Below are 61,711 nucleotides of genomic sequence, written 5' to 3'. Positions count from 1 at the left end.
CCTCATCCTCCTCCTCCTCCTGCTCCATCGCCTCCTCCCCTTCCCCGCCCCCTCCTCAATCTCCTCCTCCTCCTCCTCCTCCTCCTCCTCCTCCTCCCCTCCCCGCCCCCTCCTCAATCTCCTCCTCCTCCTCCTCCTCCTCCTCCTCCTCCTCCTCCTCCCCTTCCCCTCCCCCTCCTCAATCTCCTCCTCCTCCTCCTCCTCCTCCTTCTCCTCATCCTCCTCATCCTCCTCCTCCATCTCCTCCTCCTCCTTCTCCTCCATCTTCTCCTCCTCCTTCTCCTCCTCCTCCTCCTCCTCCTTCTCCTCCTCCTCCTCCTCCTCCTCCTCCTCCTCCTCCTCCTCCTCCTTCTCCTCCTCCTTCTCCTCCTCCTTCTCCTCCTCCTCCTCCTCCTCCTTCTCCATCTCCTCCTCCTCCTCCTCCATCTCCTCCTCCTCCTCCTCCATCTCCTCCTCCATCTCCTCCTCCTCCTCCTCCATCTCCTCCTCCTCCTCCTCCATCTCCTCCTCCTCCTCCTCCATCTCCTCCTCCATCTCCTCCTCCTCCATCTCCTCCTCCTCCTCCTCCTCCTCCTCCTCCTCCTCCATCTCCCCCTCCCCCTCCCCTCCTCCATCTCCTCCCCCTCCCCCTCCCCTCCCCCTCCCCCCTACCTGCCCCGCAGCTGGTTCGCATTAGCAGGCCCCTGGCTCAGGGATTCCCGTCTTGGGGAGCTTCCTGGGAGACCGAGTCGCAGGAGAAAAGGGAACCGCTCCTCCTCGGAGCCTGTGACTCGGCAAACACGACCCCAGAGCCGAGGCCCGGGGAGGCCCAGCCTGCGGGGCCGCACACCAGACAGAGGGGCGCTGGGGGTCACCAAGGGGCAGCTTCTGTCCTGGGCGGGGTCAGGTCCCTCCCCCGGAGCCAGAGGACTCAGCCCAGAGGCGGCTGCTTTCCTGCGGGACCGGCCCGGGGAGTCCCTGGTCCCTGGGTGACCGCCGCCCTCCCGCTGGGGGCCAGCCACCGAGGGGCCTCTAGCTGCGGTCTCCCTGGAGGCTGCCTCCCGGGGTCCAGGCCCCACCCCGCCCACACCCACCCCCAATCCTGCTCCCCAATCCCCGGGGACACAGATGCACCCCAGAGGCTCAGCTGGGGGCGGGGCTGTGGCTTGATTGACACTTGCCCCCCTCCCCCCGCCGCCGCCCAGGGCGGGTGACAAAGGCACACTGCCCCTCCCCCACAGCAAGACTCGCCGCGGAGAGAAAAGGGGACAAACTGACCCGAGAAAAACAGCCGCTTTCATGTAAAAGGACTTTCACTTAAACCTGCAGAAACGGAGGCCCCAGGAGCAGGCCCTGGGGTGTCCGGCTCAGGGGGGGACCTGGGCGGCCAGCAGAGGAGTGGACAGAGGGGTCGGCTCTCACAGGGGCTCAGCCAGGCGGTGTTCAGGGTCCTCTGTGTCCTCGGGGACCGGGAGGCTCCTGCCCTCCACCTGCAGAGAGGCACCTGGCCCAGAAGGGTCCCGTGGCCTGCTCCAGGGGAGGTCACCGGGTCCTGCCCAGGGGTGACCTGCTCCAGGGGAGGTCACGGGTCCTGCCCAGGGGTGACCTGCTCCAGGGGAGGTCACGGCGTCCTACTGACCCACACCCCAGACCTTTTCATATTTTATTTGCCAACAGGGTCTCACTGAGTGGCTGAGGGTTTTGCTCAGTTGCTGAGACCGGCCTCTGATTTGCGATCCTCCTGCCTCAGCCTCCCGAGCCGCTGGGATGACGGACAGGCCTGCGCCACGGTGCCCGACTCTCACAGATTTAATGTCTTCACTCATTCATTTTGTGGTGCTGGGGAGGAAACCCAGGCCTGGGAGGCGAGCCACCTCCCCAGCCCCACATATCACCTTTTTTTTTTTTTTTTTTCATTCTTCGTTTGAATTTGGAACTTTTAAAATAAAATCAATATTATTTTTTTTTTTTCCTCCTGTTCCCCAGGCTTTTAGGTTCCGGGGCAAGACCATCATCGGGTGTAGGATGGAAATTTTACATAAACTCTTCCCTGGGCTGAGTGCTCAGACCTCTCTTCTTCAGTTGGCAACCTTGACAACTGTCCCAAACACCCGCTCCCTTCCCTGCAGAACCTGTCACCCTGGAAATCAGACACAGGGACTTCAACCGGCCTGCAAAGACCCTTCAAGCCCCGGGGCGGGGCGGGGGTGGGGGTGGGGGGGGGGACAATCTATACCCCAAATGCAGCGAGGCTTTGGATTAAGACTTGGATTCTTTCCGTTTCAATCCATTTCTTCCTGCATCCACTTAGAATATTTTTTTTCTCTCCTTTTGTTAATAGAGCAGAAATTTGCACCATATCCTATGTTTTTCAAAGGGGAAAAAAAAAAGGCCAAGAATGTCAACCTTATTCCTTTCAAAACCTTTTTTTTTTCTTCTGATGGGAAAATAGAATAAAGAATGCAAGAAAAATAAACCAAAGCAAGAAAAAAATCCCCAGAACAACAAATATCCAGTGTGTGCCTGGTGTGTGTGTGTGTGTGTGTGTGTGTGTGTGTAGGGCAGCTCCAGAGACATCCCAGATCGCTCTGGGACCCCTTCCTGACCGTCCCGTCCCTGGTCTCGTGGGGGAAATTCCTCCTGCACCGCAGCACCTTGAGCAGGTTGGTCCTGAAGGCAGCTCTATACACACCTGCACCCTCCCGTTCACTGCAGCAGGACTCACGGCCAACAGGAAACGGAATCAAGCCAGGTGTCCCTCGGCTCAGGAACGGACCTCGGGGTGCATAGCCACAATGGAATACTATTCAGCCCGTAAAAAGGAATGAAGTTCTTGCTGTTTCCTCTACGGGTGGAACAAGAGGACCCAGGCACACACCGCACTGATGGACAGTCCAGGGGCTGAGGCTGTGGCCCAGTGGTAGAGAGCTTGCCTATCACGTGTCAGGCACTGGGTTCGATTCTCAGCACCACATATCAATCAATAAAAAGCACAGTCCATCAACAACTGAAAATGAAGAAATGATTGACAGCTGGGCTGCCTTGATATTGACCAAATTGTCAAATAACGGCCGTCAAGTATCTGGGTTCTCCACATCACCGTCCATGACATGGATTCAATCCGTGAAAATAATTCTCTCTTTTTTTTTCCAACTGACGGCGTGATCCAAACTGAGAACAATTTTTTTTTTTCTTCAAAAAACGATTCTGGTGAATCACCCCGCGAAGCACTGAATCCTGGTGCCCAAGATATTCAAAAGCAGAAAGCGTGGCCCTCGAATAATGGGCTTTGATGCTCCGTAGAGAGACACCAAGCCTCTCCAGAGGAAGCCGATCTGATAAAGTTCGGAGTGTGGTGTTTGTCACGTTGGTGTGAATCTCGATGCGATTAAGTGACCACATCTGCATTATTAGCTAATAAAATGGATTGATCGCGGTTTTTATCAACACGTTTAACTCATTTATACATAATATGGGGCTGGGTTTTTTCTCTTTCCTGTCTTTATAGCCGTTGGATGCAGACGTGCTCAAAGAATGTCGTGGAAGCAGATTTCTGCAAGTGGATTTTAAGACATAGAAATAAACTCCACGTTGACTCCATTAAAAGGGGTGGAGCCTCCAATCCAAACGGGATAATTAATCTGTTATTGATGAGTAAGGAAAATATACCCTAATAATATATATTTTTGGTCCCAGGGATTCACCTCAGGGACACTCGACCCCTGAGCCCCGTCCCCAGCCCAATTTTGCATTTTATTTAGAGACAGGGTCTCCCTGAGTTGCTTAGGGCCTCACTTTGGCGGAGGCTGGCCTCCAACGAGCGATCCTCCTGCCTCAGCCTCCCGAGCTGCTGGGATGACAGGCGTGCACCACGGCGCCTGGTTCACCTACATAGTTCTGCACCACGGTCTGCGGCCCTTGCCCTGAGCCAAGCGTGGGCGTCACCTTCGTGAACATGCCACCGATCTGTCCTCTTCCTCCTCCCACCCGGCCTCTATCGGAGGCTGACTGTGCAAACAGCTGTCGCCCAAGGTCTTGGAAAGCCTTTGGGGTCAGAATTGGATGAAGGAGAATCAGGCGATGCGGCTGGTCTCTGCTGACCTGTGTCCCCTCCCATTGCCCCACCTGGTCACCTCCTTGATGGTGGGTGTAAGGGTGACCACCGGCAAGATGGTGTATTCTCTGCTGTATGCCATTTTTTCTTCCTAAATTGAGGCTCCTTCTTGCTTCTGTGTAGAACTCTCTGCCATCCGCCTATAATCCCTGGACCCTTTTCCTTCCTGGAGACCCACTCCTATCTCGAGGTGTGTGTCCTTCCTGGGTCAATGGCCTCTGGCCCTCTTGTTTCTCTTCATTCCAAAAATGCGTTAGACAGGAGCTGACCCCAGCCTGCCATGCCCGACCCCCATCTACGCGCTTCTGCATCCAGAAGGACACTGCGTCTCCCTGCAGTCCATCTGCACACAAGGTGGACACGTGGTCACGTGGACCCATAAGTTCAACTTCGGACAAGGAAGCAGGTTATAGTTCTGAACAGCAGAAGTTCATTCCTTTTTACTGGCTGAATAATAATCCATTGTGGCTATGCACCCCGAGGTCCTTTCCTGAGCCGAGGGACACCTGGCTTGATTCCGTTTCCTGTCTGCCATGAGTCCTGCCATAGTGGACGTGAGGGTGCAGGTGTGTGAGAGACCTGAAGGGCGTCTGTGGGTGCTCTTGGTGTGGGATTCCCAAGTGGATTCATGCACCCAGGACGAACAACGAACGGAGAGCCTCAGGGAGCCCTCCAGAGCCCCTCAGGGAGCCCTCCAGAGCCCCTCAGGGGTGTCCCAATGTCTCTGGTGCATGTCAGACAGGACCTAAGAAGACCCATGTGCCTGGGTGTCTAGTGTCCAAAAACCTTGAAATTCACAAAACATCTTTGCCATTATTCAACCAAATGTGCATTCAGAGCTTCTCCCAATGTCCACAGAACCAGGTACAGATTTGGATGATTGGGTGTCCAGCCACAGACGAATGCATGAAGAAGATATGGTACATACACACAAGGGAGTATTACAGAGCCATCAAAAGGGCAAATCTGTTCTTTTGTGACAGCATTGATGGAACCAGGGGTCATTGCTTCACGTAAGATAATCCAAGAATGAGAAGACCTGTGGGGCAGCCCAGATGTTCCTCTGTCAGGGCTGCGTCCTGTCCCACAGGGGCCCTTGTGTGACAGCTGATGTTCTTTGGAATGAAGAGAAACAAGAAGGCCAGAGACCATTGACTGGGAATGTTTCACCGACCCACCCACCCACTCGCCCATCCATCCATTCATCCATCCACCCATCCATCCACCCATCCACCCATCCACCCATCCATGCATCCATCCATCCACCCATCCATCCATCCACCCATCCACCCACCCATCCACCCATCCACTCGTCCACCCACCCATCCACCCATCCACCCATCCATCCATCCACCCACCCATCCACCCATCCACCCATCCATCCATCCACCCATCCATCCATCCACCCACCCATCCACCCACCACCCATCCACCCATCCACCCACCCTCCATCCACCCACCCACCTCCATCCATCCATCCACCCACCCATCCACCCACCCACCCACCACCCACCCACCTCCATCCACCCACCCACCCACCACCCATCCACCCATCCATCCACCCACCCACCCACCACCCATCCACCCATCCACCCATCCACCCATCCATCCATCCCTCCATCCATCCATCCATCCATCCACCCATCCATCCATCCATCCATCCACCCATCCATCCATCCACCCACCCATCCACCCACCACCCATCCACCCATCCACCCACCCTCCATCCATCCATCCACCCACCCATCCACCCACCCACCCACCACCCACCCACCTCCATCCACCCACCCACCCACCCATCCATCCACCCATCCATCCATCCACCCACCCATCCATCCACCCATCCATCCACCCATCCACCCATCCACCCATCCACCCACCCTCCATCCATCCATCCACCCACCCATCCACCCACCCACCCACCACCCACCCACCTCCATCCACCCACCCACCCATCCACCCACCCATCCACCCACCCATCCACCCACCCATCCACCCATCCACCCATCCATCCACCCATCCATCCACCCATCCATCCACCCATCCATCCATCCACCCACCCACCCACCCACCACCCATCCACCCATCCATCCATCCCTCCATCCATCCATCCATCCACCCATCCATCCACCCACCCACCACCCATCCACCCATCCACCCACCCACCACCCATCCACCCATTCACCTATCCATCCACCCACTCACCCGTACATCCATGTATCCACCCATCTATCCATCAACCCATCCACCCACTCTCCATCCTCCCACCCACTGTTCCATGTGCTCTAACTTTTCTGTCATCTATTAGTGTCCACCCGTCTGCCAATCCATACACCACCTGTCTACCTGTCCACCCTTATTAATCTGTCTGTCCATCCATCATCTTTCTTCCTCCATATACATCACCAGTCATCTCTATGTCTGCCCACTTATCTCTCGGTTCCATGTATTTTCTTTATCTGCATCTAATGGATCAATTTCTCTTATTTCTCCCTCTGTATCTATCTACCAGTTCCACTAGTTATGTGTATACCTGTCTGTCCATGGGCCGATCTATCACCGATTCTGTTTTTCTCTCTTTCTTTCCTCCAATGCATGCATCGATCAGTGTTTTTATCCATTATTTCCATCTCATCTAATACCCTGTTCTATAATTGGTCTGTAGATCTATATCATCTTTCTTGTTCTATAATCTGTCCATCCAGTGCATCCCACCTAATGGATCAATCTTATCTAGATGCGTCTATGTCCACCTACCCATTGTCTGCAGGCATAAGTCATCTCTCTCTTCCGTATATACCTTCCCTTGAGTTTTGCAAATTCACGAATGGACATCATCATGTGAAACCCAGTACCCATTACCTTTCCAACGGAAAGTGCTGTGCAGGGTATATTGGCCAAGCGTTCTCCTCCGTCTCGCTGCAGGAAGGGCCCTGACCTCTCAAGCCTGCGAACCCGCTCAGCCGCGATCCCGTTTGGACTCTCCATTTCCATGCAACTCGGCCAAATCAAGTGTCTGTAGGTGGCGTGTGCAATGCCACAAGACCCCGAACGTGCCTGAGCTACAGGGATTAGCTTAACCTTTACCTGGTACAAACAAAGCTTGCAGTAGGTGTGTGTGTGTGTGTGTGTGTGTGTGTGCATCAGTGAACGTGTTCCGACTATAGCACCCCCCCTGCACTGGTGTCCAATGGTCAGGGACGGTTCAGGCCAGAAATTGGGCCAGCAGAATGCACCAGATTCTCTTTTATCAGAAATCCGAAGACCACAAGAGAGTGAAGGACAATGGGTGACTTGGACAACGACGGCGGTCATTTCCAAAGCAGAGTCTGTCCACGCCAACCAAGGAAGGAGCTCTTATTGGAGAGGCTCAGACCACAGTCCCCTAAGACGCCCCATCGTATGCTCGGAACCTTCTGGAGAATGCTGACCAGGACGTCATGAAGTCAGCCATCTTCCAATATGGCGGCAGGGATGCGTCTGGCCGGGGAATTCAGAGCTACAATGAGCATAGTTTATATCAGGTCCCTGAAAAGTGGTGAGTCAGAAGGACTCAGCAATTTTGGCTACTTTTTGAAAGTCCACCTGGAGGGATTTGTCCGAAAGGAAGAATGTTGGTCATCATTTAAGTGGGCACCATGTTTTTTTCCCATGAGCAAAAGGCACCTGAACGGTGCCTAGATTTGCCTGCTTGGCCGCTAACAGTAGGGCATCCAGCATCGAGGTATTCCACTGGGAAAAGAATCCTTCAGTGACTGCCACCATGTTCCCCTGGATATCGCCACCACCACTAGGTGAAAAGCAGCTACCATGTCTTCGCCACCCTCGGTAACACAGAATGGGAACATGTCCCTCTCTGTTTGGTTTACCCTGTGACAAGACCAATCCACGTGAAGGTTGTACACAAACAGCCCACGCTTCGCCACTGATCTGGGTCAACATTCCCCCCAAAAGACCATAGATACATACTTAGTGCTGGGGTGATCCCATTCATGGAATATTTTGGAATAGGAGAGAAAAGAGGGAAAACTAGTAAGGAAAGAACAAGGAAGGGCAGAAGAAGATACAGATGGATGTGTCAGTAAGCTTTTCGTTACTATGACATGTAGTTGACTTAAATGAAAGAGAGGAGAAAAAAACTTATTTTGGCTCTTGGTTTCAGAGGTCTCAGTCCACAGTCAGCTGTGTCCATGACTTTGAGCCTGAGGTGAAGGAGAGCATCATGGCGGAATGGAGTGGTACAGGAAAGCCATAGGAAACTGGGCTCTTTTTTTCTGAATTCATAGGTATTTCGGGTTGCCCAAGGTCAGATGGATAAGTGCTCTTCAACTGAAACTCTTTTCCTGAGGACCTGAAGTGACAGATCGACTGGTGCGATCTTTGCGCCATGTTCTAGCTCTGTCCTTATTTTACTTACTTAATTCTAATTTTGTACATTTTACACAGGTGCACGTTTTCCTATCCGTAAGCCTTTACGAGATATCTTTGACATGTTGGAATTATCCATCCCGTAAACTATAGTGCTTTGGATATGAGGTGCCCCTCGAAAAGTCCCTGCGTGAATGCGGGAAGGTTCAGCAGTTAAATGATTAGATTATGAGAGACGCAAGCTGATCCGTGGATTAATCCATTTGCTGGATGGATATTTGAATGGACTCACTGGGTGGTGACTGCAGCAGGTGGGGTGTGGCTGGAGGAGGGGGTCCCCGGGCTGTGCCTTTGGGGTCTCTGTCCTGTCCCTGGTGAGCAGAGCTCTGTCTGCTTCCTGGTGTAACCTACTTAGTGGATTAATCCACTTGGATGGACTCACGGGGGTGGTGACTGCAGCAGGTGGGTGTGGCTGGAGGAGGGGGTCCCTGGGCTGTGCGAGAGTCCTTAGAAGGGGGCACTGAGACCTCTCTTCTCCACCTGCACCAGGGTTCAAGGGTAAAGTCACCAGAAGTCTCCCCGGATGGACCAGGCACGTGGGCAACGCTTTGCATCAAAAGCGACGACCGGTTGGCTCCCCGGAGACCTGCAGGAGCCTGTCACCCTTCATTCCCACAAAATCACCCCCAGGCCCGTGAAGTCAGCTACAGGGTCACGGCCAGGACTTGGAACACTCGGGGATAATTCGCTGTGGAGGCCCGGCTCCAGATGGGGAAGGCATTAACGGGGTGACCACAGGCTGCATTTCACTGCATCTCCCTGCAGCCGTCTCAGAAAGTTCTCCAGGGTGTCAGCAACCAGCGCACGCGGCCTACCGCAGCCCCGAAAGAAAGGGGGTCCCCCGCTGCCTATAAAACTCGGTGGTCGGCCACCCAGTCCCTGTGCCAACCCCCAGGTCCCCAAGAGCATCTGAATGAATCATTCTGGGTACCCACCTGCAACCTGAGGGGAGAAGGAAAAAAATCAGATCGACTGGACATCAGTTGTCATTAAAAATATCACGGTTTAGCCCGGGCGCAGCGGTGCACGCCTGTCATCCCAGCAGCTCGGGAGGCTGAGGCAGGAGGATGGCGAGTTCCAAGCCAGCCTCCGCCAAAGGGAGGCCCTGAGCCGCTCAGGGAGACCCTGTCTCTGAATAAAATGCAAAACAGGGCTGGGGACGGGGCTCTGGGGTCCAGAGTGGACTTCTGTATCCCATCAACCTTGATGGGTGGAAAAGGATTTTCTTGCACAAAATTAAGGCACAGACGGATGATTCGTGGGCACCGCCTGCTCTTACTGGGGCTGCATCCTCCTCGACAAACACAGTGGAAGCTCCAGGAAACGTTCCTACAGCAAATTCCTCTTGAAAGACTGCAGTCTGGCCTGATGCTTTGTGGTAAAAGGGACAGGAACGCGTAAAATTTCAAAGTCGCTTTGTTTTACAGATTTTTGAGTCGCCCCCGCCCCCTAGTGGTCAATTGAGCTGAGTGGTGGAAGTGACCTCGCCCAGCATCGCCCCCTGAGGCTGACCAAGCATCCCATGCAACACCCTCCTGAGCAGAAGCGTCCTAATGCAAAGTTACTACCTGGGAAATTTCCAGAAGTCAGTGCCTCATAAACTAAAAATCACACTTCCAACAGGGAATCGTTGCAATTGCCGTATTTTATGCAGAAATCCTTGCAACGCTGACAGCCTCCCTCCCGCTGGATTCTGAAGACAGGGGTCTGGTTTGCAACCTGGGCAGCTGTACATGTCCTCGTCCGCCAGGCTTCCGAGAGTGACGGTGGCCAGTCCACGTGCAGCTGACCTTGTCTTCCCTGGGCTGCTGCAAGCAAGCGGTCATGCAGACAGCTCAGTAGAGAGCCACAGGTTGCCCCGAGGCCAGGAAAATGCTTCCCCCAGCTAAGAGGATGCTTCAGCTTGGCGCTGAGCGACTCTCGATGGTGAGAGAAATGATCCACAAGTTTTCTCTTTAAAAAGCAAAAAAAAAAAAAAAAAAAAAAAAAAAAAAAAAAATTAAAAAGCAGTCCTTGAAACTGCTGCAGGAGATGGGAAGCTTCTCTTGCTCTCCTCCAGCTGCTGCTTGACCAATGTTCCACCAGATGCCCACTGGATTTCCACTTCAGACCCAGGATTCCTGGGCTTGGAATTTTTGCATATGGTGAGTCCTGGATGATGTGCTTTCCGTGAAAAAAGAAAAAGAAATCGGTCAGCGCCCTCTACTTCTGTAAGCACAGAGGGCTGAGTCTCCCTCTGTGTGCAATGTTCTTTCAAGGATTGGAAGAAATAGCATACAGCCCTGAAGAGGTAAAGGTGCTCCATAGAAACTCACTTTGCTTTTTCTTTCTGCTCTGAGCCACCATCATTTGCTGATTTTTTTTTAAAATAAGGCGTCTTTGACCCGCCTCACGAAATGTATCCAAACGAGTGTCTCTAAGACAAAGGAACATTCTAGCAAATCTGCCCACAAGGCAAGAGGAAGCCCAGCCCCGGGGTCTTGGACAGGGGGCGATATTGGACCACTCCCAAGCTGGGCTGCTGTGTCCTGCAGCTCCCCAGCAGCCTGTCCAGTCCCCTGAGTGTCCCCTTCCCCCTGGCCACTCTGCCAGCCCCATGTCACCAACCTCAGTGTGTCTGTCCCTTGGAATCAATGGCTCCTCCTGGACTCCCATCCACCAGAAATTGTATTTGCTTTTTTATCAGGGTTTGTGGGTACCAGGGATCGACCTCAGGGGCACCCGACCCCTGAGCCCCGTCCCCAGCCCTATTTTGTATTTTATAGAGAGACAGGGTCTCCCTGAGTTGCTTAGGGCCTTGCTAAATTGCTGAGGCTGGCCTCCAATTGACGATCCTCCTGCCTCAGCCTCCCCAGCTGCTGGGATGACAGGCGTGCGCCCTCGCACCCGGCTCACTTGGACCGCGTCTAAACATACAGTCCCGGCGTCTTCCGAACACCCACCTTGATGGACAGCCATTAGCACCACCTGTTTCTAGAACTTTCTCATCTTTCCAAATTGAAACTGGGTCCCCATGAAACACCCGTTCCTGGTCCCCGTCCTCAGCACCCCCCCCCCCCCCCCCCGCCTCCTTTCTCAACGAATCTGACGACTCCCGGGATCTCGTGCTGGTTAATTTCCACTGTGTTCCTCTAACGTGTCCCCAAATTGGGCATTTTTGATTAAAAAAAAAAAAAAAAGTCATGCTAACCTCAGACGCTGGGAGTCTGAGATCCATATGGCGACCTGCACACTTGGAAGAGATCATTGGACCATCTTGAAACACCCACTGTGGCTAGTATTGCTCTTTTAATATGTATTACTTCATATTTTAATAGTAATTCAAGTTTTAATTTAATAGTCATTCTTTAGTAATTCATGTTGATTATTATTAATAATTGTCACAAGTATTATATTAATGAATATTAATGTAACAAAAATTATACATTAATAATTTATATATGCATAAATTATTTATATGTGCTAATTTATAATTACTATATATAAATAATTTATATGATTCATATAATATCATTTATATATAATAATTTAATATAATATATTACATTAATATATTATCATATATTATTATATGATTATATATCATATTATTATATATTATTGTATTATTATATATAATATTATAAATTATTGTAATATTATATATCATATTATTATATAGTATTGTATTATTATATATCATATTATTCCATATTATTGTATTATTATATATTATATTATAAATTATTGTAATATTATAGATCATATTATTATTGTATCATTATATATTATATTATATATTATTGTAATATTATATATCATATTATTATATATTATTGTATTATTATATATCATATTATTCCATATTATTGTATTATTATATATTATATTATAAATTATTGTAATATTATAGATCATATTATTATTGTATCATTATATATTATATTATATATTATTGTAATATTATATATCATATTATTATATATTATTGTATTATTATATATCATATTATTCCATATTATTGTATTATTATATATTATATTATAAATTATTGTAATATTATAGATCATATTATTATTGTATCATTATATATTATATTATATATTATTGTAATATTATATATCATATTATTATATATTATTGTATTATTATATATCATATTGTTCCATATTATTGTATTATTATACATTATATTATTATATATCATTGTATCATTATATATCATATTATTATATATTATATTATATATTATCATATTATTATATGTTATATTATATATCATCATATTATTATACGTCATCTTATTATTTATCAATATGAATTTTCTATCAATAATATTGATATTTAACATTAATATCATTACATTAATAGCATTGATATCATAGATTAATGATAATGTCAATATTCAACATTGATGTTAATTTAATCGATTCTCGGCATTAGCCTTGATGATGATTTAATGTCATTTTTTCCTATGACTTGAAGGTACCTGCCTTTTGTGGTCTGTGGTCTATTTGGCTTTATCTGTTTGGAATGACCCCCGGGGCGTGCACCTGCCTTCCCTTAAATCGAGCTGTAGCCATTTCCCTGTTTTCCTTTGAGGATGGTCTCTCCTCTTCTGTCCCCCAGGAACCCCCGGGGACAGCCCTGGATGCCACTTAACGCCAACGACATCAGTCATGGTATTTATTGGTGATAATGACCTTCGTCGAGGGCTTCTTTTGCAGCAGGTGACTCCCACAAAGTCACCTGTACAAGGCTCTCAGCTGTTGGTGAGGGTAGGACAGAGTCCTCCCCGTTACACACGCGTGTGAGCGCACACACACGCAATGAAGAAGGCAGAGAAAGTCCTGCCCCGTCGCAGGGTTGGCAGGGGACGGGCATCTTGTCTCAGAACCAGGTCCTTGTCCAGCAGGAAGACAAAGAAAGAAGAAGAAAGGAAAGAACAACCAGGTTTGCAAACTGACTTCAGCAGGACACCCAGGCTCCATGGAGACCCCCCTGGGGACATGAAATGACTCTGATTTATTAGGTGCAGGGGCCGGGCGTCTGCAAGGAGGGGCTACTAACTGGACCCCCTCCCAATAGTGGCACGAATCCACCTTCCTGTCTGTGGGCTCCCAGTGCAACTTGAAGAGGAGCTAAAGGCTGGGGATTGGAACCAGGTGGTGGCCGCCATTTTGATCCAAAATGGTAGACCCACTCAGGCATGTGGTGTGGCTTGGATCTGGAATGTTCCCCTAAGAGTCCTGAGCTCCTCAGTGGGTGAATCCATTGGTGGGTTCACAGTTGAATGGACCATTGAAAAATGGTGGAAACTGAAGGAGGTAGGACCTATTGGGACAAAATAAGACAATGGAGGAGTGACCATGGGGACTATATCCTGTCCCTGGCTCCTCTCTCTCTGGTACCAGACTGCCCTGTCCTGAGCTGCTCTCCTCCTCCAGGCCCTGCCGCCATTTTGTTCTGCCTCCCATTGGGCCAGAGCCATGGAGTTGGCCAACAATGGACTGAACCTTCAAAACTATGAGTCCCCAGTGAAGCTTTCCCAGTTAAATTGACTTTTCTCAGGTGTTTTGTCACAGTAATGAAAATCTGACTGACACAGCGTGTCTGCGGCGGGTAACTAGTGACCCCACCGCTCATGGAGCCGTGGGCAGGACGTCACTTTCTTTGTCGCAGCCACAGAAGGGGAAGGTCCCGCAGCATGGCTGCAGCCACGGTTTCCAAATGGTGTGGAACACAGATAACTGTCGAGGGACAGGCGTCAGGGACCCGCGGTGCTCCTTTATGGCGGCCTCGATCTTCTTGATGACGGAGTCGAACAAGGCTTCATTGTCAGAAGTAAGTGGTTGGGATTCGGAAGGGTCTCTGGAGATGTCGAAGAGGAGCGGGGGGTCATGGTGGGTCACGTCCCCAGAACAGGAACACAGGGCGCTTCCGTAGCAGGCGCCGGATTCCTCGGGGTGGAAGTTGGGCGTCACGTAATGGGCCTTCCACACAGTACCGCCTGAAAAAGACATCTCCAGTGTGACATTACGATTGTGATGGGTTACAGATTTGTACATGAACCCAACAAAATTTGGTGATTTTCATTGCCCAATACCTCCCCTCTTTCCTCTCCCTGTGCCATTTCCTGAACTCTTCTGGTGTTTCTTCCATTTTTATGAGATTCCCTCTTTTTTCCTCTCTATCTTCCACATACACAAGAAAACATAAGGTTCAAATCACTGAGTCCGGCTTATTTCACTCAGCAGGATGGTCTCCAGTTCCATCCATTTTCTTGCAAATTCCATAATGTCATTTTTTATGGCTGCATAATACTCCATTGTCCACATTCTCTTTATCCATCCATCTGCTGATGGACACCTTGGGGGGGCGGGGCCTGTGCTTTGGCTACTATGAACCACGCTGCTCTAAACACGGGTTTGCACGTGTCCAGGATCAACTAAAACGCATGATTTTGGTTCGGTTTGGATAAATCCCAAGGAGTGGAACAGCCCAGTCGTCTGGCTGCTCCAAGCCGGGGCCTTTGAGCAACCTCCACTCCCAGTGGCCACCATGATCATGGAGATGCCAACCCCAAATGGCACCTGGATCTGATGGGGCGTGAGCCCCATGGAGAATTATCTAAAGCCAACGCCGCTGTCAGAACTGAGATGGTCAGAAGTCCAGGGGCGGGATCCACCCTTCTTCCCTCCCTCCATCTCCCCCTCCTCCTTCCTTCCCAGGTTAGAAAGGCAGAGGCCACCCCTTCCCCTCCTCCTTCCTTCCCAGGTTAGAAAGTCAGAGACCACCCCTTCTCCCGCTTCCCCACGTCCGCGGTCTCCATACTCACAGTCCTTCTGGTGCCAGCGGACAGTGTGCAGGTAGGTGCCGCAGTAGTGGAAGAGGAACTCGTGGTCTGAGTGGGCCACCCTGCCCTCCAGGAGGGGCATGAGGTTACGGCCGTCAATCACCCTTAGGAGAGAAGGGCACAGGGGGGGGAGGTGGGTGAGCTGGGCGCTGGGTACCAGCAGGAGCCGAGGAGGAGACCCTCGGGACTCAGGTCCCGGGTTGGAAGAGATGCATCACGGAAATGTCCTGCAGCCCAGGAAAAGCTCCGAGCTGACCCCAGCCCGATTTCCACCATCTACTACGCGTATAATTCAATATACGCACCTTTTATTCATCCAGAGATACTGAGCAAGCGGAAGCTGCCTTTTAAATGTGGTGGATGCTAAATATGATGCCCAAGTCCCTTTCGTGACATGGGGTACTCGCTCCCTGTGACCCTACACATCTTAAATCCTCACGAGATGACCGATCACACCTAACGCAATGGCTTATCTGTACGTTTATTCATTTATAGTTATCAGCGTTTTCATAAATGATAGAAAACAGTTGAGAAATTCTATTCTACAGGGAATAATGTCAAGAAAAAAAAAATTCTGTACACGTTCAGTGCAGACGTAAATGATTCCCCAACGGATTGACCGTTGGTGGAGTCTGCAGACGGGGCACCCACTGATATTAAGGGACCTTGGTGGCCTGGGAGCTGTGAAGGTTGTCAAGATGCATCAGGGTTGGATCCTAGCCCTGAGGGCGACCCAGCTCATGCACATAAGGCTATAAGTCAGATGAAAGGATCAAGACAATGTGGTATCTGTAGAGTGAAATACTACACAGCCATAAACAAGGATGGAAATATGGTGTTTGCCCATCAACAGGGGAACGGGAGAACATCACGCTGAGTGAAATAAGCCACACTCGGCAAGTCAAGTGCTGAATGTTTTCTTGCATATGCAGAAGCTAGAGCAGCCTAAGGGGAAACTGTATAAGTGGAGGGGGATTCTATAAAAATGGAAAGGGGTAATACCGTCATTTTTAGGGAAGCGGATGCTAAGACATGTTCCAACATACTGCACCACGTGCCCAGCAGGGAGGGAGCTGGGTCCCCACAGGAAGCAGTACCCCCCTCATGCAGGGTACTGCATACACACCCCTCCCGGTAAGCAGGGTCTGTTTTCCTACCTGTCGTGGGGCAAGATCCCTCCCCCGACGTAAGACAGGGTTGGGAAGAGGTCCATCAGACTCGTGGGCTCGTCAATCACCTTCCCAGCCTGCAGCACGGTCGGCCAGCGGAAGATCCCAGGCACGCGGATGCCCCCTTCCCACCCGGCCATGCCTCTGCCACCTGCGAGCAAAGATGGTTGAGGAAGATGGTTCTCTGTTGAACAGAAAGTAGCTGGGGAGGCTGAGGCTGGAGGGTTGCCAGTTGGAGGCCAGCCTCAGCAATTTAGCAAGGCCGAAAGCAAGACATGCACAGGTTCAAGAACCACAGCACTAATCAGAATAGGTGCAGATAGTTTTCCTGACTGTATACACACACACATGTAGAGCCACATAATGACATTTTGGTATTAAGTCATTGTATACAGTTGGTGCATGTGTGTGTTTGTGCATTGCTTAAAAAATGGGGGTGCATTCCTCCTGAGAAATGCATCGTAAGGCAATTTCGTCTTTGTGTGAACACAGAGGGCTGTGCTCACACACACGGAGATGACTCCGTGGATTAAATTAGATACACACCTATGTTTGGGGACCAGGGATTGATCCCAGGGGTGCTTAACCGCTGAGCCACGTCCCCAGCCCTTTTTATTTTTTTTTATTTTGAGACAGAGTCTCATGGAGTTGCTGAGGCTGGCCTCTAACCTGTGATCCTCCTGCCTCAGCCTCCCGAGCCACTGGGATGTCAGGGGTGTGTCACGGCGCCCAGCTCGATGATGTAACCTATGGAAACCCTGATACTGATACCCTGTAGTTTTTCCGACTTGGTGTTTTCCAAGGTAAGAAGAAAAGAGCCAACGTCGAATTCCTTTTTCAAATTGTCTTTGTGTTGGTGTGGTTTAGCGATGCCCCAGGAGCAGCTGAGTTGTTGAATAAACTACCTCAGAGGGAGTTGGAAGGGTCTGCTTCCCATAAAGGGCACTGGGCTATGTCTGGGGACATTTCCAGTTGTCATAGCTTGGAGTTATGCCAGAGCCCAGAGAGGCTGCTCCACCTCCTGCAGTGCACAGCACAACCCACCCCAGAGAACCACCAGCCCCAGAGGCCCACAGTGCAGAGGAGACCTGCAGGACAGAGCCTCTGTCTATCATCTATCATCTGACATCTACCAATTCTGTCTTATCTATCTATCTGTCATCTACCTATTCTGTCTATCATCTATCTATCATCTATCATCTATCCATCCTGTCTATCTGTCATTCATCTATCATCTACCTATCCTGTCTATCTATCTATCTGTCATCTACCTATTCTTCTGTCTATCTATCTATCTATCTCTCTGTCATCTACCCATTCTGTCTGTCCAGGGGGCTCTCACACCCTGGGTGGGGCTGCTCCTGGCTCCTGGTGTGTGGGGCCCAGAGAGGCTGCTCCACCTCCTGCAGCGCACAGCACAGCCCACCCCAGAGCACCCCCAGCCCCAGAGGCCCCCAGTGCCAAGGGTGGGAAGCCCTGCCATTGGTGGCCTGTGAGGCCCCGTGAATTTGCTGTCCCAAGTTGTCACCACCCCTAACATTTTCCCCTCCACCCCCTGGAAGCCCCCCAGAGCTGCAGCCTCCTTTCATGGGTCAGCTTGATTGTGCCTCCGAGCAGCAGAGCCTGGGCGGTGTCCAGGGCAGAGCCGGTGTCCCCCGGGGCTGTCACCTTTGTAGACGCCGTTCCAGCCGCCCAGCCGAGCCGACCCGTCGAGCGCCTCCAGGCGGCCGCCGTTGTCGGAGGTGAAGTGCACCAGGGTGCGGTTGCTCAGCCGCTCCTGCTCCAGGGCCTCCAGGATCTTACCTGGGAGGGGTCACAAAGAGGGCCGTCACTGCAGGCCACGTGGCTGTCCCCGCCCTGTGCACCCCCTTCAGACAGCAGGGACCGGCCAGGGCTGCACCGAGCGTCCTGCAGAATCCCAGTCACTGTCCTGGGACGTCCCGACACGTGTCACACAGCAGGACATAGGCCAGCAGGTGGGAAGACATCTCCTGGACACAGTCCCCTAAACACTCAGGGCATGTGCAGGACGTGTGCAAAATGTGTAGACATGACACAGGGACAGGACGGGCACCTCGATATATACGGTCATTCAGGCCTACTAGAAATCCCTTTAGCTGGGCACAGCGGTGACACACGCCTGTCATCCCAGTGGCTCGGGAGGCTGAGGCAGGAGGATTGTGAGGTCCAAGCCAGCCTCCGCCAAAGCGAGGCCCTGAGCAGCTCAGGGAGACCCTGTCTCTAAATAAAATGCAAAATGGGCTGGGGACAGGGCTCAGGGGTCCAGTGTCCCCGGGATTAAAGTGGATTAAACCAAAAAGGCTCCTATACGGAGGCACAAGGGGCCCTACGATGAGTGACTGACATGTGTCTCCTGACCCTTCCAAACCCTCCTCTCAGAGGAGGAAGGAAAATTAAACTACGAAGTCAAACATCCGCGTGAGAGGCGGAACACCCATCCCGTGTAGATAGCGGGGGTCAGCAGCGACCAGCACGTCACCACCCTCGCCTGACGGGATGCACCCCTTTCCTCCCCTGCCCCAGCCTCCAATTCATCACCTCCGCCATCGACACTGTCCTCCTCGCCATGACGTGGAGACACGTGGTTTTGCTTTGGGCAAATGCCCACCCTGTCCCCCACCAACGTCGGAGCCTGCCCTGTGACACTAATAGCCAAGAATTGGCTTTCCCTCCACGTCCAATAGCTCGGAAGGGTGGTTTTATCCACGATGCATTTCACTGATCTTGCAACAAATGGCTGACGGATGAGTCTTTCGTTTTGAAAATGGAAACGTCTCTACGGCTGGCCTCCGATGACCTGCGATGACCTGCGACTGTGATCTTGGAATATACCTCACGGGCATCGCTGCACCTAGACCCAGGTTATAGTTGAATGCACTGGACCAACGCACATGGCTGTCCATGAATGTCCAAGAAGCCGGACGTCACTGAAGACCACCCGTCCCTAGTGGCTTTGCTGCAGCCCGGGGATCTGAGACTCAACGCGGCGGGACGCGCTACTCACCCACCATCCAGTCCATCTCTTCCACGTTATCCCCGTAGAGCCCGAATTTACTGTGCCCCACAAACTTCTCCTTGGTCACGAGGGGAGTGTGCACATGGAGAAAGGAGACGAAGAGGAGGAAAGGTTCTCGCTTGTACCTGGGGGGCGGAAAGTCGGGGTGATCAGCTGCAGGAGCGAGAGCCAGTCCCAACCCGGACGCGGGACCGTGGGTGGGGAGAGCTCGTGTTGGGGGTTGGAGAAGAGGTGGCTTCGAAAAGCTTATGTGTGAGGAAGCACAGGAAGGTTCCGAGGTGGAATGGTTGGGTTATGAGGGGTGTAGCCTAATCAGTGGATTAATCCACTTGAGTCAATTCACTGCGGGCAGGTACGGTGTGGCTGGAGGAGGTATGTCACTAGGGGTATCCTTTGGGGACTATATCTTGTCCCTGGATTCTCCCTATCTCTGCTCCCTGGTGCCCTGTCCTGAGCTGCTCTCCTCCTCCAGGCCCTGCCGCCATTTTGTTCTGCCTCCCCTTGGGCCAGAACCATGGAATTGACCAGCCACAGACTGAACTTTGGAAACCATAAGCCCCAGATAAACTTCTCCTCCTCTAATTATTATGGTTTAGCTATGAGGAGTCCCCAAAAGCTCATGTGTGAGACCACAAAAGAAAGTTTAGAAGTGAAATGATTGGGTTATGAAAGGTGTAACCTAGTAAATGGATTAATCCACTTGGATGGACTCCCTGGGTAATGACTGCAGCAGGTGGGGTGTGGCTGGAGGAGGGGGTCCCTGGGCTGTGCCTTTGGGGTCTCTGTCCTGTCCCTGGTGAGCAGAGCTCTCTCTGCTCCCTGGTGCCCTGTCCTGAGCTGCTCTCCTCCTCCAGGCCCTGCCGCCATCTTGTTCTGCCTCCCCAGAACCATGGAGTCAGCCAACTATGGACTGAACCTCGGAAACCATGAGACCCACATCAACTTTTCCTCCTCTACATTGTGTTTGTCAGGTCTTTGGGTCTGTGTGACCAAAAAGGTGACTTTTTCTTTTATTCCCTGGTAACACAGGTCTTGATATTGAACGGGTTGTTGAATACCTGAACTCTTCTGGCATCTCTGGACAGAATATGGTTTTTAGCTACCAATACATCTAGAGCATCTGGGTGAGTAAGTACCAACCAAGGGCGAACAGAGGCCCATAAACAAATACAGGAAATGACATTTATAGAAACGACTCTTTTTTCGTTTCTTCCTCTTCCTGCTTCATGATGCCTGGAACATACACTTAGCTCGTAAGGAACCTAAACATCTTAAAACTAGGTCTCCATCAGCTCAGGGTCCCTCCCCAGCAGCTGACGGACAGAGATGTATTCCTCCATCTGTCAAAACCAAGACCCACGGCGAATTTCAATCTATCTGCACACCCGTCTCCACGGAGGGGATCTGCATTAAAATACTTGAACTCCACTTTTATGGACAGGAGCAGGGGAGGAAATCGCATGCAAAAATGGTAGGAAACTTAACTCTGTTTTTTTTTTTTTCCTATCCAAGGAGAAATTTAAGAATATCTAAAATGTCACCCTGAAAAGATTTGTCCCATCGAGACACACACAGATGCAAAGGCAGTGACGTTTTTAGAGCCCCCAGGACTGGACGGCAGACCTGTCAATAAAGGCCAGAGCTTCCTTCAGCATGAGCATGGAGACCCGCTCCGCCCTCATGGGCTGCTGGACGATCTCGTGGTTCCTCATCAGGATGCAGTTCCAGCGCCGGACGAACCCGTAACTGGAGTACCAGGAAACGAAAAAGAGGACAGCCACGAGGGCAGACAGGACAATGACACTCCACGGGACCGAGAACCAGCCAGCCAGGTTGGGCAGCAGGAGCAGGACGGGCACCAGGCTGAGGACCAAGGTGGAGATCCACAGCCGGATGCGCAGCCAGCGGTGCAGCTCCGGGGTCTTGGACGCCTGGCAATCACTCAGGAGCCCGAAGGGCATCCCGTAGAAGTAGTCGAACCCGTGGTTGACGGGGTGGTGACAGTGGTCATCCCGAGAGGCGCAGCTCAGACCCTGATGCCACTTCCCTGGAAGGAGAAGAAAAGTCCACCCATCACAGTGTCCACCGTGACCACCCTGGGGGATGGTAATCGTCGCTTTTGGACTCTAATCAAGGTGGACTCCTCTTGGTCTCCCTGGTGACCTTCTGAGGATGCCATCACCCCTTCGTCTGTCTCATTGGAAAGTGGACAAAGTGCTCCAGGTGGAACTTCTCCCCAAGAGCCACTTCTCAGGGAACCCATCATGAGTGCAGGATTCCCGTGATGCAATCCTTCAATTATGTCACTTGCACCGCTTTACGGGTCACATCCGTCTTTTATCTTTTATTATTCATTCATTTTATGGGGACCTACCTATGAGTCCCGTGCGGTATCCCCGATGCTGCAGCAACTTGGCCAAGGTCGTCTCGTTGGTGGGCAGCCCACCAGACCCACCAAGCCAGGTGAGGCCCCGGTTCAGACTATTGGACGAAACCATTCCTAAGTTCATAAAAATTAACAGATGAGCATCACAGTCGATCTTTCAAAAATCATCTTTGCTAAATACCAGGGTTCACCCTGACACGTTCCAAATTCTCCCATCCTGCACCCCGACAATCTCCTTTGATCCTATATAATCGTCAACCTTTTGTAACTGCAAAAGCAATCCTATGTGTCTCCGTGTGACTGAGTCCAGGGAGCACCCCATGGGTGCCAAAACCCACCAATGCTGTTGCTTGTAAAAGAAGGCTCAGCTTTTGCATAGCAATGCACATCCTTACATTCCTCTAAAACCACGCTCAGTTATTTATAATACCTAATGCAGATGGTGTGGAAAGAGTTATTACACGTTATTTTTTTCAAGAATAACAAGGAAAAGTCCATGAATTTATAGCACACAAACAATATTTTTAAAAAATAAATCATCCATCCATGGTTGATTCAAGCTATAGATATGGGTCCTCCTCCTACTTGATTGGCGTTCCTTTGAAACCCTAGTTCTCAGATTACATCAATAGAGGACATCCGTTATGTCTGAATTTCACATTATCAATGCATGACTATTTTTAGCAACGACATGTACCAAACACTTAGGGTTCCTCCTAAGATGACTGTTTCACTGTGACCACAGGACGTGACAAGAAAAAAAATAAGAGGAAGAAAAGTTTATTTTTGGCTCATGAGTCAGTCCATGGTGGCTGACTCCATGGCTCTGGCCCAAGGGGAGGCAGGACAAAATGGCGGAAGGGCCTGGAGGAGGAGAGCAGCTCAGGACAGGGCTGACCTTGAACTTGATTTCTGCACTTCAACTTGCCCAGAGAGGGAAACCGCTCATCTACATCTCTTCTCCTGAAGTAAATTTGTGCCTTCAACTTCAGAACTAGGGAGCAACAGACCTGGGGACCTCAATCATTTCAGCATGTGGAAAGGACACTCCAACGTCAAACTGCTTCAACCCATGTCAACCAAGCCCAGCATAATCCAGCACCATGTTCTGATAACTACCTGCATGAAATATTCTGACTCTCATCTCTGAAGCCACAACCTTGGGACACAACTTCAAGCAAACAATGTCCCAATTTATCATAGGATGTCCCTCCTACCAGGCTCTGAGTTATGGCTTGGATATGAGGTGTCCCTCAAAAGCTTTTGTGGGAAGCGGTGCAAGAAACTTCAGAGGTGAAGTCATTTGATTATGAAGGCCTTAACCTATTCAATGGATTAATCCACTTGAATGGACTCACTGGGTGGTGACTGCATCAGGTGGGGTGTGGCTGGAGGAGGGGGTCCCTGGGCTGTGCCTTTGGGGTCTCTGTCCTGTCCCTGGTGAGCAGAGCTCTCTCTGCTCCCTGGTGCCCTGTCCTGAGCTGCTTTCCTCCTCCAGGCCCTGCCGCCATTTTGTTTTGCCTCCCCTTGGGCCAGGGCCATGGAATCGGCCAACCATGGACTGACTCATGAGCCAAAAATAAACTTTAATTCCTCTATTTTATTTTCTTGTCACGTCCTTTGGTCACAGTGAAACACTCAGTCATCTTAGTAGGAGCCCTTCTCATTTCTGTCCCTGCCCCACTCAACCCTCCTTAGAGTCTCATTAGATTCCTCTCTAGAAACCATCAGGTTCCCATCCCTCAAAGCTCAAATCCAACCTTGTGATATGATTGATGGTCTACCTGGCTCTCCACATGGCTGCCTTGTCACAAGGACTGAAGAGGAAGGGAAAGAGAATGCAGAGACACTTCAGGGATAATTCTGGGACAGCATCTCTCCAGAGGTACTTAAAGGTAGAACTATTGGGCAAGTGTGGTGGTGTGCACCTGTAATTCCAGTAACCCTGGAGGCTGAGGCAGGAGGATTGCAAATTGGAGGCCAGACTCAGCAATTTACCATGGCCCAAATCATCTTAGTGAGACCCTGTCTTTAAATAAAAATTAAAAAGGGCTGGGGATGTGGCTCAGTGGTAGAGTCCTTGCCTAGCATGTGGGAGGTTCTGGGTGTAATCTCCAACCCTACAAAAGAAAATTTAAATAATAATTAGAAGAAAGGAAGGAAGAAAAAGAGAAGGAGGAGGAGGGAGGGAAGAAATAAGGAAGGATGGAAGGAAAGAAGAAAAGAAATTTCCATGAGTTAAAATTCTCTTGCATTTTTCCTCTCCTACCTGATCGGATGGGGTACCGGCCAGTGAGGAAAGCCGCCCGACTTGGGGTACAGACGGAGGCTGCTGCCAGGTGTTGGGTGAGCCTCACACCCTCGTTTGCCAGACGGTCAATGTGAGGGGTGCTGCAGGAAAAATACAGAGAATTTAGCAGGTGGGTTTCCAATCCCTCCCAAAAAAAGGATTGAGATTCAAAGTTGTTCTCTTTTGGGTTGAGATGACTATTTCTGGTCAATTTAAAATACACCCTTCTATCTATTTGATACCTTGATCTATCTTCTTCGTTAGATGCTTTGGTAGTTACGAGCAGACAGAGAACAGAGTAGAGTTCACTCTTTATCTGCAGTTTGGGGTTGTGACGTTTCTCTTACCCATGTTCCACCCTGGTCCAAAAATATGAGGTGGACAATTCTAGAAATAAACAGTTACTTTTAAATTGCACACTGTTCTGAAAACCACGATGTATTCTTGAGCCATCCTTCCAGGGACATGTATTATCCCTTTGTTCAGTGTATCCACCCTGTATATGCTACCCTCCTGCTACTGTAGGGGAAAAATTAGCATATATAGGGCTCAGTACTCTCCAAAGTTTGAGAAATTCACTTGCGATCTTGGAATAGATCCTTGAAAATAAGGGGGGGGGTCTACCAACTCTGTGGGCAAAACTATTAGTGGATGACAATACCGTTCCCTGGGTATAACTTATTTTGAGTCTGAGTTTAGGTGCATTTCAATAGAAAAGTGAGTTCATTTGTTGGTATTACTATCCTAAAATTAACGAGGGACTTAGAAGAAGCAAAATTTTAGTGGGTTTCTTGTAGAAAAACCAGCCTCTTATAATAACTAAATTGTGACAGTATGGAATTTATCTCCCATTCTGTTGAATCTTTTAAAGTCTCCAAAGTCAATACAAAATTTTGTGTAAATCTGTAATGATTACAGATTTTTAAAAAAAAAGGAGAGAGAAAAAATTTAAGTTTTAAAAAGCAGCTAGAAGCCTATCCAATCACGATTCATATGAACTTGAGCATGTTACTTTCACAGTCCCACCGAACATCTGAGGTTTTTCTGGGCATTTCCTGTGAGTAGAGACGAAATGTAGGAAGCTCCGAAATCTTCGCTGACGTGGACAAAGCTTGAGGATTTGAGGCTCAGTTAAACTAGCCAAATGCAAAAGGACACATCGTGCATGTTGTAGTCTCCACTGTATGCTGCATGAATATCCATTTTGCATCCAGCGTCCTGGGCCACCTCTGCTATCCCCCACCCAATATACTGACGTTGGACTCTGGTGTCCCCATGACGGTAGAGACGTGGGTTGGGTCACGGGCTCCGACACAGCAGGCGGACATCCCACAAGGCATCTTTACCTCACGGTGTTATTACCGTAGCAGCCCAGGTCACCCAAACCAAGGTCATCCGCCATCAGCAGGACGATATTGGGCCTAGAGTTCCATGTCACAAATGTCCCATTCAGGCTACCAAGCAGACAGTATAGGGGCATCCACAGCCAGCGCTTCCTGAAAATATATATATATTTTTTTTGGGTGGGGGGGAGAGAAAATAAAAAGGAAGAAAAATTAATGTGTGCATTTGGCGCAATTTATTGATTCTCATTATAGGATACACCTGGGTAACTTATTGTAAAGTCAGTATTTTTTTAAGTCGTCATGTTCTGTGTTAATATCATACCACATGTGAGCAATTTAAGTGAGGTCTTGCCGGGCGCGGTGACACACACCTGTAATCCCAGCAGCTCCGGAGGCTAAAGCAGGAGGATCACAAGTTGGAGGCCAGCCTCAGCCAAAGCGAGGCCTTAAGCAACTGAGTGAGACCCCGTCTCTAAATAAAATGCAAAATAGGGCTGGGGATGGGGCTCAGGGGTCGAGGGTCCCTGAGTTCAGTCCCTAGTACCCCTCCGCACAAAAGAGAGACGGGGGGGAGGGAGGAAGAAGGAAGGAAGAAAGAAAAATTAGTTTTGCGTATTCTTAAAATTGCATAGGCAAAGGATTGTATAGTCTATTCATTTCTTGGGTTTTTAATTTTGTTGGTTTTTTTGTCCTTTGGCTGTAATAAATTGTCATTGACAACACAATTCTAGGCTTGAGTCCTGAATGTCCCACAGAGGAGAGCCAGACCTGGAGGTGTTTGGCAGAACAGCCAGAAGCAAAATCTCACCAAATATGATACCTGCAGAGGGTAAGCTCACAGGTAAAGAAAAAAAAGTAGGAAGGGAAATATTTCCATGAGCAGGTGGAGATGTGACGATAGGTAGGTACAGGACAGAGATGGACGGATGACGGAGATACATAGATGGTCAATACACAGATGGTAGAGATGATAGGTGGATGGACAGATGTAAGACAGATGGATGGATGGATCCATGATGGATAGATAGATGGACAGATAGAGCAAATGTATGGAAGGATGGATACATACCTAGATAAGAGAGATGATGGATGGACAGATGATGGATGGTGGATGGATATGTAGGTATGATAGATGGAGAGAGAATTAGCTGCTAAATACATAGACATGCACATAGAGGCATAGATAGGAGTGATAGGTGATAGATTCATGATAGATGGTAGACAGATGGTGGATACTTAGTACAAGGATAAATGGATGGATGATAGAGATAGATGCATAGATACATCCATGGATCATAGATACAGAGATGCATAGATAGATAGAGGATAGCAATAGAGTTAGATGCATAGATAATAGAGATAGATAGATAGATAATGGATGGAGAGATGGATGGATGGATGATAGATAGATAGATAATGGATGGAGAGATGGATGGATGGATAGATTGATGGATGGATGGATGGATAGATAGGTAGGTAGAGTTCATGGATGGATGGATATATGGATGAATGGATAGATAGATAAGATGGATGGAAGATGGATGGATAGATAGATGGAGTTCATGGATGGGTGGAGAGATCTATGTATGTATGGATGGATGGATGGACAAATAAGATAGATGGATATATAGATAAACAGATGGATACATGGAAGATAGGTACATAGATAGATGCATAATAGAGATGGATAGGTTATATATAGCTAGATAATAGAGATAAAGTTTATGGATGGATGGAGAGATGGATGGATGGGTAGATGGATAGATACATAAGATGGACAGAAGATGGATGGATGGATAGATAGAGTTCATGTATGGATGGAGAGATCCATGTATGTATGTATGGATGGAAAGACAGATAAGATGAATGGATAAACAGATAAATAGATGGATACATGGACAATAGATACATAGATAGACAGATGCATAATAGAGATGGATAGGTTATAGATAGCTAGATAATAGAGATAAAGTTTATGGATGGATGGAGAGATGGATGGATGGATGGGTGGATAGATAGACACGATGAATGGAAGATGGATGAATGAATTGATGAATGGATGGATGGATAGATAGATAGACTGACTTCATGGATAGATGGAGAGATGGATGAATTGGTAAATGGATAGATAGATAAGATGGATGGAAGATGGATGGATGGATAGATAGAGTTCATGGATGGATGGAGAGATCAATGTATGGATGGATGTATGAATGTATATATGGATGGACAGATAAGATGGATGAATAAACAGATAAATAGATGGAAACATGGAAGATGATAGATACATAGATAGATGCATAATAGGGATGGATAGACATAGACAGAGTTCATGGATGGATGAGAGATGGATGGATGGGTTGGTGATAAATAGATAAGATGGATGGAAGATGGATAAATAGATGGATACATGGATGATAGATACATAGATGCATAATAGAGATGGATAGATAGATATAGTTGATAGATAGATAGATAATAGAGATAGAGTTTATGGATGGATGTAGAGATGGATGGATGGATGGATAGATAAGATGGATGGAAGATGGATAGATAGATAGATAGAGAATCAATAGGTGAAGAGACGGACAGTAGCTGCATAGATAATACAGGTCGAGCAGACAGACCAGACTACTGCAGAAACCTTAATGCCCCAGTCCACAAGGACACGTCAACCGTGAACCGCGTGACTTTAAATACAGTCGCAATTCCAGGAGGCCCAGCTTGAGCGGTGGCCAGGGCACAATCCCACGGGGGGAATCTGAGCACCCATCTCCGGGGCCAAGAGCAGGAAGACTCGGGCAGGACGGAGCCTCCCTGGGGAGGAAGCCTTCCCTGTGGACCCAGGAAATGACCCCTGCGCGAGGTGGGCGACTCACCAGCCGCAGAGTGGCCGTCCCATGGCTCCTGGTTCTGTGACCTACGGAAGAGAAGACGTTGAGAGCCCTGGATTGCTATCCACAATGACAAACATGTGACCTCAGCCTACATGGAGCTCATGGGGTCTATGGAGAGCGAGGTAGATCCAAAGGCCGACTTCCAAAACACTTTGCAGACTGACCTCCCCAGCCCTTCTGGGTTGGAGCCATACGGTGACTCGCCCCTGACCTCACTTTTCCGTGGCGCTCGGCTAAGTGACATTTCTTCCTCCACAGGGGATCCACACGTCCTCCTCGACAGGCAAATTCTGTAGCCCGGGGAGCTTGAATTTGCAGCTTCTTGGAGACCGAGTTGATTGTGCATGGGAAGAGAGGTTCCCCCAAAATGACGTGACCCCATGTTCAGAATCCAAAGACTGGTGTCATCTGGGATCTGATTTCCAGGGCGCTCCGGTGACTCCAAGTTGGTGCGCTGGCGGAGGCTAAGAAGACCCCGCAGGACAGACTGCAGGTGATGCACCTCAGCAGCAGCACCACCCTGTGGTTTATGGGGCTTTCTAATCCCCGAGGCTCCTCCACACATTTATTCCTATTTTGTCCCTATGATACATCACCCCGTTGGCTGAATATTATGGGTCTTTTTGTATTAGACCTGACCTCATTGAAACCACTACTAAAAATAAAAAATAAAATTCACACTGTGACCAGGCTCAGAGGTGCATCCACTGTGATCCCAGCGACGTGGGAGGCTGAGGGAGGAGGATCAAATTTGGAGGCCAGCCTCAGCAACTGAGTGAGGCCCTAAGCAACTCAGCAAGACCCTGTCTTTAAATAAAAAATAAAAAGGGCTGGGGATGTGGCTCAGTGGTAAAGCACTTCTGGGTTCCATCCCTGATATCAGAAAGAAGAAAAAAAAAACCACTATTTTTCTATGTCACTATTTCATTGTGCAACAGATTAGGGAACATTCAGGTAAATCCACAGCAAATAAATCTAGACTTTCCCAAGACGTTAGGGGACAGAGACAGAAACCCTCGTGAACACACAGGAGGCTCTTCGATATTTGCTAATGCAACTTGAGCATGCATCATCCCAAATGCCTGGGATCAGAAAAAAAAAAAAATCCGTTTTTTTTTTTTAAAAATAGTGCCATACGTCCATGTGTCACCTGGGATGTCTGCAGAGTGTGACCTGAGGCTGAGCACAAAAGTGCCTTTACATTTCCCCATCCCAGAGCCTGGAGGTATTTTATACAAAAATTTTTTTAGGGTGTCTGCATTTGAACCGTGACTCATTACAGGGATTCGGGTGTGGAACTTTCCGCTTCTGCTGTTCATGTTGGGTCTCAAAAGGGGTGTCCGCTGCGGGCTCAGGTGGGGTTCCAGATTGTTGGATCGGGAACGCTCGACTTGCAGCCACTTTGTCCCTAGCTTTGGAAACGTTTCTCCAACCCGCGATTGGGAAGAACCACTGTGGACGTCCCTAGCCACCAGCACAACGGTCTCCGTGAATGGCAAGGAACCAAAGCTAAGACAAGGGCGTTTCAAGGACACCATTGAGCAGAACAAAACCAGGACAGACCACCGAGATGGGGAGGAGAGAGGAAGGGTGGGAATCCATGGGACCAAATCCAGGTTCCATTTCAAAATGGCGGACACGGGTGAGCAGGGAGAGGACAGATGGTCATTCCCAAAGACCAAGGAAGAGAATGGCAGGCGCCAGGACCTGGTTGTGACCTCCAAACGAAGGAAGACGGGTGGATCCCACATGATCGAGCGTGTCACCAACTCTGGGTGACAGGAGAAGAGGCCACCCCCTCCCCCAGGACATGGGGAATCCAGGGGATGGAGAAGAGTGTCCCGTGATGTCGCCAGGGAACGTTTGGGCATGTCCCCCAGCAAGGGACAGGGGAAGGTGTTCTTGCACAAGCAAAAGGGCTCAACGAGGGCTGGCCCAGAAGTGGACGTCCCCAGCGAGGTCGAAATCCCTTGGACAAATAAAGGAATGAGTGGCCGGAATGATGGGCTCAAGGACCTCTTCCACTATGGCTGGGAGACAACCCGGGGCCCCGGGACGTCAGGGAGTGACCGCGTTTGGAGCTGGATCTTTAAAAAGATAATTGAGGTCCACTGAGGTCACTAGGGTGGCCCTGACGCAACCGGACCGGGGCACTTATAAAAAGAGGAGATGAGGACACAGACGCACTCAGAGGGACGGCCCCGGGAGGACACAGGGAGAAGACGGCGGCTGCGAGCCCAGGGGACAGGCCTCGGGAGGAGCCCCCCCTGCCCACCCTGGACCTCGCACCCCAGCCTCCAGGATGGAGAGGAAATAAATATCTGTTGCTTCCAGAAGCCAGTTTAGGGTAATTCATTGCAGCACCCGTAGAAAATGAATATGAATAATTGGATAATCCTTTTGCATGCCGAGAACAATCATCAGCCAATGTCACATTGAGAGAAAAAACAAACAAACAAACAAAAAAAACAACCAAAAATATCCCTCATGCTACATTTTCTATACATAAATTAGAAGGAGACCAAAAAAGACACCAGTGGTCAACGAGCCCCTAAACCTAGACATAACCCCAGCAAGCACAGAAAATGAAATTTAAGGGTGATGAGATAGTGTGCCTTCCTATGCAAAGAGCAATCGATTTTAAATTAGGAAAGAAGTATGTGGGGAGATAAGTTGCATAAGTTGCCGCTAAATATTGCAAAAGGGACAGTCACCAAAGAAAGCAGGTGTGTGTCGGGGATTGCGGGAGCCAGGATCAAAGATGTGGCAGGTAAGGCTGTTTCTTAGACACAGCCGAATTGAACCATCTGCTCTCCGAAGACAAGTGGGGAAAGATCCTATAGGACATGAGTCTCTTGGTGTCTCTAGCATCAAAGCAGGAGAGAGCTGGATCCATTGTAAGAGGGGGAGACCCTTCCAAGTTCTGTGCATGAAATTTACATTTTAAAGCAAGCTTTCCTTAAAAAGCATGCGGGGTGGGGGAGGGGGCCTGGTATTTCTAGCGCACAGCTGTCAAAATGTCCCTTGTGCATGAACATTTTCGAAGCATGGTGCAAATTTGCAAGCAGAGGCACGCGCAGCGGTTTGGAAAAGGATCTAGATGGTAAAGACAGGAGCTGCCCCTTTACCTAGAATGGTTATTTAATGTTTAACTTAAGGGTTTGGGGTGCAGCTCAGAGGTAGAGCCCTCACCCCCAGCAGCACCCAATATATACATATGATCGAACTTTGAAAAGAAGGTTCCCATTGCACATGAATGCACTGCCTGATTTTTGCAAGTCTTTGATTTTTATTTTTTAAATGCAAAAGCTGCCCCTTCCTTTCCACAGACAGGGAATTAGACTTTAAAACGTTCCCTGTGAAATGGGAGGGGGTGCACATCCCGGTCTCCCAGGTGTCTTTGATGGCAAAGCCCTGTCATTCTGTAAGGCTCTGTCCCCAATATCCCAGGTCAACCATAAACGACAATCACTTTTACGAGGTTCTTTCATCTTCAGAAAAAAAAAAAAAGGGGGGCAGGATGTGACCTCCCCATCATCTGTGACCTCTCCGTGAGGAGCGGCTGCAATTACACCCCCGCCCTCGGCTGCTCCGGTGAATTCCTGTGTCCTCAGATGAAATCTGAGTTCCCCTATTTTGCCACATATTTAAAAAAAAAAAAAAAAAAAGGTGCAATCCTATTCTAAAACATAATAATCAATAACACGGCTGATTTCCAGCAAGTATCTGAGCACCCAAAGCATCTTGTCCAGAGTCACTTTTGCACCGTGGGCATCTGGGGCTGGAGACTGTCTGTGCTGGGCAGCGCTGTGCACTGCAGGGTGTGCAGCAGCCTCTCTGGGCTCGCACACACCGGATTCCTTCCCCATTCCACCCGTATAGCAATAAATAGGTTCCCAGTCATTACCAAACAGCCCCCTGGGGTCCGAGCCATCTCCTCCCTGGGTTAAGAACCCTCTGAGGTAGACGAATAGCAAAGGAAGGACGATTCCCTTCTTGGCTGATACCGAACGCTGTGCATTACGAATAGTTCCAAATCCTGACTCTCTCCTACTACCCGCTGTGGATTCAGCAAGTTCTGTGATCGCCCCATTCCCAGACCCCCAGGGGATGCCTGAAACCATCAATCGCTTGAAACCCCACAAAGATATGATAAGGTTTCACTGATAAAGTAAAAGCAGCAAGAGATAAAAAAACAAAGAAAAAAAAACAAAAGTAATATTAACTTAGGTTACGAATGACAATAATCTGCAATAAAAGTGATATGAGTGTCCTTAATTGAAACCACAGAAAGTGGATTTGTGGATGAAGGGGGACTTCAGCTTTTTAAAACGTTGAAGGGTTTTAAGCTGGATGCAGTGGTGCACGCCATTAATCTTAGCGACTCAGGAGGCTGAGGTGGGAGGATTGCAAGTTGGAGGCCAGCCTCAATGACTTAGTGAGGTCCTAAGCAATTTGGTGATTCCCTGTCTCAAAATTAATAATAATAATAATAAATAATGGCTTTTCCAATATTTCTTTGCCAAAGTTTGAGGTGCCTGCAAACCACAAATATTAATGTGTCTCAACTTTAAAGAGATCAACAGCACACATTTGCACAACTTAGATCACAGTATGTTGTTAGAATGTTTCTAATATATTCCTTCTGCCTTTTGCAAATAGGTACCCTCTTACCTGGCTGGTGGGACTCCAAATTGGTGCAGCCAATAAGGAAAGCAGTGTGGAGATTCCTTGGAAAGCTGGGAATGGAACCACCACTTGACCCATATCCCTCTCCTTGGACTATATCCAAAAGACTTAAAAACAGCACACTACAGGGACACAGCCACATCCATGTTTATAGCAGCACAATTCACAAGAGCTAAACTGTGAAGCCAACCTAGATGCCCCTTCAGTAGATGAATGGATAAAAAAAATGTGGCATATATACACAATGGAATATTACTCAGCAATAAAAAAGAACAAAATCATGGCATTTGCAGGTAAATGGATGGCATTGGAGAAGATAATGCTAAGTGAAGTTAGCCAATCCCCCCAAAAAAACAAATGCTAAATGTTTTCTCTGATATAGGGGGGGTGACTCATAGTGAGATAGGAAGGGGGTGCATGAGAGGGTTAGATGAAATCTAGATAGGGCAGAGGGGTGGGAGGGGAAGGCAGGGGGCAGGGGATTAGAAATGATGGTGGAATGTGGTGGTCATCATTATTCAAAGTACATATATGAGGACTTGATTTGGGTGTCAATCTATTTTAAATACAGAGATATGAAAAACTGGGCTGTATATGTGCAATAAGAATTGTAATGCATTCTGCTGTCATTTATTTTTTAAAAATCAATTTAAAATTTTCAAAAAAAATATAAATATGTGCAGAATCCATTTATTCAGAGCAGAGACATCATGCAAGATGACATGGATTGCACCAGAATGAGCTGCAAAACCCCCTTCACAGGTTATAAAGCTGTCATCTGCCAACCAAGATGGGGGGCCAAGACTTTGGGTTTACGAAGCCTTTGTCATTCTGCCACCCAACGATACTCCTCGTCCCCATGGCTTAAAAACTCTTAAACCAGATGGCACCGATTGCTACAAAACACAGTACAGCTAGAGCTCAGGACTGTCTCCAAGTCCTGCATTGATTGCCCTGCATGTTCTTCTTGACGTGCGCCATCTTGGATTCCCATGTTCACAAGACAATGGTTCCAGAAAGCCTATCCCACCTAAGATACTGCCGCCATATTGGTGGTAGTCCAGAGGTTCCAAATGGATTGTAAGCGAAATGTCAAGATTGGCCACCTACTCAAAACCCAGCATCCCCAACAAGGTGCCCATTGGGGGAGGGGATGGGAAATCCAAGTCTTCCACTGCCAGCATCCCATGGATTGGGCAACCCCAAGGAATGGATTAGGGACCCAGACAATGACATTCACAGATCTTAGAAGGGAAATAAGTCAAAAACAAGAGCTTCCACTGCAAGACCCCCTGCGTAGAAAGCTCTAGAAAATGCACAAAGAACTAGAGGTTGGTAAAACCAACCCTCTCTACTTTCCACCTCACAGGTGGTTCAAAAACGCAAGCCTGCCCAGCTACACAATTGCAGTAAGATCCGTGTTTTTACTTACTTGCAGCCGGTCGATCCCTGGGCTCCTACATTTGTGGACACTGGTCTTCGAGTGCCGAGCTCCTACCACGGGGCTGCGTGGCTGGAGTCTTTACTATAATTAAATATTTACCAGGTTCCCAGGCTGGGCACTGCCACGGTACATCAATTATAATCGCAGGTTTAAACATAGCCTCCCATGAACCTGTCATTTAGGAAAGGATTCATTCAACCAGCATTCAACAGATGTGCCCAGTGAACAGGGTCACGAAATCAAATATGGCTCCAAGATTACCAAAAAGAATTCTGATTTTTTTTTTTTTTTTTTGGTTCCAGGGATTGAACCCAGGGATGCTTAACCACAAAGCCACATCCCCATTTTTTTTAAATTTATTTTTATGTAGAGACAGGGTCTCACTAAGTTGCTGAGGCTGGCCTCCAACTTGCCATCCTCCTGCCTCAGCCTCTAGAATTGCTGGGATTACAGGCATGCACCTCTTTACCAGGCTAACGTAATTTTTGTAAAACAATTAAGAGCAACATTTAAAAAAAATTAAAAACTACAGTTAAGGGGCTGGGGTTGTGGCTCAAAGGTAGAACGCTTGACTGACATGGCCTCAAATCTGCCATCCTCCTGCCTCAGCCTCCTGAGTCACTGGGATCTCCAGGGCTCTCAAAAAATTTTTAGACCTTATTCGGGAGCCCAGAGGGATTCAACCAGTTTTCTTGCTTCTTACACTAAGGAATTCTGGTGCCAAGTACAGATGTGAGCGTCCTAGTTGAGTCTATGAGCTGTCTGCAGCCTCATACAGCGATACGCACCAGTGTTCCCAGCTGCTAGGGAGGCTGAGACAGGAGGGTGGCAGGTTCAAGCCCAGCCTGAGCAATTTCAGAGGGATGTAGCTCAGTCATGGAGCACCCTGGGCTCAATCCTCAGCACCACAAAAAGAGAGAAAAAGAAGACCTGCTATTCATCATTGTGCATCTGCAGATTCCCCCAACCTGGGGCCAAAGTGAGGCAGGAGGATGGCGAGGTCAAAGCCAGCCTCCGCCAAAGCGAGGCCGTAAGCAACTCAGGGAGACCCTGTCTCACAATAAAATGCAAAATGAGAAAATGGATAAACAATGAGGTTAAGTAACCTCCCTGCAGCCACACAGCAGGCGAGAGCTCTAGCTTGGGTCTGGGCCCAAGTTCCGCCATGCTGGCCCTCCATGTTCAGTAGAGCGTGCGCCATCTTGGATTCCCATGTTGGCAAGAGAAGGGGCCCAGAAAGACTCTTCCAGCAAAGATACTACCGCCCAAATGTATGTTGGTCGTTCAGAGTTTCCAAATGGATGGGAAGTTAGCTGTGAAGATTGGCCAGCGACCCGAGTGAGCAGAGAAACATTGGTGTCTGAGACCCCAAGGGAGAGAAAGGAGGGTGCTCATTGGTCACTTAACTCATTCGCTCATTCATTCAACAGACACCCATGAAGCCCATGCCGGGTGGGTCCCCCAGTTCCCAGGTGCGGTCCACTCTTCTGTTCCCTCTCGGAAGCTGGCCTCCAGACTTGTCCCCAATTCCTGAAGGAATTGGCCAAGCAGGACAAGGAGAAGAACACCCACCCACCGTTCCAGCAGATCCGTGACTTTCTTAGAACTCTTAGGGACTAAAGAAAGAGAACTCGGTTGGTTGCGGTCCCCTGAGGCACTCACCGGACCCCCTGGGTCCCCCATAGCAGACCTGGTCCATTTCACAAGCCCAGTGTTTGCTCTGGGTCTCCAGGTGGGACTTGGTCATTTCCATATCCATGTCCTTCCTTGAGTGGCTCAGTCTGCATCGAGCGTCACCGACCCATGGTCCATGCATCTCACAGGTCCCACCCCAAGCAGAAAAATCAGGCCCTCCTGGGGCAGCCAGCCAGCCCAGGAGTCCAGCAACCCAGGGAAGAAGTGACCAGACAGGTCAAGGGAAGTCCTTCAGGTGATCTCGCCAGTGGGTCTGGTGCCCTGGTGGAGGAAATGTTCGCAGAGATGTGAGGAAAGGCCACGGGCATCTTGCCCACAGGTCCCCCAGGTGGGGGACATTCCTGTCCAGGTCGGGAGCCACTTGTCAGGGTCACAAACGAGCAGACACAGGGGAGGGGGGTGGGCGGATCATCTTTCGGGCAGAGAAGGTGCCGGGGATCTGAAGCAAAGCTCCAGCCCCACCAGGGAAAGCAAGAGGTGTCCTTGTCCGGTCCCTTGGGACGTGGGAGGGGGTCACGCCCGGCCAAGGAGGTCTGGTGGACATTATCAGACCGGACGCCATCAACTCAGCAAGATGTCAGAGCTGTCACTCAGAGTGACAGGCAGGAGCGTACTGAAGAGGTGGAAATGGGAAGGGGACACTCTCCAGGGACAGAGGGGTCCTCTCAGACAGGACAGGGACAGCATGCCCCTCCTGCCCTCCAGTTTTATGGGGGTCCCAGGGAAGTTCCCAGAGAGCCCCACCCAGATCCACCTCCTGACTTTGATGGACAGCTCAGCAGCTGCGTGGACCCCTCCCAGAAAGGTGGGTGCCCAGCTCAGAGCCGCAGATGGAGAACCTTGACTCCTGGGCTGTGGCCCCCATCGCCTGCCCCCTGACCCACCGTCCACCCTCTGACCCTCCCCACGCGTCCATCTCATGGGGGTCTCGGTGCTGTGGCTCTCGGGGTGTGAGGGTCTGGAACGTGGTCCTGGGGACCGGGGCAGGACCTGGAGCCTCGGTTACAAGACATTTTTTTGCCAGGGATTGAACCCAGGGGCCCTTAAACCCGGAGCCACATCCCCAGTGCTTTTTATTTTTTATTATGATTTTTATTTTGAAGCAGGGCCTCACTACGTTGCTTAGAGTCTCACTAAATTGCAGAGGCTGGCCTCCAACTTGTGATCCTCCAGCCTCAGCCTCCTGACTTGTTGGGACTACAGGTGTGCACCACTGCACCTGGGCTCTGTTTCCCTCTTTCTTTTTAACTTGATTTTATTTTTTTTTTTAGTTAGAGATGGACACAATACCTTTGTTTCATTTATTCAACTTTATGTGGTGCCGAGGATGGAACCCAGAGCCTCCCACCTGCTGGGCAAAGCGCTCTGCCACTGAGCCCCAGCCCCAGCCCCAGGCAGGTGGGTGTGTCACGAAGCTGGGCTCCTCTCCACTGGCTTCCTGGACCTTCTAGAAGCTGCCGTTGACAGAGCTGAGGTGCTTTTCTCCTCTTAATGTCTTCAAAATTCACGGCCCTGAACCTAGACACCGGGATTTGCATCGTGCCACTCAGATCCCTCAGGATCCGACCAGGACAAGGTAGAGCAGTCGGGCGGGGTTTTGCCCAGACGTGCCCGGCCCTGCAGGGACATTCCTCCTGTGAGCACGGCGCCCCTGTGAGCCGGGTTGGCACTGTCTGGTTTGATCTTAAAACCATCAGAGCTGCAGCAACCCCCTAAGGAATGTGCATGTTGAGATTGCTGGGGTCACCGGTGGCTCCACCGTAGCCCTGGGGGGTCCCCAGGTTCCTGGAGAAAGGGCAGGGGTGGCAGGGGCAGCTAGGGGCGGGGGACTCTGTCCAGAAGGGGCTGCTCCCTCTGTGCCCCAAGCTCCACTGGACAGCAGTGTCATGAGACATGAGACGGCAGGAGGAGGGGGGTAAGGGGAGGAGAAGGACCCAGCGCTTCTAATATTTATTAGAAAACTGTAAGGACACCTATTTTAAAGGCTTCATGGTGTTTTCTTTTAACTACCCCATTAGCCTTATTTAAAAAAAAAAAAGAAAATACTGTCATTGCCGGGCACAGTGGGTCATGTCTGTAATCCCAGCGGCTCAGGAGGCTGAGGCAGGAGGATCACAAGTTTGGAGGCCGGCCTCACGGACTTAGTGAACTCCTGAGCAACTCAGGGAGACCCTGTGTCTAAATAAAATACAAAATAGGGCTGGGGATGGGGCTCCGTGGTTAAGCATCCTCCTGGGGTTCCATCCCTGGTACCAAATTTAAAACAAATAAAACTATGTAAAGTGGCATCTGTCCCGAATGACGATTTAGACAGCATTCACATCGTAATAAGCCTCAGGGGCCATTCGTGGTTGATTTAAAGAGGGTGGACATGGGTTATTAGGAAAGAGTAGACCATTTAAATGGGTGTCGTAGGTGTCCTCCAATTGCAGGACTGGGGTCCAGGGGGGTCCTGGGCTCTGTCCCCCCTGGAGGACAGTGATGGGCAGGTGCACTATGCAAAGTTGTGACTGCCAATCAGAAGAGGTCGATGCAGCCTTTGGTGGCACAAGCCTGCAGGCAAAGACCCTGGTACCCGAAGCGGACTTCCCCCCCACGGAACAGGGCGGGACTGTTGGAACAGGGCAGGGCTGTCGGATGAGCTGTATTTGCAGAGAGAAGAAGACAGGGCAGACAGATAAGGAGATGCCAGTCCCTGTGACCATCCCCGAGAGCCAGGGCTGCCTGGCCTTGTTTAAGGACACGGCATGTCCCACCTGGTTGATCCTGCCAGGAGCACATGCTTGTCCCAAAGATCAGGGCCATGCATGTCCAACAAAAAGCTGGTAGGCCAGGGGTGGGGGTGGGGGTGCGGGGGTGGGGTGGGGTGAGGTGGGGGGTGGACACGGCATGTTCCACGGGGGTCCAGGTCGATGGGGTGTGGAACAGAGAGGCCTGTCCTCAGTGCCTGGCTTTGCTTTCCCCACTCCAGGCAAGTTGGGGGACACCGGATGCAACCAGGTGACCCGGTTACACTGTGTCTAAAGGTGCCACCCGTCAGAAGCAAGCAACCTGCTTACATTGTACCCAAGGCGATGCCAATCAAACCAACGAGCTGGTTACATTGTATCCCAGGCCATGTCCCCAGGCTTCCTGGGCCCCCCAGGCCCCCCAGCCCTTCCACACCTGCACAACTCTGCTTCTCTCCTGGGATACGCTCAGCAGGGCTCCTTGGCGCCCCCTGGTGCTGAGAGCCATGTGCTTCCTGCAGAGTGATTGACAGCCAGGACCTGCCGCCCTTGCTCCTGGGGACCACCAGGTCCTGCTGCATCACGGCCAGAGGTTTCTGCACACAGCCCGGTGGCAACAACAGGACCGTGAGTACAACGAGGTCCCCTACAGACCCAGACACCCAACACCCTGCGACGAGGCCTCTGCTGACTCCAGACAGTGCAAGATGGCTCCGGAGGTCACTTTTACTAAGTGAGACCCGCGTCCCCACGCCTAACTCGAAACCCGGGTTCCATGAGGTAATGGGCAGAGGCCAGCAGGCCTGGAGGAGCATCAGCGGTCGCTGAGCCCCTTCCCCAGCAGCTGGGCACCCTGCACAACCTGTGGGGGACATGGCTGCAGCCTTGCTGTGGCCCCTTCCCCCTGTGCTGGTGAGACACAGAAGACCAAGGGCAGTGGCCATCTGCGTGGGAGGAGCCGGAGACCGGTCCATACAGCTCCTCACGCTGACCTCAGGCATCCCTTCGGTGGTCACCAGTGACTCCCCACGTCAACATGAAGTCACAATGCCCAATCCACACTGAATGAAACGCACCCTCAGGGGCCACTCTGGGCTCCCAGCAAAGAGCCCAGGACCTCCTGCAACTAGAGGCTGGGACAGAGGACCCTGGGACAGCCCAGAGGAGGCCACTCTGCAAACAGAAGGTGCTTCCAAATTGCACAGACTTTCAGGTGCAGAGGGGAAAAGTCCCAGGGGACAAACATGACTTGATAAGACGTGGCACATGCCAAGGGACCAAGTCTCTGCTCATGGCTTTCAGTAGCAATAAAGGCTCCACCTTCAGGACCCTGTCCCCTCCCAGAGGCCCTTACTTCCTAACAGCATCACCTGGGGGGGGGGGGCGTAAAGATTTCCATATAAGATTTTGGGGAGGACACCCACACTCCGGTCATTGCACTGGTCAGAAGGCTGCTGGTCACTGTATTAGTCTTCCTGGGCTGCTGTAACAAGACACCCCAGCCCGGGGGATTAGAGACCTCCAGACCCTGAGTGCTCATGGATGACCTCGGGCCACCACCAGAAACCAACTCCACCTCTGCCTGATGGCCAAAGCCATCTCCAGCCCAGTGGATCTTGGGATGAGGAAAGAGATGGCAGCTGGCCATCGCTAGGAGCCCTGCTTCCTCCCCACCACCCATGCTGTGTGGAAGAGAAAGCCAGCACAGTGGGCCAGCTGTGTGTCCTCAGTCACCAGCTCCAACTTGTCACCTCTGAGTTCTTCAGCATCCTCTGGGCGGGGTCACCTTCTTCAGACCCAGCCACACCCTTGACTCTGGTGACTTTGAGGCCCAAGTCCCCACAGAGGCTCCTTGTTCTTAACCCAATAAGTGTCAGGCTTTCAATTCTGCAGATGTTTCAACAAAATCATTGTATTATTATTATTATTATTATTATTATTATTATTATTATTAATGCTAGGGATTGAGCCTGGGGTGCTTAACCACTGAGCCGCATCCCTAGCTCCCTTTTTATATTTACTTTTGACACAGACTCTCTCTAAGTTGTTTAAGGCCTTTGTGAATTGAGGAGGCTGGTCTCTAACTTGCAATCCTCAGACCTCAGCCTCCCAAGTCACAGGATCTCAGGTGTGCACCTCTTCAACACGATTATTGACACAGGTGCATTCACATAGGTTGGAAATCATAAAGTAGAGCTTACATATTATTACGTTATGATTATAGTGTTATGATTCTGTAGTGAGATTCTATGTTACGTACTGTATTTAACTTCCTATCCATATTCCCTATCTTGAGCCAGGAGACAGCAGAATCAGGACCCACCCACCTTCCCTACCCTCACAACACCCTCAAATTCTCCTCCCCAGGAACCAGATCCCATGGCCCTAGGCCATTTGTAGGGTCCTGATCAGTGCATTTGAAAATCTGCCTAGCAGCACCCAACTCGCTTGCTTCCTGCATTCTTAAGAGATCTCTGCTCCTGGACTCAAGGTCTCCTCCAAGAACATGATCTTGTCCGCTGTGGTGGTGCTCGCCTGTAATCCCAGCGGCTTGGGAGGCTGAGGCAGGAGGGTTGCAATTTTGGAGGCCAGCCTCAGCAACTTCGGGAAGCCCTGAGCAACTCAGCAAGACCCTGTCTCTATATTAGACACAGAAAAGGGCTGGGGATGTGGCTCAGTGGTTCCATCTCCTGTATCAAAAAAAAAAAATAATAAAATAAAATAAAATAAAAACGAAGCCGAAACAATCCAAACAAGGTACTGGGCTGCTCACCTAGAACCTTCGCAGGTGAGATTTGGTAAAGGCATTCCCAATGTACTCTATTTGGGGTTTCTGGCTCTAACCCCATCTGTAAGTCCTGGAGCAGATGGAAATGCAAATAACTTAAATTCGCCAATTAAAAACACAAAGACCTTTTCTCCACCTCCAGCATCTGAGTAGAGGGGGGTGTATTTTCAACCCACGCCCCACCCCCAAGGAGTCAGGGCAGCCCAGATCTTTGGGAGGCTGTGGTTTGGTAAAAATGCAGAACTGATTTGGAAAAGTGAAAAACAGATTATCCGGCGCAGAGGAAGAACCGGGGCCGGCCAAGAGCACCATCACCGGAGGTCCCCAGAAAGAAGACCCTTGGCCTTGGGTCCCCTTAGTTTACTATGCAGATACCCCAGGCCCTGCGCGCAGCCCTGGAGCCGGAGTCGGAACGCGGAGCCTGGTGGAGCTGGATTCCCACCAGTTCTAAGGGGCGGGTGGGGCTGTCCCAAGACCTTGGTGGGAATAAGAAATGGCACCGCCCTGGCTGCCTGGGGCTCACCGTGCTCGGTCCCCACCCGGATTAAACAGCTCCCAAGCCCCAGCTTCACAGGGAGAACCTGTTTCCAGGCGCCACCCGCGAGGCTCAGAGTTGGGGGGTTAATCGGATTAAGCCGCCGGGGTCCAGGAGCGCGCCCCCAAACCCAGTGGGCGGAGACGCCGGCGCGGAGGTTGGGGTGGATGGCGCGCCCAGGTCTGGGGTCCAGGTCCTGCGGCGGCGCCAGCCGCAGCCTTGGGATCCGCGGAGCAGAGGGGCGCACGCGGGACCCGGGGACGCGGTCCCACTCAGGCCTGGGGAGGGGACGAGCGACGGCCCCTGGGGAGGAAGCGGCGGTGCCCGGGGACGCAGAGTCGCCGAAACCCAGTCCCGGGAGCGGAGAGCAGCGCTGGGGTGGGGCGCAGAGGGAGGTGGGGGGCCGAGCAGGAGGGGGGGGTGCAGGCCGAGGAGGAAGGGGGCCCGGGTCGAGCCGCGGAAACTGCGCCCGCGATGCCCAAGTGGACGCTCCCAGGTCGAGCGGGGTGACGGGCCCCACCCCGGGGCCTCGGAGACTCGCCTCCCCACGCTGAGACCCTCCGGCCTCCGAACCCCTCCAAGACCCGGTCCCTGCCACCTCACGGCCCGTGTCCCCCACACCAGGTCGGCACAGATGCGCTGGGGTGTCCCCCACTAAGACCCGCTCTGCCCCTCCCATTTGGAGCCGGGACCCCTCCCCAACTACATGCCCCTGTCCCCCTACCCAACCAGGGCCAAGTCCCACAATCTCTATAAGGCACGTCCCCTTGTCACTCTGACACGACTGTGACACCCCCCTCCCCCCGACACACACACACACACACACACACACACACACGCACACACTTTTTAAGACTCGCAGCCCGATGCCCTAAGAAATCGAAGCCCTCCGCGTCCCGTCCTGTCCCTCCCCATAAGGCCGTCTCGCCCCATTACTCCCGGACAACCACCAGGCCGCGACCCGGGACCTGGCTGGAGCCCCCCGCACGCCCCGCGCCCCCTCCCTGATGCTGCTGGGGAGTCCCCAGGAACAGTCTGTTCACTGCTGTCCCGCTCCCGGGCCTCTCTCCCCTCCCCCCAACACTAGGGCCGCCACTGGACCCCGGCGCCGCCCCTTCTCCTCCTAAATCGCGCCTCAGTCCGCTCCTGGGCCCATCTGTCCACCCAGGGGCAGCTCCGCGGTGCCCAACACTCAGGCCTGTCCCCGTCCCGCCCCCAGACGGCCAGCCCCGCACTCTAGGGCACGCCCCATGCGCCACCCCCAGCACGTCCACACCAGGACACGCCCCTTGCCCCGCCCCCTGCAGTCCACTCCACCCTCCAGGACACGCCCCTTGCACCGCCCCCTGCAGTCCACTCCACCCTCCAGGACACGCCCCTTGCACCGCCCCCTGCAGTCCACTCCACCCTCCAGGACACGCCCCTTGCACCGCCCCCTGCAGTCCACTCCACCCTCCAGGACACGCCCCTTGCACCGCCCCCTGCAGTCCACTCCACCCTCCAGGACACGCCCCTTGCACCGCCCCCTGCAGTCCACTCCACCCTCCAGGACACGCCCCTTGCACCGCCCCCTGCAGTCCACTCCACCCTCCAGGACACGCCCCTTGCACCGCCCCCTGCAGTCCACTCCACCCTCCAGGACACGCCCCTTGCACCGCCCCCTGCAGTCCACTCCACCCTCCAGGACACGCCCCTTGCACCGCCCACCTCGAGTCCCTGCTTCCCCCTAGACAGGTTCCGCCGGCTCCTTCCTCTTCCCCCGCCCAACCCCAAGTCCGCCGAGACCGCCATTACCAAGGCCCGCCCCTGTCCCACCCCCAGCACGTCCAGCCCTCAACATGAGGACACGCCCCATCCTGCTCCAGGGCCCCGAGTCCCCCGTCCCGCACCAGCGCAGCTCAGCCCCCAACACCCCCACAGCACGGCCTTATGCCCCCCTCCAATAAAGAACGCGGGTGGCAGATCCTTGACTTTCCCCCATCCTCGCCCCCCACCCCAGCTGGGTCCCCCTCGCAGCGCTAGGACATGCCGATCACCCTCAGGATCCTCCAGGCCGCCCACTGGGCCTCCGCGTCCCCTTCCTTCCAGCAATGTGAGGGCCTCCGGTCCCCCATCCCCACGGGCGCCGCCTCGTCCCCTCTCCCCGCGCACACGATCTACCGCAGCCCCAGCCCCTTCCCTCCGGCTCCCCTCCCCTCCAGGGCTTGTCCCCTCCCCCGCACAGACCGTGACTCCCCCCGCCTGCCCTCCCCGGTTGCCCCACCCCCACCCCGTCCTGGACAGCGGAGTCCCTCTGGGTCCTGGGGCGATTGGAGCCCAGGACCCTCCAGTGACGCTCCTTGACCCTTTTAAGCTTAGCCCCGGGTGCTCTCCGGGCGCCTGGCCCCCTGTTCTGACGCTCAGGGACTCTCTTCTCTGCCTGGGGCACTGCGTCTCTGGGGTTGCTGTGAATCCCCCATCTGTGGTTTAAAATCCCAGTGTCCCTGTGGGTCAGGTCCTCCCAGCGCCCAGCCTGAGCTGGGCGCACCCTGAGCTCCGTGCATTTAGGGCCAAGGCGCCTGCCAACCGTCAGCCGCCTCCTGACCCGCTGAGGACACAAAAGGCAGGCCCAGGGCTCTGAACCCCAACCCTTGCCATGTTCACCTATGCTTTACTGAGAATTGAGCTCAAATGACCTTAACACGGGAGGACTGTAGACAGGTCTGGTGACAAAACAAGCTGAGAGACTATGTGTCGCTAAAGCTGAAAAACTGATGTGACTCCATTTTTGAGAAACCAGCCTCTACCTCAGAGCAAAGCCGGTTCAAGGAAGGGACGTGACCTTTGTCCTTGGAAAAACCCACAGAGCACTCCTAGGCACATTCCCACCCTGCTGAGTTGTTTATCTACAGGAGAGATCTGCTGCGCCAGGTGTCCCTGACTCAGTCAAGGTAGGTGGGGACCCATAGCAGCCCCCTGCAGCCACCAATCAGCAAGAGACTGGGAAATACCTGGGATGCCAGATGACCCTCCCAGTAGTTTATGGTGGTTGATTACAAGTTGGGAAACCATGTAGTTCAGCACGTACTCCCCTCGTGGCCTAAACCAGTGAGTTCAAAGAAACCCCCCTCTTGTAGTAACCAATCACCCCTACCCAACTTGTTCCCGCCAGTGAATGTTCTGATCGTGTTTTAGAGTTGTTTTATGATCTTCCCGTGGTGTGTGATGATTTGCTAAGAGATGCTATGATGCATGTGGAGTCCCTGCCTTCCCCAAAGAGTGTATAAAACTGCTGCAAACCCTGGGCTCGGGGCCTCTCAGCGTCACCAGTTGGTGTGTGCCCGTGCGGAGGACCGAGCCAGCTCGCAATAAACACCTCTTTGCTGCTTACATCCATCTTGGTCTCTGGTGGTCTTTTGGGGGTCCCGAATTCGAGCATATCAAAGCCAGAATTAGACAGGCAGTCAGTGTAGACAGGTAAATGGAGTCAGGTCGGATCTAGAAGGCCCGTTTTGAGTGAGTCTGGGAAGTTGGAGACTGTCCCCTGAGGGATCTTATCAAGAAACTGCCTCTGCTCCAACCTGTTGCCAAGGTAACCTGTCCCAGGAATTTCCCCTCCCTACAGGGAGCTGTAAGCTTGTTAAAGTGTCCCTGGCTGCTCCAACCAGGCCTTCCCCCTTCAGCCCCCCTGTTCCTCCACCTTTGGGCCAACCCACCCAGCATTCCTGGGCCTAGTCACTTATGAAGGAAGGAGAAAGATAAGGGGGAGAGGGCAGGAGAACACAGGAATCCCAGGACATACTGTTGTAGGGACAAACGTGGCAAGACACCGAAGATAGCAGGAAACAGTTTTATTTGGCTGCAGCCAGGTTCAGAGTGCACAGCTTTTTGCTGTAATCAATCAATCCCCTGAACCCCGAGTTCAGGGAGTTTCAAAATTTTATACCCAGCGTGTAAGGGAGGGGCTCAGAAGTTCCCAGTCTGCAGAAGTTCACATAAAAGCAGTTTTTTTTTTTTTTCACTCTTCTGGGCAAGTTAACGCTTCAAAGACAGCGACTGAGAAGGGGAGAGCTTCTTCTCCCCTTTCCTCCTCCCTGCCAGCTGTTACCATGGAGCCCAGTTGTAACTTATCTTAAAAATGTAGACATCTCTGTGAAGCCCAGCTCAAGGCCAGAGGCCTTGTTTGAACACTTCTACAAACTACTATATTGATACATGTTTGTGATAACTAGTAAGGGGGTGTCCAGCACCTGGAGTGCTGGTATCTTCTCGGCCAGTGGCCAAGTAAAACAGGGCGACACGGAAATAGCAGGTTTATCTACATTGAACTCTTTTGCAGAGACTCTTTTGCTGACAGTCCCAAAATCAGCCATGGTGAAGATTTCTGGAGAAACACAGTTAAGACTTTTCTGTGGAGAAAGGGGGTGCCACTACAATATAAAAAGGGCAGAACACCTTGCTTTTGGGGATACCAGGATACCAGCTATGGCCCCCTTCTCCCTCCCAAGAAAAGTCTCTGTTCCCCCTTTTTACATAAACCCTGCTTCATATGCTTGCCTTGGCATGTTTCTCTAATATTCAAACTTCAACATGTGGGGAAGCAGGACTCGTCACCTGATAACCAGCAGTATCATTGTGATGGACAAAAGGTGCGACTTATGCAGTCGAGGGGAAGAAATAATATCCATACGCTTCTGTCCTTTTCAATACTTTATTCGCTCAAATCACTCAATACAATTTCACTTTATAGGTTCTTAATTGAGAAACCATCCTTCCATTTATTCATCCTATCCCCGACTCATCCATGTATCTAGCTATTCATCCACCCCTCCACTAATCTAGTCCTCCATCCACCCATCCATTCCTCCATCCACTCATCCACCACTATCCACTCATCACCCCTCCATCCAAGCTTCCAACTATTATCCACCCATTCACCCCTTGATCCACCCATTTACCAACCCATTCCTCCATCCACCCATCCTCCCCTACATCTACCCATCTATCTGTGCATACAACTATCCACTCCCTCATTCACTCACCCACCCACCATCCTGTTATCCACCCCTCTGTCCAATGATCCACCTATGAACCATCTAATCATCTGCCCATCCATCTATCTATCCATCCATCCATCCTTCCATCCACACATTCACTCACCCACCCACCCATCCACCCACTCATCTACCCACCCATCTACTCATTCACCCATCCAACCACCCATCCACTCATTCACCCATCCATCCACCCATCTGCATATCCATCCACCCATTCCCCCTCCATTAACAAATCCACTCATCCATCCACCTATCCACCCCTCCATACACCCATACACCTATCCACCTATCCATCCACCCATCCATCCACTCATCCATGCATCCTCCCACCCATTCATCCACCCATCCTCCCCTCCATTTACCCATCCACCCATCCGTTCAACCATCCACCCCTCCATCTATTCATCCATCACCATCAACTTACCCTCCCTCCAACCAACCATTCATCCACCCATCCACTAATCCAGTCCTCCATCCTCCCCTCCCTCTACCCACCCACTCATTCTTCCAACCATCCACTCTTCCATTCAACCATCCAACTATCCATCCACCCATCCACCCCTTGATCCACCCATCCACCCAGCCATCCACTCATTAATGTATCAGTGTGTCTCTCCGTCTGTCCATTTGTCCACCTAAATATCTCACCTACATACATACTAAACATAGCAGCTTTAGCTGTGGTTTCCAGATCAGGCTGGGCACAGGAAGTGGAACTGTCTGCAGTAGCCCCTGGAGAGGTGGAGACGGCAGCTTCAGGAGTGTGAGGCGACTCTCTGTGGTTGGACAGGAAAAAGGCTTCCTGGAGAAGGCAGCTCTCTGCTCTCCGCTGGGCTGCAGTGGGCAGAAACTGGACAGATGGCTGTGGGCTCAGCGTGGAGTCTGGGTGGCTCCATCCACCCAGACTCCACGCTGCTGTGGGAGATGCAGGTGAAGCCCTCAGGGGGCCCCAGTGTGCAGCTGTTGAAGCCTTTGTGTGGTTTTGGCAACCTGGAGGCTTCCCAAGGAGCCTCTTTATCCATCTAGTTGTGGCTCAGCAGGCTGCGAAACTCCAAAGACTGCAGTTAGCACAGGCATCCAGAAAGTCCCAGGGCAATAGCTCCAGGAGGCCGAAGCCCACCAACTTGCAAGCATCTTTTGACATTTTCCTGGTGTCCGTTTCCTGTACATTGTATTTACTTTCAGATTCCACACAACACATCTTTCGATTTTGTCATTTTGCTTTTTCCATCAGAGGACCTTAAACACAAAAGTCAGAATTATGAATGTTGTCTTGGAGCTCTGCAAAACCAGTTAAGTTCAGAAAGAAAGATTCCTGCTGAGATGTTAAAATGATGTGGGAGAGGTTGTTCTGCTGGCATCTGTGGAGTTATTGAAGCTGAGAACCCACACGAGGGATTCGGGACTCTTGTAGGATGATTGTGGTCACTGGTCATGGGTGAAGTTGCCACCATCCTCTCTCCCTCCCTCCCCCTTCCTTTCTTCTCATTTTTTGGGGGTGGGGGGTGCTGGGGATTAAACCCAGGGGAACTCAACCACTGAGCCACATCATCTAGCCCCTTTTCTGTTTTATTTTGAGACAAGATCTTGCTAAGTTGCTGAGGCTGGCCTCCAACTTGCAATCTTCCTGTCTCAGTCTCCCGAGTCCCTGGAAAGATAGGTGTGCATCCGCCATACCTAGCCACTTTGCTCATGATGGATCTAAGTTATGTTTCTACAAAACTTGTGGACACCAATTCCTTCGGAATCACCACATATCTCCACTTGCAAATAGGTTCAATATTAGAACTTATTTTTAAAAAATATTTTATTAGTTTTCAATGGACCTTTATTTTATTTATACATGGTGCTGAGAAGGGAACCCAAGAATAATGAGTAAACAGGTAGAGCCTCTGCTATCTCAGTCCGGGCAACCTCAGGTGCGAGCTGCACAGATGGAGTGGGAGAGGTCTGTGTGTCCAGCACAGAGGGAGGCCTCCAACGTCAAGGAGATTCAGACCCAGGAAAATGCATTGTCCCAAATAAAGTCATTGTCCCTGGAGAGTAGCACAAGTGGAATTTGAAAGTTCACATCACCTCATTTTTCTTTCTTTCTTTCTTTCTTTCTTTCTTTCTTTCTTTCTTTCTTTCTTTCTTTCTCTCTCTCTCTCTCTCTCTCTCTCTCTCTCTCTCTCTTTCTTTCTTTCTTTCTTTTTTTCTTATTTAATTTCATACTAGTGATTGAACCCAGAGATGCTTAGCCATTGAGTACATCGCAGCCCTTGTTATTTTTTATTTTGAGTCAATGTCTGGCTTAGTTTCCTAGGGTCTCATTAAATTGCTGAGGCTGGCTTTGAATTCTATCCTCTTGCCTCAGGCTCAGGAGCCACAGGGACCACCGGCAGGCACCCCCATACCCAGCACCTCGTCTTACTTTTCTGTTTACTCCTAGATTTTCCAATCTGTCATGTCAGGACTTGCTCTTTGTGCAGTAGAAAGACTTTGCTTTTGAGAGGAAAGCCACATCTCCAAAAGATCTCCATTAGTTAAAGCTAACACAAATCAACAACTTCGCTAAAAAAATATCATTTTGTCTCACCTCTTTTGGACCTCTAGAGTTTGTATTTTTTCATGGAGTTTTTAGTTGTAGATGGACACAATACCTTTATTTTATTAATTTATTTTTATGTGGTGCTGGGGATCAAAACCACTGCCTCATATGTGTGAGGCAAGCGCTCTGCCACTGAGCCACAGTCCCAGGACCTTGAGTTTGCATTTTGAGAGAAGTAAGTTTATAATTAAGTATTTTCTGCTTGCACTTTATTGAATTTTTCAGAACGTTTAAAAACCAGTCTGTGCTCTGTCTGCCAGACTAAGCAATTAGGGTTTGCTGATGAGCAGAAAGGACTTCTCAGAACACACTCAGGCTCACTCGGCACCTCCAGCCATCGTCTTTATACTGAAATCACAAAGCCCTTGGCCCTGTGCAGGGTCCCTAGGCTACGGCTCTGTCGGCACATCTCCCTTTGCTGTTACCTTGTTGAATTGGAAACAGTGAAACCTTCCTCCCTCACTCAGGTTCCACAAGGAAGACAGAAGGCAGAGCGGTGCCCCTGTGCGCAGAGCCTTTCTCCAGCAAGGCTCACAGGTCCTCCTTTTCCCTCTAATGGATCCCCAATGTCCAAGTGCACAGGGACAGAAGTCTTGGCCACTCACCTGAACTTGCTGACTTGGAGATGAGCTCAATTCAAACTTAGAGCATACCCACTCACCTGCTCAGGCCTGCAGCTGTGGCCTGCTGCTGCCCAGGAGGTCTCAGGAGGGTGGAACCAGCTATTCCAGAACAGGATGGGGAGCTGTATCATGCCAGCTACCTGGGCTGGCGGCCCATGCTGGGCTCTCCAAATCTGACTACATCAGTAACTGAGCAAACAGCGAAAGAAGCACGCAACACACAGAACACCGTCTACTTGCAGGACGGCTCTTGACCTCAAGGGTTCATGGAAAAAAGAGAAAGCACACAAGTTGAACCCTGGTTTTATTTGGGGAGAAGCCATTCAAATGAGGCAAGGGGTAGGCTTACAACAAACAAGTGGGTGTAATGCAACCCCATCGGGTGACACCACTCCTGGGCAGCACCTTGATTATATGAGTGGAGGTAAGGCCCAGCGGCATTGCAATGTTTTTGCTCAGGGCTTAAAGGAGTGTCCAGAGTGGCTCCTGACATAGTCCCCCTTTCTTAATATTTAAAGACAATTGGGGAATTATGTCTTCCACTCACTGGATTTATGGTCCGAGGTCACCATGATCTATTGAGACACAGAAGGAATCAGTAGGAAATATATCATTTCAAAAATCTACCAGGTGCAATGATCCAACATATTTTTAGGATTATATCAATCAATTAACTTGAAAAGAGCCGGGTTGTTATGATTGCTTTGCCAAACATTCATCAGAAGATTTTTCATTGTATCCCAATCTCATTGGGAAGCACTGTGTTTGGTTATGGCAACACAGACATATTTAGTTGGCACAGCATTTAAGACTTTCCTCAAACCACACAGCAGAGGGCTCATTGGTATTATTCATTACAGTGCCTTCTACAATGTTCCACTTAGTTCCAATCCTTCCATCAGCCCTTATCTGACTGTGAAGGAACTTGGAAGTAATTTAAGTCAAGATAATTCACATGTAGGGGCTGGGGTTGTGGCTCAGCGGCAGAGTGTTCGCCTAGCAAGAGTGAGGCCCTGGGTTTGATCCTCAGCACCACATAAATGTATATAAACAAAATAAAAGTCATAGTCCCTTAAAAAAAATTCACATGTTGTAAGTGTTAAAACATAGCCACAAAGGCTGAAGTTGTAAAAACAAAGAATAAGATTTAAAGTAGTGATAAACCCAGCCTAATTTCCTCTTCAGATTGGGAGCCATCTCACCACAAAGGCATGAAAAGTTAATTTCAGCTTTACCCTGAATTACTGCTATTTCTGAACTAGCTTGGAATGCCTGCCCGTGCCTTGAACTCACCCAGCCCTGGCTTTCCCTGGCCAGAGAGCAGCCCTCTCTGAAGCTCTAATGGCGCCTCATAAATTCTGAGATCAGGACCAGCTAAAATATCAACTAGCCTTTGTGCTATACTTACCAAAATTTTGTTATCTGTAGGTTCTCAAACCCCCCTTTGTGTAACTTTCTGTGCTACAAAGCTGTGCTCCTGGAGAGCTGCGGGGCTGTCTTCTGTTCCCATGGGTTTTGGGAGAGACAGCCCCAGCTGTTTGGAATTACCAGCTTGCTTTTATTTGATTTCAAGTGGAGTCGGGTGGTCTTTGCATCGTGGTTTAACAGTAGCCACTTCAAGGATCCTGAGACCAAGAGCCTGCCTAGGCCTGGTTAGTCGGTGTGCACCTATTTCGAAGCCTGAACGTTAACTTCAGCAGACCACAGCTCTGCAATGTGAGCTGCAATAACTAGTGATGCAATAAGACAAGTTGTATTTCTCCCATTTAAGGAGTCTCTCAGGTCTGTCAGTAATGCAAAATTCTACAGGGAGAAGTTAAGCATCAAAATGTCCTTTTGGGTGCCTTCTCACTGGGGGTTAAAGTTTCTAGGAGTCACGGCAACCTCATGTAATTGCTCTTGTCCATTCTAGGAGACCAGCCTGAAATGTATCCACCACTTCTAGACACTTCCTGTTATACTGGCAAGACACGTGCACAACCATCCACTTAGGAAAGGTGCCAGTTTCTGCTGTAGATAACACATTGGTGGATGTTTTATGTAAACAACTGGCCTAAGTAGGGAAAATCTATTTCAACAATTTTTCTATTTTGACAATTGTCCAGATAGGTGAATACAGTCTTAATCCCTAAGGACCAGCATGATTAGCTGGTTTGGGTTTCTTATATGCTTTTCTTTTTCTCAAAAGATACTTTTAGACAGCCATCATGTGTCATGGAATTAATACAGGTAGCTGAAAATAATAGTCAGTATAAATAATATAGTTATGTGAGTGAACTTTCCAGTCCACACTGCAAAACACATTAAAAGCAGACTTCAGAAATGGTCCACAGAAGTCTCTTTATAATTTTTCCTTCAGTGACAAGCTCCTGAAAGTGCATGGCTGTAAACTCTGCAGCTTGGAGATTGACCTTTGTATGCCAGGTTTTTCAGTCATTTTCATGATGACAGGTTTGGCTTCTATCCTTTGAAAACTGATTTAACTTTCTACATCATGTTCAGCAGCTGTAAGACTCTCAGTATCATAATTAAGAAAAAAACTTAAAATTTTATAAGATCTAGTGTGTGCATAGGCGGTCCAGTTTTTTCCTGTTTATTAAAAAAAAAAATGAGTACAGACCTATAAGTCATAGTATCAGTAGTTTAATTATAGACACTAGAACAAATATTTAAATGGTAAAAAAAAAAAGTTTACCATTCTTAGTTGGTCATGAATTTTAACAAAAGTTATTTAAAGGGACCATGGCAAATAGAAGTATTATCAAATGTATGATTTAATTTTTCACTTCAACAGAATTATTAAAAATGGAGAATATAATAAAAATTTATATTTTAAAATTAGCTCTAGATGAAGTCCAAATAACTATCTTAATTTAGAATGAAGTGAGACAAAGTTTTTAATTGAGGATATTCAGCCTTTACTAGGGGCATTTTATATATATATATATATATATATATATATATATATATATATATAGAGAGAGAGAGAGAGAGAGAGAGAGAGAGAGAGAGACAGAGACAGAGAGAGAGATGTTTCCAGAATAGAAAATACATGTGTTTAGTAAGCATAGGAAAGATATCTGCTCCTTACCACTAACAAAAAAAAGAATTAATAATGAATAGAATTTTATTTACCTATCTATGAAAAACTCTTTATTTTTATTAAACCCAATGTTGACTAAGTAGGGGAAGGTGGTATCTCAAACATTAATGGGTAAAAACAAGTCAACAGTATTGTTTAAGACAGTGATCTAATTTAGAATTTTATATGACATTGATCCAGAAATGATCTTGAGGTATTTATGTCAAACAATCTTTGCATATAAAGAAACAGTTGTATAAGCATACTTAATAACTTTACTTAGCAAAATTAGCTCTAATAACTATGCATACTCTGTGGCTTTACCAATTCTAAAAATATCAATGCATGCAGGGCATTGCCTCATGTTATTAAAGTCAAGAAAAGGTCTATCATGTTAACATTTTTTTATTGCAATAAGCCATTGGCTCTTGAGCTGATTTATTTCTTCTGTTTGATATTTTTAAAGTAACTATTTTTAGAGTGATTTTTTTTTGTAATAAACTGTTGATAGGGGCTCAAAGTAAGGCCCTGTTTTAATGTTTTCAAGGCTTTTTTTTTTTAATAACTTAAAAGGAGAGTAACATGTTTATCCAGGAAGCGTCTTCCTCCTGGAGCCAAGACTAGAATTCCAGACCTTTTCTATCTCTACGTTTTTGGTTTTCCCATTTGGTCTCCATTTAAACTGTGGTGTAACATCCAACCTTGGCTAGAACTATGTTAACCTCTGTGAATCCCTTAGAATGTCTAGGGCTAACTAGATGATAAACTCATCTTTTGAAAATGGGTGTCTCCCTATAAATTTAGGGTGTTGTAACTGTCCTTTTGAGTCTATGAAAATAATAGGATTTTCCCAAGGACTTACTATAATCCCTTCGTAGGCATCCTGTTCATCTGATGGATATTAATCTATTTGGGGAGAGATTGATTTCTATTCTGTGTTCTTGGGACATGGTTAAGATAAATCTCCTTTAAAATTGTTTTTAAGATGGCCCTCTATTTTAATGTTTAGCTAAATAATAGCATAATATATCTGTAGATAAGATTAGAGACCTGGCATGAATTTTGAAATATTTCTATGTATGAATTTGGATCTCTTGAAAACCTCCTGGAATTTGTTTTGGTCCATATTAAGTGAGAGAGGTCCCCTTTGATCTTACCTTCCAGTAGGTAATTTTTTAAGGCCTTCTTTGATGATTGAGTAGTTTAGGCTAGATATGAAAATGAGATACCTTTTATTGATCATTGTCATTTTCCAACACACACACACACACACACACACACACACACACACACACTACTTTATCTGTTGCATCCAAGGATTAAACACTCAAGGTCACTCCAGGTGAGCTGGGCTGGTGCAAAATAATCACACAGAGACAAAAACATACCTTTTTCTTTGGGTTCTGTGACAGTTCTTCTGACCCAGCTCCCACAAAGGAGGCAAGGCAGGCAAGAAAGAGAGAGAACAGGCCTTGAACCCACTTTTATTGGGGAGAAGCCATTCAAATGAAGCAAGGGGTCAAGCTTCAGGGAGTTGAATCTAGCTTCCTAATGTCTGCTATCAGCAGATTGATTGACAACTTGGAAGGCCACGCCCATCTCATGAGCTGTGTGAGAATCCAAAGCAGAGCAAGAGAAGGGGACACACAAAGGGAGCTTCCATGGAACACTCTATCCCAAGGGCAAAGGGGCAGGATTACAAAGAAATAGGTGAGTGCAATTCGACCCCAGTGGGTATATCTACTCCTAAAACCATGCCCTGATATCTGAGCTAGAACAATGCCCAAGTCACTATGAAATGTAGCGATTGGTCAGAGCCCCTGCAGGACTTGAAGATGTGTTCATTCAGGACAGCTCTTCACATACTCCCCACTTCTTAATAAAAAAAAAAAAATGGGGAATTATATCCTTCAGCCACTCTATTCTTGGTCAAAGGTCATTATGACCTATTATTGAGACACAAAAGAAATTAGTAGAAAATATAATTTCAATAACATACCATATAAAATATTTCAATAATTTAGGACTAGGATCATTTAATTAACTGTGGAAGATCCAGGTTATTATTATTACCCTGCCAAACACTCATCAGAAGATTCTTCTAATAAAATAGAAGATAGTGAAGGCATCGATAAATTCCTTAAGACATATGAACTACCCAGATTGAGTCAGGAAGATACAAACAACCTAAACAGACAAATATCAAGTGAGGAAATAGAAGAAGCCATCAAAAGACTACCAACCAAGAAAAGCCCAGGACTGGATGGATATACAGCAGAGTTTTACAAGAACTTTAAAGAAGAACTAATACCAATACTCCACAATCTATTTCAGGAGATAGAAAAAGAGGGAGAACTTCCAAATTCATCTATGAGGCCAATATCACCCTGGGATGCCCTCTCTCACCACTTCTATTCAATATAGTTCTCGAAATACTGGCCAGAACAATTAGACAGACAAAAGAAATCAAAGGCATTAAGATAGGAAAAGAAGAACTTAAATTATCACTATTTGGGGATGATATGATCCTATACCTAGAAGACACAAAAGGGTCTACAAAGAAACTACTAGAGCTAATAAATGAATTCAGCAAAGTGGCAGGATATAAAATCAACACGCATAAATCAAAGGCGTTTCTGTATATCAGCGACAAATCTTCTGAACTGGAAATGAGGAAAACTATTCCATTCACAATATCCTCAAAAAAAAAAAAATAATAAAATACTTGGGAATCAACCTAACAAAAGAGGTGAAAGATTTATACAATGAAAACTACAGAACCCTAAAGAGAGAAATAGAAGAAGATCTTAGAAGATGGAAAAATATACCCTGTTTATGGATAGGCAGAACTAACATCATCAAAATGGTGATATTACCAAAAGCTCTCTATAGGTTTAATGCAATGCCAATCAAAATCCCAACGGCATTTCTTGTGGAAATAGATAAAGCAATCATGAAATTCATATGGAAAAATTAAAGACCCAGAATAGCAAAAGCAATTCTAAGCAGGAAGTGTGAATCAGGAGGTGTAGCGATACCAGATTTCAAACTGTACTACAAAGCAATATAACAAAAACAGCATGGTACTGGTACCAAAACAGGCGGGTGGACCAATGGTATAGAATAGAGGACACAGAAACCAATCCACAAAATTACAATTATCTTATATTCGATAAAGGGGCTAAAAGCATGCAATGGAGGAAGGATAGCATCTTCAACAAATGGTACTGGGAAAACTGGAAATCCATATGCAACAAAATGAAACTGAATACCCTCCTCTCGCCATGCACAAAAGTTAACTCAAAATGGATCAAGGACCTTGATATCAAATCAGAGACTCTGCGTCTGATAGAAGAAAAAGTTGGCTCCGATCTACATTCTTTGGGTAAAAAGAAACAGTTGAAAGAAAATTCTTAATAACTTTACTTAATATAGAAAATTAGCTTTAATAATTATGTATAATTGGGCTGAGGATGTGGCTCATGTGGTAACGCGCTCACCTGGCATGTGCAGGGCACTGGGTTTGATCCTCAACACCACATGAAAATAAAATAAAGATGTTGTGTCCACCAAAAACTGAAAAATAAATATTTTTTTAAAAATTATGTATAATTTGTGGCCTTAACAATTTTAATAATATCAATGTATGCAGGACAATATTCCACACTATTAAGGTTGATAAAAGGTCTATCATGTTAAATTTCTTATTGAAATAAGCTATGGGTTGTCTGTCTAATATTTTAAGGATAACTGTTCCCAGAGTTATTTTTCTCATTGATAAACTGTTGACAGGGGCTTGAAGTAAGGCCCTGTTTTATTGTTTGGAGGTAAAATTTTATATTCTTAAACATCGTATTTTCAAAAAATGGTAAACAGATGTGATTAACTGTGTATTGCAAATAACAAGATATTTCCTATTAAAATAAAATAATTTGGGCTGGGGATGTGGCTCAAGTGGTAGCGCGCTTGCCTGGCATGTGTGCGGCCCGGGTTCGATCCTCAGCACCATATACAAACAAAGATGTTGTGTCCGCCGATAACTAAAAATATATATATTAAAAAATTAAAAAAAATAAAATAATTTGTCTAAATTTAGAAATTTACAAGGATTATTTCAAAAAAAATGGGGCCAACAGATGGGAAAGAGAAATAAAAAGTTCTATTTTAATTTTTTTTATTTTAATGTTCTTAAGGTTTTTCCTTAAGGACAAATGTTAATACACTGATATAAACCAAAGTTCAATCTATATGTGAAAAGACAAGGATTTCTTAAAACACTAATTTAAGAAATCAATGTTATGGGTAAATTGAAACATTAATTTACCCATAACATTGTGTTTATTAAGTTTTTTCTTTTTTTCATTTTTTTTGAGCAAGTAAACTTGAAGGAATTAAGAATTATACAACTATGGTTAAACAACAACTGTTTTTTTTTGGATTATTGCAATATATTATTTCTGTAAGAGCTAAACAGAATTACTATAAAAATATCAATGAATTGTGATGCTATTACTGTTGTCTGTATATTACATATGTTCATATCTTCCAGGTATACAGGTCTTAAAGGCAGAAGTTTTAAAAGAACATTATATCAAGCTGGTGTCCTTCAAACTAAAGTTGTACGGTGATTTGGGGCTCATAAGGATGATAAACTTTATTAGAAATTTATTTATATCCATTTATGCTCTATAACTCAACCTGTTATCAATAAGATATAAAGTTTTATGTTACTTTTTATACTGTGGGATAATTTAAATATATTTTTAAGTTAATGAAAGCCTAAGTTATATAAAGGTTCAAATTGTGAAACACAAAATCGTTTTGTTACTTTTTTACAAAAGGTTAAAAGCTCTCAGCCTTTCTCTAATTTATGCTTTAAATTAACATCCTATTGTGTTAGCTAATATTCATGTAACCTCAAGCAACAATATATGTAAGCTTTGTAAAAGGATATTTAAGAAACAAAGATCAGCTTCAGAACTAGAACACTTCACCGAAGGTTTGTAGGAGCTCCACCTTACTGAGATAAAGCTCAGGCTCCCTCCTTACTACATGTCAGAATGTCTTTTCTTTCCTGAGAGCTGGGCTGATCTGTAGCCTGGGTTTGGGAGAGAGAGCAGCTGGCCATCATTCTATCTGTACACAATATAAGCTTGCTTTAATTTGATTTAAAATTGGAGTTGGTGGTCTTTTGTTTGCATTGTGGTTCAACACATAGCACTGTCTTTTGACCTTCCTTTCCAAATAAACACCATGAGAGACACAGCAAAAGGCTGGTAACAGAGATAGCAGTGACAATTACCCTATTTTTAGCATGTTTTCTACCTTAAATATTTAGACTCAGGTATGTAAGGAACTCTTATCAATGATCCCAGGAGAGGGAGCATGGTCCAGGATGGCCACCAAGGCCTTGGGGAAGGAGGAACATGAGTGTGGGGAACTGAGAGGACTCTGAGCTCAGGCAGTGCAGGTAAGAAGGGGACAGAGAAGAGCAGATCCAGGTAAGACTGGGTGGTGATGGCACAGGAAGTTTATCAGACCCAGGAGTAAATGGGCATCCATGCAAGTGCCTCCTGCTCCACTGTCATTAATAGACTCCAGGACCAGCAATATCCAGGCCTCCTGGGTACAATGACCCCAGTAGAGCACAGTAAGAACACCCAGAAGTTTATAGCAAAAAGTAGGACTCCCCTGCAACACAGGGCAAGCACTGGATAGCAGGACTCCTGGGAATTTATTGGCTGTAGTGTTGAGAGTGGTATTGCCCTCATGAGTGCTGAACACCTCCGGGGTACTGCACCCACTGTGGACTTCGCGTGGGCCATGACCACTGGGTAAGAAGGTTGCAGCTCTAAAGTGTCTGGAAACCTTGAATCCAGTGCTCCTGAATTTGCACCAGAGACCCTGCTGTATAATGTCCAAACAAGAATTCCTGGCTATGACCTGGGATCTTTTACCAGTGGAGGCCCCATTAGTGATGTGGGGCAGATGAGGCTGGACACCCAGGGAAGATTCAGGAAGCCAACTTACTAGCTGCAGGGCTCATAGGGGTATCCCTAAAATTTTCTAAACCTCCATTTTGAAATTTCATTATGTTTACCCCCAGTGGGAGGGGGTGGAGGTGTACAATTTGTAGGAGTGTACATAAAGTTTTTTATCCGTTACTTCATAGAAAGTGCTTTGTGTACCATTCAGAATAAGATTAGTCAGAGGTCTTTCAAGCATTACAATAAAACCAGAAGTAAGGTCATCAGTCTGCATGGGAACCCACATTGAGTTCTTTGCAAAACCTTTTCCTGACATTCTGTTTAAAGAAAATTATGGTGAGGGTCTCTGGAGAAGCTTATTTAAAATTCTTAGGTGGAGAAGGGAGTGCCACTACATTAGGACATCAGACTGGGACTCTCCTTACCTTGCCTTTTGTTACATACTTTGTATGAAAAAAATCATCACATGATGTTCCCAGGGCTACTGAGGTACCCTAAACAGAGAGAGAGGTCCAGCCTAGATTTTCTGGCATATTCCACCTAAGTATTAATCATGGGGAGATAAGCTAAGTGGATGTCAGTTTTTAAAATTCATTGATGTCAAGAACCTTGAAGAAAAAAGGGACCAGCTGCAAATGTGGAGGAAACACCGGCATGCCGCAGCCTGGCTGGGCACAATTCAGGAGCCAGTTGTCAAAAGAAACTAACTTTATTTTTAGAACCACACATGCCAAACAAAACAGCTCCTCCAGAAAAAACCCTCAGAGCCCAACTGCCACCACCAGCTTCCCACCAGCCACTCTCACTCCCACCAGCCTCTTCACCTCCCACAATCCTCCTGCTCTTGAGGCTGATTGGCTGGGTCACATGGGCAGAGCCAAAAAAGTCCTCCAATGAGCAGCTCCGTGGTCTGAAAGGGCAGGGAAACAGCCCAATGAGCATCACCACAGAGGAGCCAATCAGCTAGATGTTGCTAGATGTTGCTGGGGCCGCTGTGAGCCAATCATCAGCTGCTAGTCTGAAAGGGCAGGGAAACAGCTCAATGAGCATCTCCAATGAGCATCACCGCAGAGGAGCCAATCAGCTAGATGTTGCTGGGGCTGCTGTGAACCAATCATCAGCCGGAAGTCTGGAAGTTTGCTGGCAGCTGGAAGTTTGCTGGGGCCCCTTCGGCTGTGGCTCTCAACATCTCCCCCTCTCTGTTTAAACAACAAGCATGTGGCTTAGGGACTGTGCCTGCCTTAGGTTGTCCAATAGTACATATGGTCCTTACCCGTTAGGTTGGTACCATTCAATTGGATCTTACCCGTCACTGACTACCGGTCCAGTATACAGCCACACCTGTGGAGAGGTCTTTGTACCAGCGGGGTTGGGGGGGTAAGGTTCTTTGCCTCACCTCTGTTGGCCCCCAAATTTTAGCTGAACGATCATGACAAGCAGAAGGGAGGAAGATACACCAAGTCAATTGACAGCTCCTTTTGGAAAAATTGTACCACCAATGACATCATCAGCAAAAATACCCCAACACTACCACAAGTTGCTGCACTAACAGATAGTTCACAATGCATACAGGTGAGTTCACAATGCATACAAGTGATACATAGTCCAGGCAAATTCTGTAAGCAGTTCAGTGATGGCTACTGCAGAAGCTGTAGATTGGTTTTATCTTTGTCTTCATGCAGTGGGATGAAGATAGGAATTCTGGCAATAATAGCTAAAGAAAAAATTATGTAACATTCCAGAAGGCACTAAAAGAAAACAATTTTCTTAATAATTTACATTGTCTTCACCGGCACTGGGATGAAGATAGGAATTCTGGCAATAATGGCTAAAGAAAGAATGATGTAACATTCCAGAAGGCACTAAAAGAAAACAATTTTCTTAATAATTCACATTATCTTTTAGAGAATTATTAAATATAATGAAAAGGAAAGGTGAAAGTAAACAAACAAATCTGTTAACCTCCTTTTTTGTTCACATATTAAAACAATCCTCAACAGTTGTTTACCTAATTTAAATTAAACCATTTAAA

At 48.5% G+C, this 61,711-nt stretch overlaps 1 protein-coding gene across 1 annotated transcript; it reads right to left on the bottom strand.

The window, feature by feature from the left end:
* Positions 1-14,142: 14,142 nt before the first annotated feature.
* Positions 14,143-32,502, bottom strand: LOC143639919 (arylsulfatase H-like). The gene is given in 11 exon segments (XM_077107944.1): positions 14,143-14,510; positions 15,339-15,460; positions 16,514-16,676; positions 18,194-18,328; positions 19,551-19,687; positions 21,186-21,609; positions 21,937-22,062; positions 24,218-24,339; positions 25,585-25,659; positions 32,009-32,083; positions 32,489-32,502. Coding segments are annotated over 11 exon segments (1,761 nt in total).
* Between the last annotated feature and the right edge of the window lie 29,209 nt (positions 32,503-61,711).

Source organism: Callospermophilus lateralis (genome assembly GCF_048772815.1).
Source record: "Callospermophilus lateralis isolate mCalLat2 chromosome Y unlocalized genomic scaffold, mCalLat2.hap1 SUPER_Y_unloc_1, whole genome shotgun sequence".
NCBI classification, from domain to species: domain Eukaryota; kingdom Metazoa; phylum Chordata; class Mammalia; order Rodentia; family Sciuridae; genus Callospermophilus; species Callospermophilus lateralis.
The sequence above is the reverse complement of the archived record's forward strand: the minus strand, read 5'-3'. Positions and strand labels throughout refer to the sequence as shown.